Genomic DNA, 72089 nt, shown 5'->3' with positions numbered 1-72089 from the left:
AGGACATTTTGCAAACCACAGAACTGGTCCCAAAGTCTTACAAATAGGTTATTACTAGCCCACTATCTTTAAAGACGCTAAAAAGTTTGTTCAAGCATGTGATAGCTGCCAAAGGGCGGGATGCCCTGGAAAATATGATGAGATGCCTCTAAACCCACAATTAGTAATCGAGCCTTTTGAGTGGTGGGCATTAGATTTTATTGGTCCTATCAACCCATCATCTAATAAAAAAACATACATACTGGTTGCAACAGAATATGTTACTAAATGGGTCGAGGCAGAGGTGTTACCAAGGGCAACTGAGGATTCAGTGATACATTTTCTTTTCCAACTATTTGTGCGATATGGCCTGCCGAGAGATATAATTACAGATGGAGGACCACAATTCGTAGGCAACAAAATTGCTGCAACATTGAGAAATTATCATATCCTCCACAAAATTACAACTCCATAACACCCACAGGCAAATGGCCAAGTAAAAATCACTTATAAGGTAATCGAGGCAATACTCACAAAAACAGTTGCATCACACAGACGTGACTAGACCTCCAGATTGCCAAAAGCTTTGTGGGCATACCGTACAACATGGAGAAATACCACGAGATATTCACCATATCAACTAGTATTTAGAAAGGAACCTATCTTCCCAATCGAATTCAAAATTTAGACATAAGAACAGCTCAAGAGGTAGGTTTGAACTTAAATGAAGCTCAGATCAATAGATTACAACAAATCAATGAATTAGATGAAATCAAGCTATCAGCTCTTTAGCACACTGCATTAATCCAACAACAAAGAGTGAAATGGCATGATGCCCTTATTAAAAAGAAGATCTTCTACAAAGGAGATTGGGCGCTCCTATATGATTCTAGGTTCTAGGATTTCACTAGAAAACTCCAGGCCAGATGGTTAGTAACTTATGAGATACAAAAGGTGCATGACAATGGCACCATCACCTTAGCAACCATTGAGGGATCTGACTATTCTTTTAAAGCGAATGGTCATCGAGTATAACTTTATCACAAACCGCTTACAAGGGAGTCCTTTTGCCAACAGTTACGGGAAGATTCCACCATGAAAATTCTCGCTGAGGAGGGCAACCCATCCTCAACATCGATCCAATGAATAATTCATTTGTTTTTGAATTTTGTATATAAACTTTTCTTTCTATTGAATTTGCTTGTATAAACTATAAATAATTTTTTTTTGCTTTTGCTGTTCCATTTAAAGAACAACTATTGTTCCCTCCTAAAGAACAATTGTCATTCCTCTAAAGGAACAACAATCTTGTGTACATACTTTTGTGTTGTTCCATTTAAGGAACAACTACTGCTCCCTCTAAGAAACAACAGTCGTTCCATTTCAGGAACAACAGTTTTCTGTTTATTTGATTTTCGTGTTGTTCCATTTAAGGAACAACTGTTGTTCCCTCTAAGGAACAACAGCCGTTCCATTTAAGGAACAACAGTTTTCTGTTCATTTGATTTTCGTGCTGTTCCATTTAAGGAACAGTCATTGTTCGTTCTAAGGAACAACTGCTGTTCCATTTACGGAACAACAGGTCCCTGTATATACGATTTTTGTGTTGTGCCATTTAAGGAACAGTTGTTGTTCCTTCTAAGGAACAACAACCGTTCCCTTTAAGAAACAACGGTTTTTCATGTTTCTTTTTGTTGTTCCATTTAAGGAACAATTGTCGTTCCCTCTAAGGAAAAACAACCATTCCCTTTAAGGAACAACAGTTTCGTATGTCTCTTTTTGTTGTTCCATTTAAGGAACAGTTGTTGTTCCCTCTAAGGAACAATAGTCGTTCTGTTTAAGGAACAACAATTTTTTTTGTTTCTTTTTGCTGTTCCATTTAAGGAACAGTTGTCGTTCCCTCTAAGGAACATCAGCCATTCCATTTAAGGAACAACAGTTTTGTGTGTTTCTTTTTGTTGTTCCATCTAAGGAACAACAGTTCCGTGTACATTTGTTTTTGTTGTTCCGTTTAATGAACAGTTGTTGTTCCCTTTAAAGGAAGTGTGTTTCTTTTTGCTGTTCCATCTAAGGAACAACAGTTCTGTGTACATTTGTTTTTATTGTTCCGTTTAAGGAACAGTTGTTGTTCCCTTTAAAGGAAGCGTGTTTATTTTTGTTGTTCCATCTAAGGAACAACAGTTCCGTGTACATTTGTTTTTGTTGTTCCGTTTAAGGAATAGTTGTTGTTCCCTTTAAAGGAACAACAGTTGTTCCATCTACGGAACAACAATTTCATGTATGATTGCTTTGCGCTGTTCCATTTAAGGAACAGTTGTTGTTCCTTTTAATGAACAACTGTCGTTCCTTCTAAGGAACAACGGTTTCATTGATTCTTTGCTTTTTGTCATTCCTTCTAAGGAACGACAATTTCGGTTAAGCTTGTTTTAATGTTGTTCCCTCGAAAGGAACAACAGTTTCGCCTGCGTCTGTTTTTCTATTATTCCTCCTAAGGAATAGCTGTTGTTCCCTGTAAGGAACAACAAGTTTGCGTCCTATTATTTTCTTTCTTTTTGTTGTTCCTCTTAAGGAACAGTTGTTGTTCCTCCCAAGGAACATCAGTTTTCGTGTGTAGTTTTTTCGTCTTTTTTCTGTTCCTCCTAAGGAACAACTGCGGTTCCATTTAAGGAACAACACCTTTTTTGTGTGTGTTTTTCTTGTTGTTCCTCCTAAAGAACAACACTCTTTTTGAGAGGTTTTTCTTTAGAAAATAAGCATCTTGTAAAAATTATTTTACTCGATCCTCTATAGGGCAAGAATACAAACATATATGTGAAGATACAAAATTTGAAGGTTACTGGAACAAGCAAATAAAAAAAAAAAAAATTATCATCTTTAATGAGATTGCTTTGTATTGATTAGAAAAGGGGAGGACACAACCATCTATATCACTTTGCTGTCCTTATCTTCACTATAACTCAAATTGATTGATTATTTGTACCATGCTGGTTCTTTCCTAATCCCCATAATTCTCTCTGCTTATTATTATTGAATAAGATTAAGGGCATATTTTCTTCTATTGGTATGTTTAGACTTCTTCCACCATCCCTACTCTTAAGGATTATTGAGCCACCCTCTATATATAAATAGGAAGTGCTATCTGAAAAAAATAAAAAAAATAAAAATAAAAATAATAAATAAAAATAAAATAAAAATAAAAAAAATAAATAATATATATATATATATATATATATGTTTTCTAACAATTTCATGATTTGTCAGGTGGAGGATAGGGGGTCTCATCATGAGCCAGCCTTCCATGATCATAAGGAAGCAGCAAAGTGGCATTCCCACTATGGCCACCACACCAAATGATCCAATGGATGCATCAGAAAAAAATAAAGTCCTTGGAACAGGAGGTCTCATCACGAGCCGACCTGCCCACTTTTCACTCCTCCCCAGTGAATGGCATTGTGATTTATCTGGTCACCAAGCTAGCATAATGGCCTCCATTCTAACATCATAAGGCACTTTCCTAATTATACATAAAGGATCATGGTTCCAAAGGGTGAAAAAGCAACTCTGTCAAGGTTATAAACACCTGTGGGCAACAGAAGCTCTGTTGATGGTATTGGAGTCATATTTTCAACATCAATAGTGATTATAACTCCCTTTTCTTATTTCTTTATCTTTATTACAGAGATATTATGATTCATTTTTTGAACCTTTATGCATGAGATATCGCTTAAAAAGTCAATCATAACGATTTAAGTGGAATAATGACCGCATAGCATCTCACCCATGTCAGATGTCCTTTCTCCCTTTTCGAATCACTCCATGTCATCTCCACATTTATTCATAATTTTCATTTTATGCATTGATTTCAGCAAACCTGATATTTTTGTGATCTTATCATAAATATGTATATCTTTCCATTCTTACCACTACTGTACATTGCCGCCTGTACGTCGTTCCTTCATTTAACCAGTCAAAGGTGACCTATCATTTTAAAGGGGGGCGCCAGTGACTTCCAAAGCACTTTTGCATACATGTTAGTCCTTTATTTGGTTGTACCAAGCTACATGATATCCCATAATAGCAAGTTTTTAACGATATCTATGTTGAAAAAGTATTATCTGATATTAACAACTTGTTGTTCCATTGTTGGCTCTGTGTATTGTTGTGTTACCTGTGTTAAGCTAACAGTGTGCGGAATTCAGACAAAATGGGGGGACGATTAGTGTGCAGGGAGCCACTGATACTAGCCATTTTCAATGCCGCCCGAGAAATTCTAGTACGGGTCAAATGGGTCGCATATTTTACACGACTGGAGCAACCCAATGAAAGCATTACTATCGAATTTTTATAGAATTTATAGGATGATCATTCTATAATAAGAGGAAGGTGAATGACAATAACGGATGCAGTAATAGCTGACGTGTCTGGATTACCAGTAGTTGGACCCATATGGACACATAAAAAATTGAGGCTACAAGATGCCATTGTCGCCTTTCGGGATGAGGGACAGAACCGAATTGTCAAAGGCAAAGGAGTTCAACCTTCATCTCTGGGAGAACCATGGACAAAGTTGGCTGGAGCCGTTCAGAGCCACATGCGACGGAAGAAAAGATGTGGTAAGGCCACGCCACCTTAAATTATTAGCAGTTCTAAAACAAAAATGTTCTGTAAACTTGCCTGCATATTTGAATTTCTTGTTGCATGACACTGCTCAAAGCATAAAGAAATCCCGGCATATAGAGACTATTGTGAGTCATCATTGTTTAATTAGGCTGATAGTAAGCTACAACCTTGCTCAGCAACAAACCAGTTGGGAAGAATTAGTGTTTACTATAGAGGGGGGGTTAGCCTTATCTGCTCCAAAAAGGAAAAGGACTACCAGCAAAGCAAATAGACCACAAAACACAGACGCTCTACCAAGACAATCTTGGGAACAACTGAAAACCTCCTAGGTAGCAACAGCCAACCCTTAGAATTATCTAGCCCTGAAAATGAGCAACCCTTACAGCTGGAAGGAAGAGATAACCAAGAATCAGAACTTGAGGAGGAAATAGAGCATACTAGTGAAGAGGAGAGGGATGAAACAGAACTTCCCTTAAATCCCAGCACAAGTCCACCACAAGACTTATTACATGATGTTGAATTGGCCCAGATTTTGGCCAATATGAGTGAATTCATACAACCCGAAAGCCCACTCAACCTTAATGTTGAAGTAGAGCAATTGGAAGAAAACTCTACCCACAGTAGGAGCATGACGGAAAACGTAACTGGTGAGGAAGAAACAAGGGCAGAAGTTACTCAGGAAGAGGCAGACCAAACTAGGAGTACACATCTAGAAGAACCTAGTCGAGTCAATTTGAACACAGAAGATGTGGGCCAAATAGAAGAAACAGAAACCAGTCAGGGAAAAGACATAGCCCTTGGAGAGCAAAGCCCAGGTGAGCAACCAAGCTCGCTAAGAACAGAAACGGTTAGTGAAACAGTTGTTCCTCCCAAAAAGAAGAAAAGCAAAATTGAAAAGTTTAGAAAGGAACAGCAAAGGCTGCAAAAATTAATTAAAAGACTTTGGCAAAAGATAAGGACATCAAAAAGGGGCAAAGTTTCAAGCGGAACCCCAGAAATGGTGAATGCTACCATTCAAACCAAATTTCATGATACAAGGGTTATGGGGACTCAAACTGAGCCCATACTCATTCAAATTGATAAGGAACAACATGCAATTGTTACAGAAGTAGCTGCCCAAACAGAGAATGTACATTTCTGTAATGTAGATGTTCAAATGGCGGTGATACCCTCCAACAACATGGCCACCCAGACAGAAAGACCGATTGTCCATAATAAAAGAATGCAGACTTTAAGCATTCCGTCCCATAATAAGAGTATGCAGACTATAGGTATTCAGTCTCATAATAAAAACACCCAGAAATATGTCCAAGCCAAAGATATTTTGGTGTGCAGCGACCCTTATATAACAAATTTTCAAGAAAATCTGGCACAGGTTCAGCTAACCATAGAAAGGGTTGAGGAAGAAACTGTTCCCCAACAGAGATACCAGGAATTACAAAGGCAACTGCGGGATATCAATGTGTTGGAAAGTGAGGCCTTCAATAAATATCTAAGGGCAAAAAAAAGAACTGAGAAAATAAAGATCAGATTGGAGACAGTCATGCATCAAATGGATACTCTTTGTTCACTATACACGGATGTTTTGGCATGCAGGTCCCCTACCAATAACTACGCTTTATTTTTGTTAGAAAGGTATTTATAGCTAAAAATCAAGGTTGTCAGGGTAGGGAAACCCATAGAATAAAAAATTGTTGAAGATTTCATAAACTATTGTAAACACCATGGAGTGAAAGTTCAACGATTACTCTGTGAATTTTACTTACATAATTTTGTATTGGAAGGAGAATTGGAGAAGAATCCTAGCCCTTTTGTGGGGGATGTACAATTTCAAGTCTTCATTTCATTTGCTGCCAACCAATTGAAATGGTTTAAAGCCCATAATATATTCCAAAGGCAAGAAAATGGATTGGAGCTTTGGGTCAGAGGTCAACCAAAGAACCCACTACAAATGCTGGTCAAACACAAAAGTTTGATGAAAAAGGAAGGAGTAATCTAGATCTTGGGGCCCATTCACAAAGAGATTGTCCAGCAAGGGGTAGAGTATTTTCTTTTTATTAAAGACAGCTCCTTGGCTGCAGCCAAATTCAGATGGATGGTTTCTAATCGTAATGTACAGGACAAAGAACCATTTAACTATAAAAACTTTAAATTGGTTGCAGATCGCTTTGTTACTTATAGCAACCTCATCTTGAGGGAAGGCCCATATTGGTTAGGTTGTCGATTCCGTAGTCCTATTGTCTGATATCCTACAGAAGCCTATAAAGCTATATATGAATTATCTGAAGGACAGACAGGACACATTTTTGAAACCTTGGGCAAGAATCATGGGTTCAAACTGCTTCATGACATTCCTTCTTTGACCTATTCCTTGACTACTCTACATACAAACTATATGGTTTTCATGAGGACATGAAAAAGAATAAGCAGGGGAGTATGTTGAGTCACGAAAAAGGTATGCATATATTATTTATTTCATCATCCTTTTCTTTAGTTATATCCCTTTTACATCTTAAAATGTTAATATACTAAAGGATTATGGTAAAAATTAGGAAATAATCTATCATCATGATTTAGCTGACTCTTATCCCCCTTTATGCAAGAAAAAGACGAAATGTGACAACTATTGTTCCTCAGCCAAGGGATAGTGAAAAGACAAGCAAGCCAAGGATGGAGCATGCAGTTATGGACAAAAGCAAAGAAAATCACAGGACCAGCGCAAGGAGGGAAAGAGGACTGGAGTTAGAAGGTTGCGCGAATCCCTTAGGATCTCTTGATCTTGAGGGATCGCTGTTACTACTTATCCTTTTACCTCTTTGCCATTATAAAAGGTAGCGATTGTAAGCAGAGAAGTGAGGAGAACATTATTCAAAAATTACTATTGTATTTGTAACTTTGATCATCAACTCTTGCGATTAAAGAAGAGTACGAATTGGTTGTAACTATTTTGCAATGATTAATATATAAAGCAGTTGCTGTTCCTTCTCATCTACTGAAGTAATCCGGCAGTGTTCACTAGTGGCTAAGGGCCCGGCCCTGGTGACTCACTGTTCCTGTACCATTCTTTTATTATTTCTACTGTGTGATGGTTTGGTTTGATTTCCACTTACTGTAATCGCATCGCTTTACTATTTCATATTTCTGGTCTTAACGAATTTGCTCTGTTTTACATTTTGCAGTAACATTGATTCAAGTTGTTATTATCTCCGATCTAGTTATCTACTTCAGCACTCTGTTATTGCTATTTTAGATTCAATCATTCAATTACATATTCTGATTAAGATTATCAACTGTAAAGAACATTGACTATTGTTGTCAAAGCTCTCAAATTGGGATTGTTTAATGCTTATATTGGTTATTGATGATTGTAGTCAATTTGAATTAAATAAGTTAAAAGAAGAATGAGTTATTTCTACTGTATCCTTGACTGATATTTTCTATTACATTGAGGAATGTGTGATTTAGTTTCAGGATTGAGTTGTCTTTTAATTGTAATTAGAGTTCACTAGCTACATCCATTTACCCTTGTATTCGAAAGAACTGTACTGCAATTTAGAAGCATTACTCTTGAGTACACAGCCGCCACATACTGTGTACACTCTTGAAATATAAAGTCTTACCTGGATTGATAACTAATGTGAAGATAATTAGGAGTTAAAAAGACACCTTTTATCACACAACACCAGCTAAACAATACCTACCTCATGCGAGGGTAATCAATATCTCGAGGATATGCACTAGCACTAGTAATGATAAGCTTTGTCCTAAAAAGGGTGGCATTCTTCTCAAGCATCTCATAGTCAATGAATCCTATAACCCAAGAAAACAAACCCGGCCATTAACACTTTGAACACTTCCCTAAAATATTGGTTCAATATTTGTCAATGATGGAATTGTTTCCCTCCTAATTATTATTAGACGGGAAATGTGAGCTCACCTGTGGATTAATCTAGATGATATGACATTGATTCAAACTAAATTGATGTAGTAGAGACTTGATTTTTTTCAATGATGAATCCATGAGATAGATGCCCTCCATGTGATAAGTCCAAACCCTAAACGTTGCAAAGAAAATTTTCACATGTTACATACCCAAATAGGAATGATAATCTTATCAAAGAAGGTTCGTAGTTCGGAACCATACACACCATAATGCGATGATGTGGTTAGAGGAGAGTTATATAAACAACAAAATTAGTTGGGGATTGAGATAATGGTTGAAAATTAACACCCCATGTAATGTCATCAAGATGGAATGCTTCTAGGGCCCTCTACTAGAAAATACTCTCACTTTGGTTAATGAATTCATTGCCAGCATATTATATGCAAGGCATAAATCCCAACCCAACACAGTAATGAATAAATATAGAAAAGTGTCCAACAATTGTATCCATCATTGTGATAACAAATACTCATGCAACAACTACATGTCTCTACACTATAACACTGAACCTAGAAACCATTACACACATGTCAAACATTGAAACAAAAAAGTGCAGGTCCAAAAGCTAGGAGAAACTGAGTTTAACAAGAAAAAAATTCCAAGTGGCAAGAAGAAACTGCCAAGTAGCTCAAACACAATCAAAATCATGATGGTGCCATTCTTCACATTCCAAGTTATATCTTCAGGAACTTGCCTCTTACCAGGGAGTCCTTCTGAATACTTGTTTGTTAGACATGATCCAACAACTTCCATAACTGCCCAGGATGTAAAAATTTCAGAAGAAATAAGTTCCAAGCCATTGAGTTGTGACTGATATTCTTTCTCAATTATCACATTCATTTCAAGATCAAGCTCACTTAGAGGAGGATCTACAAAGCTCTACTTTCCCTCTGCATAGAGTAATTTACAAACTAGATAAAGAAATCACGATAAATTTAGTACCCTTGGTAACTGAGGCACGGTTTTATGGGAGCATTAATTATATTATTGAGGTCTACAATTTCTGTTTGCTAGCATCTGAGTGGAATCTGGATCAAGAACAAGGTCTTTATCAAGCCATACACTAACCATTAACTCAACAAAACTATAATTAAAACCGAGGTGTTTGACATAGTTCATTAAATGAAGATAAGAAGCTTATTTGTAGCAATTCAATTCACAAATGAATCTTCTAAACACCTCCAAGTTAAACTATATTCATCTATGATCTGTGCTTTCTTCTTGGTATTCAAATGGAAATATTGTCAAGGATGTCACACAGGGTATCTATACATGTAGCAATTTCAACCAAAAACAAATACATAAATAAATACATCATTGTGTGAATTGTGAACAACATGCACACCTAGGAAGTTGCAAGGTTGCACCAGCATGAATGCCAAAGTATTTCCCACTGTCAAGCTTGTTGTGATACAAAAAGGTTTCTATGATGGGCACGACCTCAAAGTTTCAAACCTCCTAATTTTCTGCTTTTCTGTTGTTAGGGAACCCCCAAAACTAGTTGTGAAGTTCTGGGCATCAAATTTGTAGTTGGGTTCAAATTATATTGACCCAACAAGCCCATCGCTACTACTCCAATGCCCATTATGACCTGAAATGAATATGTTTTCACCTAAAACAAGAGCTATCCTATGTGCCCACTTCAAAATGTAAAAAATAATCAAATATCGGGAGACATGTGAATCCAGAATTTGATGTATTGTGGATAATTTTCTGGTAGAGATAGACATGAATGACACCAAAAGCAACAACAGTTTGAATTTTCCTCCTACACGTTGCTAACTTGGGTTCGAATCGCAGATAATATACAGAACAAGAATAACACACACACAAGAGAAATTGCCTTGGGTTCGAATCACAGATAATATATAGAACAAGAATATCTTTTTTTTTTTTTGATTAAGACTAATTCTATTAAGCAGAAAAATATTGTACAAGAGGATACATTCCAGAGATGCAGGATACCGGCAACCGGAAATGATAGGACTATCAACCTCGGTTCCGGGGAAGGAGTTAAGCAAGCAAGGAGCTACAACTAGTCACTGAAAGCTTAAAGAAGCATTGAATGCTACCCTGAAAGGGTAGAGGCTTCAACACGAAGCTTTTTCCCTTTCCTTTTTTTAACTTCAACCCAACCATTTTGGGGTGGATGAGCGATTACAACTTGAAGATTGGGGTCCTCCACAGGGGAGCCCTCCTTTTCTGAATCCGAGGAGGAGGACAAATGGACACGTTTCTGAGCAATGGCTGAATCAGAGGAAGGCGCCAGGCCATCGGTGGAAGGGGCCACGAAATGAGGGGCCTGATTCAATTCTTCATCGCTATCTTCATCTTCAGAGCTGGAGGAATCAGAATCCACGACTGGAGGAGGAGAGCAGGGAGCCCATCGTTTGGACTTGGGCTTGGAGACGTTGGCCTTGTTCTTTTTTGCCGGGCGAGATGGGCAAGTATTCTGCAAATGCCCAGATTGGTGGCAATGGCGGCACCGAAAAGCAGTATTCTCGTAATCCAGTGTCTGGGTCCAGACAAAGTCATTTATCTTGAGATTGATTTGTTCTGGAAGACCTTTGCTCAGGTCTAACTCCACACATATTCTTGCATATGAGTAGAGACCTTTGGATTCCCGCCAAAAATCTCCACTGATGAAGCTGCCCAAGGTGTCTCCTATAGCTCTGAAGACACGAGTATTCCATAGGTGGGCAGGTAAGTTTGGAAGCCGAATCCATACCGGTGTCTTGGTAATGACTGCAGTAGCTGGATCAAAATCTGGGAACCAGGGAGTCAAGAATAGCCCTGCAGTTCCCATGAACCAAGGGCCCTCTGCTAAGGCCTTTTCATAGTGCTTATTGTTATCAAATAGAACAATGAAATAACCTTTCGAACAAAAAAAGATCTTACAATGATGTGTCCAGTTTGCATGGATCCATGCATAGAGATCCTGAGATCGCGGCCACAATCCATTAAATCTGCAAATGATGGCTCTTTCTGCAAATTCTTGAAGATGGGAAGCCAGATCTTCATGTATGAGTTCAACAGAGGGAACTTCTTCAATTTTGTCAACCAAGAAGGCCTTAGATTTAAGGGCTTCCGGGGGTTTGGGGTTCTCAGAGTGAACTGCGTCCTTATATGAGAAAGGCCGAGTAGAGGAAGATTGTCCCGCTGCACCTCCTCTCAAACGAAGGGTCACCACCACCGAGCTGTTCCTGGAAATGCTGTAAGCAGAGAGGGGAAGAGGGTTTTCAAGTTGTTTACCTTGAAAGAGAAGTCGCAGAAGGCTAGATGGGATCCCCATTCTGCGCTCTAGATTCAGTTTGAGTTCCTGCACCAGATCTGAAGGGCGAACCCATTGCATGATGGTTCTGCCTGAAGGCTGAGAAATTTGGATCTGAAAGGAGTCAGATAAGGGCCTTGACCCCATGCAGATCTCTGGATCTGGCCAGAGCGCGGGCTTTTCTGCCTTCTGGATGACCAGATCTGGCAGATCTTTGTCAGATCTGAAGCTGAGACTGCGTTTCGGAGAGCAAGTGATTGCCTCAGATCCATACAAAGACCATGCGGATGTTGCATTTTCCTGCTCTCTCTTGCTTGATTCCAAGGTCGGCACGGAAGGAAACAAAGCCAGAGCCGTGGCCTTGAGATCTTGAGGCCCCTGCTGCTGAGGGTGCAGCGTTCGAATCCACCGGGGGTTGCGCGTCCGAGCGAGCGCAGCAGAGGCACTGTCGTCGGTGGCGAGAGCGAAATAGGTCTTCACTTTTACGCCGCGCAAGACCCTGGCGGCATCATCGTATGCACGGGCTGCCTCCTCGGCTGTGTCGAATGTGCCGGGCCACACTCGAAATTTCCTCCATGGATCTCTGATCTCCACTGCGAGTCTCCCCCAGGGCCGCTTTCTTACGCTCCTGAGATGGGTTTCTTTGAGGGCCCGGGATTCGTTCTCGTGACCTCCGATCCCTCCACTCGCTCTCCGCTCGGTCTCCACAGCCATCGTTCAGATCTCCCAAAATACACATCGACATGGATATAGAACAAGAATATCACACATATTCACAGATAATATATATAACAAGAATATCACCTTGGTAAGCACCAATAAAGAAAGGCCATGGATAAGTTTTATCAACCTCTAGATTGCAACCCACCTTGGAACTTTAACCTTTGGAGTCATTTTTATGCCTTGATATAGGTATTTTATTTTATGATGTACCTGAAAAGGAGGGATCTCCTTGTCTACAAAATTGTTATTCCTTCTTTCCTGTCCAAATGGTTCTAGAGGCAATCAGGGGAAATGATCTATGTTATTTGATTTCTCTATCATCAAATAGTCCAACAAGGAAGCCTCCTTCCAAGTACCCTATCCTCAAATAAGGGGATAATAACACCCCATACCTCTTGAGCAAAAATACAAATGAACACCAGCACGTGGTCTATTGTTTCCCCTTCACATTTGCATAGAGTACAAATTCCAAGACCCTACCTTGCCCTATTTTGTAGAACCTCTCATGTCAAAACATTATTCATTAGGGCCAACCACATAAAAATCATGGATTTCATTGAAGATTTAACTTTCCAAATCTTCCCCACCACCAAGCTACTACTACTGCTTCATCATCAAAGATAGCCTTGTACCGCAAGCTAGCTGTCAACAGTCATATGGCAGGATCGTTGGACCATACAACTTTCTTGCGTGAAGAAGACATGGAGACAACTCTTTGCTCCTAAATGAAACCAATGTTGAGTTTAGAAAAAAAAAAATGCTTGATTTTGTATTGAGCAACAACAAAATGTACAAAATTTCCTTGTGACAGAGTTGCTAATATGGAATCTTCATCTACAAACATTCACCTATCAGGATGAGAAAATGCAAATCAAATTTCTTTCTTATTCCATAGACTCCAACTGCGAGATAGAAAAAAAAAAAAAAACCATCAAGTTTGTTTACCCCAGCAGGCCGACAAGTAGCAAGCCCCAACTACATAATATAAGAAAGTAGTAGGTATCCCAAAGGCGTGAAGGGGATCTAATGGAAAGAAGTGACCGTTGTCAGAAACCTTCCAATCAATATATAAATATATAAATGTAGATTTATTATTATTTTAATTGGAAATCTTCAATTAAAAAATAAAATTTAATTACGTCTCTCCCAATCTAAATTTCTTATTAGCATAATTCACTACCTTCATACATCTTGCATTTTTTTAATAGCGTTGTAACATGTGGATTAATTGCCTTTTCGGTGCACAATCTCCACCTTTTAGGACAATATGGTGCATTGGCCCAACCCCTACAGATCATTACGACATACTAAGAATAATAGAGAAGATGAAAAGTTGTACAAACCAACATATTTTTCAAACAACTAATCCAACATTAGTACCTTAACTTTTTCACGAAGATATCATATTGAGAACGTTTGAAAAATGGTGGGAAATTTGGGCAGCAACTATCTCTCTTTTGCGAGGGTGATGCGGAAAGAGCGATAAGATTTCATTGTTTTGAAATTTTTTTGTTAAATCAGAAAAACCAATATTAATGGAGATATTGGTATTTTTTACTAAATTTTGTGAAGTGACTAAATGTAGCTTTAACCATTCACCTTAAGATGTTTTTTACAATATAATTTCCTAAGTCTATTTAATATCTTCATTATCATAAAAACCAACCTATATCCATCTTAACTCCACATCTACCAAACTCTTAGAGGGATGAAATCTATTTATCACTCTCAGCACTTGGTAGACCCGGAATTAAGATGGATCTAAGCTAATAGAATTTCCCCTTTAAATAGTCTATGCTCACATGAATACCATGGTATTACCATGGGTCAATACCATGGGTTATCATAAACATGGAGCTTAAAAACTACTATTAGTAATTTATAAAAATTAATAAAATTAATAATTGATTTTTATTTTATATTTTTATTTTAACCGAGTTAAAATGTTTAAGTGACATTAAATTACAAGATCCATTTTTACTCTTGATCTACCAAGCCCCGAGAGGGATCAAATATTTTTTCACTCTATGCTAGTTTGCATATCACAATATTTGATCCCTCTTTGCGCTTAGTACATCCGGAGTAAAGATGGATCTATGTTGGTTTAATTCCCCCTTTAAATAGGCTACATTCCACATGAATACCATGGGTCAATACCATGTGCTATCTTTATTTTTATTAATACTAATATTAGGGTTAATAATGTTTTTTTTTCACGGTATTAATAATAATTTGGCCCATAGGCTTCACCTAAATAGACTTATAGAGTAAATATAAAAAATGTTTTATTTATTTACCATACCTCTCGTTTATTTATATTTTTATTAATTTACCATACCTCTTTTATAAATATGGTATTTGGCCAATAGGATTCACTTCAATAAAACCTCTTTTTTGAGCCTTCTTAAATAGAAAGAGGGTTATGAACTAAATATAAAAAGAGGTTTTATTTATTTACCATACCTCTAGTTTATTTATATTTTATTTATTTACCATACCTTTGGAGTAAGTATAAAAATAGGTTTTATTTATTTACCATACCTCCACTTTATTTATATTTTTATTTATTTACACCATTGCCATGGATGAAAACCATAATTTGAAAATAGGGAGTTGTTCACAGAAGAAATCAGGGTGATTGGGACCAAATACAACCTCCCAAACCACCTCCCAAACCATAAAATGGGCGATTGCAAACGAATTTAACATTGGAAAGTAGAAAATCGGGCGATTGTAATGGAATATAACCTCCCAAACCAGGCGAATCGGGTCAAATGAGTATTTTGATAGTTTATCCGCCTTTTTTTGGGCTAAAATGAAAAAAATAATTATTTTTTAAATAAAAGTTGGGCTAAATATATGAAATGGGTGTTTTATAAAAATTTTGCCCCTCTAAAAAGAAAAACCCCTTAAATTTCACCCTTGAGCTAGAATTCGCCCCTAAAATTTACCATGTAACCCACTAAACATAGGCATGTGGTATATGCTTAGTCAACCTGTTCCATAGTGCCTAAATTCATGGGATATTAAGGAATTGTACCTTTAATCTCACTCGATATTGATAAAACCCTCCCAAAATCTCATTGTCAGGCCCCACTCCTAATACATATCTCTAGTTAAAATAATCCCTATTTTAATATATATCCCATATCCTTATTGAATATCCCATTTTATACCTCCCAATACATATAAACTCCCCCTAACCCACATTCAGACCCTATAGTACCTATAATATATTAACTTTATTTTCACAATTAAAAACCCCCCTTTATGAATGAAGGTGGCAAGATATTGGTCAATAATTTAAAGCCACCATTATCTTAGGTGAGTGTAATATCCGAAACCTTAAAATTTTTAACATATCTAGTACACTTTAGTGTTCTAGTAAAAATTTCTTACAATCAAAACACTGAATACAATGACATCTGGAAATGTAGCCTTCTTCATATTATTAATTGAAGAAAATAGTACATGCCCATACAATAATATAAGAGCCCCTACAATGGCATGCATGACCACTCATCAAAAGAGAAAAAAAAAATGAAACACAATCGTGGACTCTGGATGGATCCACCACACAGATTACACCCACGTGGTTTTCTTCCTTGGGATCAAACTAGAACTAACTTCAACAAGTTCTACACAAAGGAAAAATAGATAGATAACTCAAGATGATCCCAATGCCTAGCTCCTATCCCCTTTTATATGCTTGATGGAATCTCTAGAAACCTTATTTTATTATTTTCTCTCAAAAAACGAAGGAAAATACAATGGGAAGATATCATGGGAAAATATCAAGGTAAATACCATGGGTAGATTTTGTCCATTTTGTCCATATCCAAAAAAAGGAATATTACAAATCCTCCCACCCAAAGATTGTTTTCCCTCAAGTAATCCACTACTATCCATAACAGAAGCATTTGTATATTTATACCAAGATCCCATACAACCCAGTGTGTCATTCTATGCCTCCATGCTAAATGATCTTGAATGGATCCTTTGATACCTAGATCCCAAACAGTCCCCCAGCCAATCCTGCCCCCAATTCTCCTGGATCCCAATGCCACCTAAGTCCTAGGACCTCTGGGTTATGATATCATCTCACCTCTCCATCATTGCCCGTGCTTAAGGGTCCAAGCTACAATATGCCCTTGGCTAAGAGTATCCCATCAATAGAGTTCCAACTCATACTCTCTCATCAATCCATCTCATGAGAAGAATATAATGCATGAATGACTACACAGGGAAGATGTCTACCATGTTCATGATGCCTGATGCTCAACTCATGCTGCTCCACCCAATCACCCAACATGATCCATCTGTAGAACTCTTCCCTACTCTCCCTAATGTATAAATATGGTTTGGTAGTGCCAACAAGCCCTATCTATGTACTCCTGTAGAGGGTTGCTCCGGTACTCCCAATTGTATTCTTCCTTTTGTCTTGTGAGGAACTTGAGACATTCCTCTCCACTAGACAATTTAACCACTGGCTCAACACACAACCCTATGAGATTATTAATTTGTGTGTTCTCCTATAAGGTAGTGTCTCGGGTTGTCTGGACTCTTTGCTTTAACATCATAATATATGTCTTGAAATGCCTGATATTTCCCCAAAAGTCCGCTACTGGCGATTCTGGTGCCCTACTGAATGTCTCTATGTTAGAAAATTATATATTACAGAGCAATGGAACACATAAAAAATTGCATAAATATAAATACAGAAAATGCATAAAACCAGAGAGACACAGATATACGTGGTTCACCCAGTTTGGGCTACGTCCACCCCGAACAGAGAGTCCTTCCTTTCTATTATCCAACAAAATGAAGAGACACAACCTACAGCAGATCCACTGTAATATCCTCTATTTTCTCTCACAGTCTCACCTCTTTGTTTCTCGCTCAGAGAATACACATCTATTACACAGCCTCAATACGATGCCCTCATATAAAGAGAGGGTTGCCTTCTAGGGAAAAAAAACCCTAAACTAAACATAAGTTCTACCATCAGATCATCTGCCTAATGAACGGCCCAGATTGACTAGAAATTACTATACTTTTACAAGGCAATTTTACATCTATTTTTAGCTTCGGGGGAACTGCCCCTGAAACCCCCGCCGGGGGACTACTGGCCCCCAGACCCCCCAGCCAGGGGGGATCACCCCCCCCCCCCCCCCCCCGCAACTTGGACAAGTCCCCCCCACACCCCCCCGCGTGGAGGGGTGTACAAACTTCTTGGGGTATACATCTGGCTGAAACAAAGACCTCTACATAATCATGCTCCACACCCAACACTCTATACATGTTTGCACCAAATGCCCCACGAACACAACTTCAACGTGAGCCTTTGCTCGACTTTTTGGGAATGGTTCATTTTGAACATTATGTTTGTCATGTTTCTCCTCATGATCATGCTGATCATGCTGGTTCACTACTGTTGTCAACTCACTCAAGTTTCCCTGACCTCCTCCATCTGTGAAGACAACATGTTGTTAATCTTCTCTAATTGCCAAACATAGGTGTACTGGTGGACTGCTATCTAGATTTGAATGCTCATATTCTTTATGGAAATCCCCCTAGAGACCTATAGACTCAATTGTATAGGAGTCTACCTTATTAATACCATTAGGTATAATTTCCTCATGCACTTCCAAATGCTTGTCATCATGCAAGTCTCCCTAAATAATATCACGTTGTTGATCACCATCCTGAAAATCAACTACATAAGACTTCCCATGATCTGAAAGAATCTCTTCTTGTTTTATCCTTATTGCCTCCTTCCTATCCTCTAGAGATGAATAGTTAAGTGCACAAGGTCCCTTGCAGATAAAGCATAGTCCTCTCCTTCTTAGTTTATTCTTCTTGTAGGTTTTACTACCTTTGTTATTGCTTCCTCCATAAATTGTTTTAAGCTCCTTCTTAGTCAGCACCCTTCTGAGCAATTTTATGTTTTGCATGATCAACTTCTCCACTAGATTATAGGTGATTGGTGATACAATTAGTTCCTTCCTCTAAATGGTCAATAGTTTGGATCTTAGTATCTTGCAAATGTCAACATATCCTTCTAGGAACAAAGACACAATCTTTTGCAAGCTCGTTTTGACACGATCTAGATGAGCTGATGTAATATTGGTGTAAAAGTTCAGGAACAACTGAAAGATTAAGTCATCACATTCCAAATTTAGTATGAATGTGGTAAATCTAAACTCTGCCATGAGTTCTAAGATTTTGCATTGCTTTTAAAAGGTAGGATGCATCATGTCATTCAACCCTTGAAGGGCTTCCACTATCAACTACAATATCTCCCTCATGAGATCATTATTGTAAGGTAGTAGTGGCGATGTTAAAGTTATGATCCTGCTGATACAAGAAGCAATTGTAACCCTGACCTCTTCACAAGGATGCTCCCAAAGTTTGGGTTGTATTAATGCAAGCATGGATAGCTTGAGAGTCAAACCAAGTTTCTTCCATTCTGGTTGCCCCACCCTCAACAAGCACGTGCATAATTCCTCCAACTGGCAAAGGTCTATGACTGACTTCATTCGTTGTAAATCAGATCCAAGTGCGAAGAGCTTAGCCCCTCTTCCTTGTGCTTCCTTCACTTCCCATGGGTGTTGCTACTACAGAATGACATGGACCCTTTTCAAGAATGGTCTACTGCTTTGGCAATTATTTTGGTCTAAGAAGGTATTGGTGTGTAAAGGACCATATATTTTCACTAGTTCTTCAATAAGTTTCTAGGTTCTTTCTAGGGTCTCTTCAAGACGACCCATCTTCTCATATACCAACGTAGAAACATATGCGGGAATACACTAATTCTTCATAAAGAATTACATCAACATTCTGTTAATTATGCCTTCACTTTAGCCCAAAAATACTATAACCACAAATTTAAAAAATAATATCTGAAGTTAAAATTATTCTCCTATGTTGTTTTTAATATTTATTTATATATGCAATCAAACCCTTTTTATAAAAAAAATTAAACTCACCCTTTTCTTTTTTTCTTTTCTTTTTTAAATATAAAATAAAAAATAAAAAAATAAAAATAAAAACTTGCAATTATCCCCTTTTAAAACCAAAATTCAAACAAAAGGGAACTCAATCACTACAATTATCCCACTTTTAAACCAAAATTCAAACAAAAGGGGTCCCCTAAGGTAAGTAAAGAAATTCATAACCTTAAATCTGAAATTTCTACATTAAAGATTCAGGTTGACAGGTTAGAAAAAGGAAAACAAAATATTACAGTAGATCCATTTGATGAATATGATCCACCAGAATTTCATGGATCAAATGTCCAAATATTTGAAGGAAAAAAGGATCCTTCTACTGGTTTTCAAGAAATGAGGATACTTGCAATAGAGTATCAACAGCATCATGTACAGGTTAACATATGTATTCAAGGTGAAATGTTTAGCCTAACTGCTCTTATAGATTCAGGAGCAGATGTTAATATACTAAGCACCAAAGTTGTTCCAGCTAAATACTGGATGTCTGCACAAAGAAAAGTGATTGGTCTAGGCAACAAAACACTCAACTATGAAGTACCCAAGGCTTCAATCTGCTTTGATAATCATTGTATAAAGTTAAAATTTGCAGTCGGTGACATCCCAGTAGATTGCATTTTAGGCAATATCTTTCTGGCCGCGGTAGAACCACATGGGTCAATCCGTTTGAAGAAAAACAGAGGTGGATATTTCATCACACTTCCAACATCCAGTTCCATTCCTAAAAGGATTGAGATGCCTTACATCTCAAATCCCAGAATTTCAACAATAGTACAAGCCATGAAAGAGTTGGATAAAGCTGAGTCAAAACTGTTAGATCTTAAAGATCTAAAATCCACTATTCAAGTTTCACATTAGCTCAAACATCCAGATAACCAGAGAAAAATTGCTGAGATTAAACAAAAGATTGAAAAGGAATGTTGTGATGAAGAGCCTAATGCTTTCTGGCATAGAAAACAATATTTAGTAAACCTGCAATATAAGGCAGAATATGCAGGAAAGCCATGTAAAAGCAAAGCCATACCTATGAATAAGGAATATCACGATATCTGTGAAAAGGAAATACAGAGACTGTTGGAGAAGAAGCTAATCAGGGAGTCAGACAGTCCATGGAACTGCTATGGGTTCTATGTGAACAAAAGAGCCGAACAAATCAAAGGCATCCCAAGATTGGTAATAAATTATAAACCTCTGAACTCGGTTTTAGTTGACAATACCTACCCGATTCCTCATAAGGGAGATCTTATCAGTAGAATCGCAGGTGCTAAAGTATTCTCCAAGTTTGATTTAAAGTCAGGATTTTGGCAAGTTGCAATCTCAGAAGAAGATAAATTCAAGACTGCCTTTAGCGTGCCAGCAGGACACTATGAGTGGAATGTGATGCCTTTTGGTCTCAAACATGCACCATCCAAATTTCAAAAGGTGATGGACTCGATCTTTAAACCTTTCTTTGATTGGTTAATTGTATATATTGATGATATTCTTATTTTTTCCAAGAATGTCCAGGACCACTTTCGACATATACAGATCTTTGTAAATACCATTAAAAGAAATGGTCTTGTCCTCAGCAAAAAGAAAATTGAAGTCTTTCAAACTTCAATTAAGTTTCTTGGCCATACAATATTTAATGGCTAGATCTCTTTGCAAAAACATGCTCTGGAATTTTCCAGCAAATTTCCAGATGTTATTACAGATAAGACACAGCTCCAAAGATTCCTTGGATGCTTAAACTATGTTAGCAACTTCTATAAAGATTGTGCTAAAGATAGAAGTTTGTTGAATCAACATCTTAGAAAAAATCCAGAACCTTGGACTGAAGCACACACCAGAGCAGTTAAAAATATAAAAGCCAAGGTTAAATCCCTTCCTATTTTGCACATCTCCGATGATGAAGCATATAAGATTGTTGAATCTGATGCCAGTGACATTGGATGGGGAGGAATTCTAAAGCAAAAGAAAAATAATGAAGAACAAATTGTCCAATTTGTTTCAGGTACGTGGAATTCTACTGAGAGAAATTATTCTACTATAGAGAAAGAAGTTAAGGCAGCATGGAACTGTATAGATAAATTTGAAATACATCTTTTCAATAAGGCTTTTCTTCTCAGAACAGATGCATCAGCACTTAAAAAAGTATTAACCAAAGACATCAAAAAGCCAAGAGAAGCAAAATTCGCAAGATGGCAAGCTCTTTTTTCTAACTTTGATTTTGAAGTCGAGCATATAAAAGGAGAAGAAAATTGTCTGCCAGACTTTCTCAGCAGAGAACATATTCAGAACCAGCAACAAGAACATGTGATGATCATTGTAATAGAATGGGATCCAACTCAGCAGCAAGAAGTTTTGAGAACAATTAGAGAAGATCGAAGTTGGGAAGAATACAAAAATAATTGGAAACCTACATGGAAACCAAGGAATACAAAGGTTTTAGATGCAGATCTTCAACCACACACTGACATCCTACACCTTGGTCCCGAAAGGTGAGTATTTCCGAAAGGAAATCATTGGATACACGACATGGTGTACACTAGCAGTATGGCCACAACACACCAAGAAGAAGAAGCCTTACAAAGTTCTTTCCACGACATCTCAATGAATTGGACAGAAGGAGGAGACAGAAGAAAAATCTATCATAGATTTTTCTCAATCAATAAAACCAGAAATACAAACTGGCCAATCATGAGAGATAATGCTGCACTCTGGCCAAGGAATGATCCTAATCTAATTTTTCCTGACACCATTTATAACTTTGTTGGATATAAAAAATTATGGTGGGACATTTTAAATGTCGACGGGAAAAATGAAATTCATTATACAAAGCTTAAATTTGGATCCACAGGAAGCATGCAGAGAAACCAACAAGCAGAATGGTTAAGGGACTGGTGGAAAGATTATGAAGTAAATAGAATTGCAATAGATCCAGTTTTTTATGAAAGTTATTTCCAGATGCAATGTCAAAAGTGTTTTGAAAAGAAATGCTGTAGAGTGTTTCCATCTACCTTGTAAAACGGTCAGCGATTTATTTCAATATCCTGACCATGCAACTTTACAACAATTCATGGCTAGGCATGATGAATGGCTAGTCATGACTAAAATAAAACATCAATATGTACTAAACAAGCCCATGATCATCCGATGAATCTATACTAAAGCATGGGATGGGATTATATATCTTAGAATCCGCTTTCCAGGGATTACACCTCTTAGTGGCCCCAATACATAATTGGTTCTCGTGGGCTTTTCCTAAAAGCATCCACATTGTAATAATGATGTCCAGTCACAAACTGAATGTGACCAGTTTTGTCCTGGATTTTTGTTGTTCAAAAAGTATTCACTTTGTAAAGTTTATACATTTTTCGGATTAGCTGTAGTCTCCACTATATAAATATAGTACAAAGATTCTTCTGTCACGAGACTCGAAGCACTTCTCCGAATTTTGGTGCGCTTTGAGCCACATCTCACGGACTCGCAGAATAATTAGTACAAAATCCCAAAAACTAGTGCTCTTGTCATTTCGTGCCACCTAATTGGATAAGCTTCATGTATTCATTAATAGTGGATGGCTGGAATCACTGACCTGTTCTTCTATGGGGACCACTTTTTGTCTCCACAAGGATAGTTGTCACGGCTCTCACAATCACCTTCCCATTGATGCGCCCGCAAGAGGTTACATTCGTTGGCTCTTCGATTTCTGTTTGAGCGATGTCCCTCACAACCTACTACTTACGGCTCTGCGATTCCTCACTTTCCTTGTTAATTACCTTCACGGCCCATGGCCCACCATACTCCTTCTGCCACGGTCTTCCTTGCTCACGATGCGCCCAATTGGTTCGACCACATCACATGGCCACCCGACCCACTCGGTTGACACTGCGTAATTCTGATACGACCACCGCTCACAGCTCAGTGCCGTCGCTTGCGATCAACGTGCCCTCGACTTTTCTCTATGAGGTTTGGTCGACTCCTCTCCAGTGTATGGCTCAACGTTCAACATGTGATGGATCTGCAAGTACTTGCTACAAGTGAACGTAAATACGTAGGAAACCCATCGGCGAGTAGTCAACCACGCCAGATCGTGATGCGACAGATTTGTTGAACAGACTTCGGTTGTTCCTTGGAAGTGTAGATCACACAATCCTTCTAGGAGAATATAACCCGACCTTTGGTTGCCTTTGTAATGGAACCAGGGCTCCCCGCGAGTTATAATACCCAAGCGTTATATTGAAGCCTTGCTGCACTGAAAAGCAATCGTTCACAATTTACTAAACCAAAGAATTCTATGGCATCCTTTTAAGAAGAAAAAAAAAAGACATTAGGTGCGTCCTCCCACTATTCTGCATGACCCTTCAACTAAATATCTGTTGTGACCTCGTCCCTGTGCACAGTCACAACGCCTCTTATTTCGTGTTGCGAGCAACTAATAATATATGGCTCATCGCCTCGACGATATATGGCATGTTGGCCTCAAATCTCCTGACAGAGTCACCACACCCATTATTAAATCACCCCTACAAATCTTTGGTGGGAAAGCTTAATCATATTATGTCCTATCGGCTCTTCGACAATGACAAAGACATGCCGAATATTCCTTCAATAAAACTCGGGTCCTGAATTTGCCTGTGAATGGAATATCTGGCGCAACTGACCCAGATCCAATCTAACAAGCCCTCAAATCTTCTGATCCTATCTTAAATAAAGACTTTGCTACATGAGATATTGGTTGTGTTCCTTTTGCAGCGTACAACTCACTATCCTTGGTGTTGATGGCTTCTAGGCCCTTGAAACTCTGATCTGGTATGCTCTTGATTTAGTTTTCAAACCCAAAGCACTCTCCAAAATTTCACTCTCCCAAAGCGCTGCGGTGATCAGAAGCTCAAGAGACATAAAAATATTGACAATTCAACTAAGGTGACAATATCAAAATCCTGACTCAAGTCTGTGCAGTTCCTTTTCTCCACTAGTGCAGGATTTCCCTCACAGTCATATATGATGCCAATTTGCCGTAAATTAATATGTAAAAAAATGAAGTCACATTCTATCCTTAGTGATATATAAATGAGATCGAACCTGGGCTCAATATCTATTGAAGATATCCTTTTTGAATTTGAACCTTCTATTTTTTGATTTTTTTTTAATGTTTTACCAATAAAATTATTTTACTTTAAAAATTGTCAAAATTTTATAAATATTATAAAAAGTTATTATAATTTTGAATATTTTTAAATATTATAAAAAATTATTATAATTTTAAATATTTAAAAAAAAAACTATTAGGAAATATTAAAAATTCTAAATTTTAAAATATACTTCATCCTTACCATTTTCCGTCACTAAAACTTAATATTTCATCCTTAAAAATCTATCGTTACAATGATTATATAATTCTCTATATCAATTCCTTTCTAAGCTAAAATAAATCTATTTTTATAAAACTCATTAATAAATAAAAAAACTAAAATAAATAAAAAATAAACAAACATTACTCTTTATTTTTCATTCTCATTTTCTTTTCCTTATTCATTTCTCATTCTTTTTTTTTCTTATTCAACTCTTAGATAAACATTACTTTATAACACAATTGGCTAACTTTCATCAATTTTCAAAATAATCTTTTAATATTAAACCTTACATCCCTTTCTTAATTTGAATCCATCTGAAACCACCATAAAACAAGTGATTGAAGCCACCAATACAAGTGAATGAAACTACCATTAAATTAGAAAATAAAGTAACGATAGAACATGTAAAAATTCATAACCTACTTAATCAAACTCTTCCCTATATTGTTTTTCCTTATTTTATGCCTTAATATATTCAAATTATATACATTGCAATATACCTAAATACATAATAATGTACAAAGTATATATTCGTGATGCTTAATGAAAAAACATGTACTAGATTTAAGCATAGGTTTTCATGAAATGAAATTTCTTAATTTGAATCCATCTGAAACCACCATAAAACAAGTGATTGAAGCCACCAATACAAGTGAATGAAACTACCATTAAATTAGAAAATAAAGTAACGATAGAACATGTAAAAATTCATAACCTACTTAATCAAACTCTTCCCTATATTGTTTTTCCTTATTTTATGCCTTAATATATTCAAATTATATACATTGCAATATACCTAAATACATAATAATGTACAAAGTATATATTCGTGATGCTTAATGAAAAAACATGTACTAGATTTAAGCATAGGTTTTCATGAAATGAAATTTTTATTTTGTGATGCTTAATGAGAAAACATATATTAGATTTAAGTAAAGTTTTTCAATACAAATTATATAAGAGAAATTTTTGGTCAATATGTTTCAAATCAATAAGTGGAGTTCATTATCAAGACCAAATGAAAAGACAAGCGAGCAATGTAGAGACATACTTTCAAGTAACCACTATATTTGAACAATAATATTTAAATTATGGTATTAATTTATTAATATATTAAAAACAAATATTATTAAGTAACAAACATATTAAAAAGCTAGTTTTTGAAAAATAATATTTAAATAATGATATTAGTTTATTGATTTATTAAAAAATATTAATAAGTAATGACTAGAAAAATATGACCCGAATTATCCACAGTACTTTGTTCATCACATGGACATTTCGAACCCCAAAGGGGATCCATCATCATGATAGAAAATGAGTAATAGACTAAGAGAAGAATTTGTCGACCAGGACAGAGAAATAGAAACCTAATGGTTTGACGACTTAAAATAGAAGCCGACTAAAATGACCATAGAAGTTTAAAATTCAAAGTAATGACTAGTTTTAAAAAAATAATATTTAAATTAATTTATTAAAACCAAATGTTATTAGTTTTTGAAAATAATATTTAAATTATGATATTGGTTTATTAATTTATTAATTTATTAAAAACAAATATTAATAACTGCTATATAGCGAGTTTTTGAAAAATAATATTTAAATTAATCTATTAAAAGAAAGGTCATAAAAAGAAGTCAATACCCTAATCTAAACAAGATCATTTAATAAGTAAAATAATTAATGGAAATAAAATAAACTATATTAAAAATAATTAATTTAAAAATAAATAAAATAATAATAATAATAATAACGTCTGGTTCGTCGGGTCAGTACTCATTTTCTTTCATCACTCTATATAAAATGGATCCAATTAGAAAGTTTGTTTCATACCGTGATATAGAAGAGCAAGAGTCATCCACTCAAGAAAATCCCCTTCGGGATATGTTCGCCATTGCATCTAGTAAGGTTTTAAATTCTGCTGAACTTGAATACAAAGAAAGCCAACCCTCTGCTAGATGGCAGCTACCTTCAATTAATGCTTCAGAAGTCTATGCAGATCTATCTGCCTTCCATTTAATTGCTGCTACTAGGATAAGTATAAAGGAGTCTATCAGTCAGATCCAGGAAAATTCTGACTGTGTACAATCTATTCCTTTACTTAACCCCAAACAATTACAGGCAGAGGCTAAGCATCTAAAAACCCAGTACCTTCATTTGGGTTGTATCAGAATTGGAATACATGCATTAACTCATCAGGGTTTGAATACTTTTGTGTTAGCCACTGTCTGAGATCTTACACACAACAAATATACAGATTCATTAATAGGAGGGATAGTTGCACCTCTTTCAAATGGTCCAGTTTATTTTGATTTCTATCCAAATTTTTTAGTTTATGTCTTTGATGAAACCATTGAGAGAATTCTCCAGCTCCAAATCTAGACAACTGGATTTGATATGAATAAGAAAAGACATAATATAGCAATCCAAACCAGAGGTTGCTTCAGGCACACAAATACCCTGTATCCTGCTGTCATGCATGCCCCCAGTAAAGATTCTAAAGCTAATGTTGTGGTGTTAACAGACTCTAGAAATAAAAAAATAGAACACCAAACAATCAGGTGGGAAGATTTGACATTCCCTGAACACTGGGTGGTTTCAAATCCCAGGCCTCCATCAGTCAAGAAAATTACTTCTACAGATATCAGAGAAGAGTCCTCCTCTGCCATCTTATCTTTCCCCTGCAGATCTACTATAGACAGAAAGAGGATAGATCAAATGTGCAGGAGTTCCCCATTATATAGAAATCTTGAACTTGTTGACACTGCTTGCACAAGTTCTCTTGTAAATATTTGCAAACATATTTCATTGTTTGAATTAGCCCAGATTGTAAATTTTTCTTCCTTAGAAGTTAAATGCCCAGAGTGTTAGTATCTAGTTATTTTAAGACAACTTGCAGATTTGGTAATCCATGAGAATCATCATCCTAGGACTGGTGAAGCCCCACCTACAACTTCTGTCAATCCATGTCCTAATCCTAAGTGCTCGGAAATTCCATTTCCTCATGAGTCAGAGCATGTTTTGATGATGCATGAGATTCCTATTTTGGAAAATGAAGATTCGAGGTTAACCCAAATGTTTTCAATAATGAGAGTAGCTAAATCAAGATATGATCTTGGTTATCTTGAGCAAGCTAATGGCCTTATCCCAGATTGCCGATTTGGTTATGTTCTGGATGACTGCAAAAAGCTAGCAGTCATGGAGATGCACAAATTCTTCACCTTAATGGATGGATGTCTAAAAAATAGAGTCCCTACCAAATGGATGAAAGCCATGTTGAATTGGGATCTTTTTACAAATCCTAAAGCAGAAGAATTTGGTTCCAGTCATTCTTTTCTAGAGAAAATAAAATTGTCTCAAGAATGGAAAAACCGCATGGAATGTACTAACACATGGATCTCATTCTATGTCTGGTTAGAAAAAAGACAGCAACAAATGGTTTTAATGACTGATGCATCCACTTCATCTCAACATTCTTGGATAGCATTAGATGGCCTTAAAGTTGAAACACCTACAACCTTTCCCCCATACAAAGGCATAGTGCTTGGAGAAGGACAAAATTATGCCAAAGTAATACCATTAGTATTAAAGGATGACAGTGCATCTGGCACTGATGGCAGAATACATAAAACTTTTGAACAGCTGAATTGGACAAACACAGCTGTGAAGGGTCTTGAAATGAACATAGCCAAATCAAAAGAGGTCAAAGAACAATTTGATACTGTCCAAGTTTCTTTAAATTCTATAAATAATTCCTTGAATAATGTTCAACAATCTACTTCAGTAATTAGAGGACATGTTAGAGAATCTCTAATAAAGCTAGAGAATGTTGAAGACAAAATGGTAGAACATATTGGTTCTACATCTGGACAAATAAATGAATTGGTACAGAAGATAAATCAATTATCTATATCAAAAATAGAAAAACCAGTTCCTTCTTCTTTTCTGCATAAAGAAAGTGTCCATATTCAGGATCCTATCAAGCCAGTCGACAGATTTCCTTTCCTATTCCCCAAAGAAGTTGCATCCAAAGAACCAAAAAAAGTTGAGACTTCAAGTGAACATATTTCTATAGCAAGTCTATTTAAGGAAGAGGAAAAAGAGCCAGAAGTTATGTCTATATATGAGCCTCTGGAAAGTCAGTACCGCATGTATTCAACACTTGATATCAGAGGAAAAGGCAAACTGCCTGAAACCCACACTTTCTTCCCTGATTCTCATAGGGAATGGACTATAGATAACCTCAGTGTCGGCCAGATAAGACAAATGGTAGACATGATGTTTACAGAATATAAACTTATGTGTCTAAGAGGAAAAACTGAGGTAGAAGCCTGCAAAACAATTATCCAGTGTTTCACAGGCACACTATCAAAATGGTGGGAAACAAAATCCTCTCCTACTTTAATTAAATAGATGGAAGAACAACTGCTCAAAGATGAGAAAGGAAATATAATTCATAATTTAGATGGGACAGTACAAAACAACATGATTGGAGCCTTGAACTCCATGATTGTTCAGCACTAGTGTGGTTCTGAGGCAAAAATAGCTGATAAGCATGAGATCATTTTAATGAATCTCAAGTGCAATAAAATATCCCAATATGAAGACTTCCATTGGGATTGGATGCAGAGAATCTATGAAGTTAAAGACGCAAAGAACTTGTTATGGAAGCAAGTCTATCTTGCAGCACTTCCTTCCAGGTTTGTTGACTATCTCAGACTACAAGAATTTTTTCAAATGCCTTTTGAGTCTTACACATGGGGACAAATATATTCAATTATTACTAAAGCTCTGGTTGGTCTTTGCACAAGCTCGAAAGTTAATAAGTCTCTAGAAAAGTTGTCTAGGTTCCCCGACAACAAATCATTGTGCAACAAGTATGGGTTATCTCTTGATGATCCATTAGTAAAAAGGAGAAAAAACAAGAAACAAGCCAAGAAAGAAAAGAATTTATCAACCAAAAAAGACTTTAAGAAGAAAGGTTGATCTTTTAGACAACATAAAAGAAAGGGATATTACAAATATGTCCCTAGGACACATTATTATAAACCATCTGACATTCACCTGCATAGTGCCAAGCAAGAAAAATGGAATAAATTGACATGTTGGTTGTGTGGAAAAAATGGACATACTGCAAATAACTGTCCAGTAGGTGAAGAATAAAAAAGAAATCGAGGCAAGAAATATCAGCCTCAAAATCAAAAATTAAAAACTCCAAAAACAAAGGCTCAGTATCTTTGCATGAGATGTGGGTCTAGAAATCATAAAACTGATCATTGCCCCAATGTGGTGATCAAGGAACACCCCCAGATTCAGCAGCAACAGTTGCTTGACTCATCTGTTGAAAGTTCTAATTCTAGTTTCGTATATACTTCAGAAAAAGAAGTTGAAGAATTAAATTTTTATGCAAATGCTTGTGACTGTTCAGATTCTGAAAATTGTAAATGTATTTTCTCTTCTGAATCTGAAGTTTCTAATGAATCTTCTGATGAAGATATATAGCCATAGAAATACAAAGAAAAAATTCTTATGGCACAGACAAAAGAAGATGAGATAAAAATCTTGTCCCAAATAAAAGCTATGGAAGAAGGAGAAATGAAGAATCGCCTTATGGAAGCCTTCATGGACCAAATGAAATCTTCCAGCAGAAGTTCTTCAAAGAAGCCACTCTTCATTGACGCCTCTTATGAAAAGAATGCAAAATCATTCCAAAGGCATAAACAACAAGATAAGGTTCGCGTGCTTACCTTGGGGGAGGTAAGTCATGAAATTCACAATCTCAAATTTGAAATTTCTATTCTTAAATCTCAGATTGTGAGATTAGAAAAAGGCAAATCCATTGATGAAGCAGATCCTATAGAAGAATATGATACAGAAGAATTTTACAAACCAAATGTACAAATAAATATTTGCATACAGGGATAGATGTTCAATTTGACTGCTCTTATTGATTCTGGAGTAGACGTAAATATTCTAAATACAAAAGTGATCTCTGCTAAATATTGCATGACAACAGAAAGAAAAGTTATTCGCTTAGGAAGTAAAATGATGAAGAATAAAATTCCCAAAGCATCTATCTGCTTTGATAATCACTCTATAAAATTAAAATTTGCAGTTGCTAACATCCCTGTTGATTGTATTTTAGGTAACATATTTTTGGCTGCTGTTGAACCACATGGTTCATTTAGAACAAAAAAGAATAAGGGTGGATATTTTATTACTCTTCCTACCTCCTCGGATGGCCCAAGAAAGATTAAATTACCATATGTCTCAATTCCACGGGTCTCGACAATGGTTCGGACTATGGAAGAGCTAAAGAAAGCTGAATGAAAGCTCACAGATCTAAAGGATCTCAAATCCACCATTCATATCTCACAATAGCTAAGCTTACCAACAATACAAAAGAAGATTTCAAAATTAAAGGCACAAATTGAGAAAGAGTGTTGTGCAGAAGATCCAAATGATTTTTGGCACATAAAACAATATTGTGTAGAATTGCCCTATAAAACAGAATATACAGGTAAGCCATGTAAAAGTAAGGAAATTCTGATGAACAAGGAATATCATGAGCTCCGCGAAAAAGAAATCAAGAATATGTTGAGTAAGAAATTGATCAGAGAATCAGAGAGCCCGTGGAATTGTTATGGTTTCTATGTAAATAAAAGAGCAAAACAAATTAGAGGCATGCCAAGGCTAGTCATCAATTATAAGCCTTTGAACTCAGTACTAGTAGATAGTACATATCCAATTCCCCACAAAGGAGATCTGATAAGCAGAATAGCAGGAGCAAAAATATTTTCCAAGTTCGATCTGAAATCAGGATTTTTGCAAGTTGCTATATCAGAGAAGGATAAATTCAAAACAACTTTCAGTGTCCCAGCCAGAAATTATGAATGGAATGCGATGCCTTTCGGCCTAAAGCATGCACCATACAAGTTCCAGAAGGTAATGGACTCTATATTCAAACCCTTCTTTGATTGGTTGATTGTGTATATAGATGATATACTTATTTTTTCAAAAAATTTGCAAGATCATTTTAAACATATACAGACCTTTATAAATACAATAAAGAGGAATGGTCTTGTATTAAGCAAAAAGAAAATCGAAGTCTTTCAGACTTCCAATAAATTTCTTGGCCATACTATATTCAATGGCCAAATCTCCTTGCAAAAACATGCTCTGGGATTCTCTAACAAATTTCCAGACATCATTACAGACAAGACGTAACTACAAAGATTTCTTGGTTGTTTAAATTACATAAGTAATTTCTATCAAAATTGTGCCAAGGAGAGAAGCTTATTAAATCAGAGGCTGCACAACAATCCTAAACCTTGGACTCCAATCCAAGCCAGAGCAGTACAAAAGATTAAAGCCAAGGTCAGAGAGCTTCCCATACTATATATATCTGATGATGCATCTTATAAGATTGTAGAATCTGATGCCAGCGACATTGGATGGGGGGTATATTAAAACAAAAAAAAAAGATAATGAAGAACAAGTTATCCAGTTCTCTTCAGGAACATGGAACCCCACTAAGAAAATATATTCTACTATAGAAAAAGAGGTGAAAGTAGCATGGAATAGCATCGACAAATTCAAGATCCATCTGGTCCATAAACCATTTCTTCTCAGGGCAGATGCATCTGCCCTTAAGAAGGTGCTTAATAAAGATATCAAGAAGCTTGGAGAAGCCAAATTTGCCAGATGGCAAGCCCTCTTTGTTAATTTTGATTTCGAAGTGGAACACATCAAAGGAGTAGACAACTGTCTACCTGATTTTCTCAGATGAGAATACATACAAACCTAGCCACAAGAGCAATAATATGTTTTTGTTATTGTTACTGAATGGGACCCAGAGAAACAACAAGAAGTTCTCAGAACTATCAAAGAAGACCAAAGCTAGGAAGACTACAAGAAGAACTAGAAGCCAACCTGGCAGCTAAGACAAATAAAAGTCTTAGATGCGGATCTATAGCCACATACAAATATTTTACTTCCCAAGCCAATAACTTTTCTTTATGTTGTCATCCAATATTTAGCAGGGATCACTTTTGTATTTAGAATATTTACATCTGCTCCAGAATCAATAAGAGCAGTCAAATTGAAAATCTGTCCCTATATGAAAATATTTATTTGTACATGATGTTGCTGGTACTCGATGGCAAGTATCCTCATCTCCTGAAAACCTGAAGCAGTATCTTTTCTTCCCTCATAAATCTGTACACTTGGTTTGTAAAATTCTTCTGTATCATATTCTTCTATAGGATCTGCTTCATCAATGGATTTGCCTTTTTCTAATCTCACAATCTGAGATTTAAGAATAGAAATTTTAGATTTGAGATTGTGAATTTCATGACTTACCTCCCCCAAGGTAAGCGCGCGAACCTTATCCTGTTGTTTATGCCTTTGGAATGATTTTGCATTCTTTTCATAAGAGGTGTCAATGAAGAGTGGCTTCTTTGAAGAACTTCTGCTGGAAGATTTCATTTGGTCCATGAAGGCTTCCATAAGGCAATTCTTCATTTCTCCTTCTTCCATAGCTTTTATTTGGGACAAGATTTTTATCTCATCTTCTTCTGTCTGTGCCATAAGAATTTTTCATTTGTATTTCTATGGTTGTATATCTTCATCAGAAGATTCATTAGAAACTTCAGATTCAGAAGAGAAAATACATTTACAATTTTCAAAATTTGAACAGTCACAAGCATTTGCATAAAAATTTAATTCTTCAACTTCTTCTTCTAAAGTATATACGGAACTAGAATTAGAAATTTCAATAGATGAGTCAGGCAACTGTTGCTGATGAATCTGCGTGTGTTCCTTGATCACCACATTGGGGCAATGATCAGTTTTATGATTTCTAGACCCACATCTCATGCAAAGATATTGAGCCTCTATTTTTGGAGTTTTTAATTTTTGATTTTGAGGATGAGATTTCTTGCCTCGATTTCTTTTTGATTCTTCACCTACTAGATAGTTATTTGCAGTATGTCCATTTTTGCCACACAACCAACATGTCAATTTATTCCATTTTTCTTGCTTGGCACTATGCAGGTGAATGTCAGATGGTTTATAATAATGTGTCCTAGGGACATATTTGTAATATCCCTTTACTTTATGCTGTCTAAAAGATCAGCCTTTCTTCTTAAAGTCTTTTCTGGTTGATAAGTTATTTTCTTTCTTGGTTCGTTTCTTGATTTTTCTCCTTTTTACTAATGGATCATCAAGAGATAACCCATACTTGCTGCACAATGATTTGCTATTGGGGAACCTGGACAACTTTTCTAGAGACTTATTAACTTTCGAGCTTGTGCAAAGACCAACCAGAGCTTTAGTAATAATTGAATATATTTGTCCCCATGTGTAAGACTCAAAAGGCATTTGAAAAAATTCTTGCAGTCTAAGATAGTCAACAAACCTGGAAGGAAGTGCTGCAAGATAGACTTGCTTCCATAACAAGTTCTTTGAGTCTTTAACTTCATAGATTCTCTGCATCCAATCCCGATGGAAGTCTTCATATTGGGATATTTTATTACACTTGAGATTCATTAAAATGATCTCATGCTTATCGGCTATTTCTGCCTCAGAACCACACTAGTGCTCAACAATCATGGAGGTCAAGGCTCCAATCATGTTGTTCTGTACTGTCCCATCTAAATTATGAATTATATTTCCTTGCTTGTCTTTGAGCAATTGTTCTTCCATCTGTTTAATTAAAGCAGGAGAGGATTCTGTTTCCCACCATTTTGATAGTGTGCCTGTGAAACACTGGATAATTGTTTTGCAGGCTTCTACCTCAGTTTTTCCTCTTAGACACATAATTTTATATTTTGTAAACATCATGTCTACCATTTTTCTTATCTGGCCGACACTGAGGTTATCTATAGTCCATTCCCTATGAGAATCAGGGAAGAAAGTGTGGGTTTCAGGCAGTTTTCCTTTTCCTCTGATATCAAGTGCTGAATACCTGCTATACTGACTTTCTAGAGGCTTATATATAGGCATAAATTCTTGCTCTTTTTCCTCTTCCTTAAATAGACTTGCTATAGAAATATGTTCACTTGAAGTCTCAAATTTTTCTGGTTCTTGGGACACAACTTCTTTGGGGAATAGAAAAGGAAATCTGTCGACTGGCTTGATAAGATCCTGAATACGGACACTTTCTTTATGCAGAAAAGAAGAAGGAACTGGTTTTTCTGTTTTGGATATAGATAATTGATTCATCTTCTATACCAGTTCATTTATTTGTCTAGATGTAGAACCAATATGTTATACCATTTTGTCTTCAACATTCTCTAGCTTTATTAGAGATTCTCTAACATATCCTCTAATTACTGAAGTAGATTGTTGAACATTATTCAAGGAATTATTTACAGAATTTAAAGAAACTTGGACAGTATCAAATTGTTCTTTGACCTCTTTTGATTTGGCTATGTTCATTTCAAGACCTTTCACAGTTGTGTTTTTCCAATTCAGCTGTTCAGAAGTTTTATGTATTCTGCCATCAGTGCCAGATGCACTGTCATCCTTTAATACTAATGGTATTCCTTTGGCAGAATTTTGTCCTTCTCCAAGCACTATGCCTTCGTATGGGGGAAAGGTTGTAGGTGTTTCAACTTTAAGGCCATCTAATGCTATCCAAGAATGTTGAGATGAAGTGGATGCATCAATCATTAAAACCATTTGTTGTTGTCTCTTTTCTAACCAGACATAGAATGAGATCCATGTGTTAGTACATTCCATGTGGTTTTTCCATTCTTGAGACATTTTTATTTTCTCTAAAATAGAATGACTGGAACCAAATTCTTCTGGTTTAGGATTTGTAAAAAGATCCCAATTCAACATGGCTTTCATCCATTTGGCAGGGACTCTATTTTTTAGACATCCATCCATTAAGGTGAAGAATTTGTGCATCTCCATGACTGTTGGCTTTTTGCAGTCATCCGGAATAGAACCAAATCGGCAATCTAGTATAAGGCCATTAGCTTGCTCAAGATAACCAAGACCATATTTTGGTTTAGCTGGTCTCATTACTGAAAACATTTGGGTTAACCTCGGATCTTCATTTTCCAAAATAGGAATCTCATGTATCATTAAAACATGCTCTGACTCATGAGGAAATGGAATTTCTGAGCACTTAGGATTAGGACATGGATTGATAGAAGTTGTAGGTGGGGCTTCACCAATCCTAGGATGATGATTCTCATGGATTACCAAATCTGCAAGCTGGCTTAAAATAACAGGATACTGACACTCTGGACATTTAACTTCTATGGAAGAAAGATTTACAATTTGGGCTAATTCAAACAATGAAATATGTTTGCAAATATTTACAGGAGAACTTGTGCAAGCAGTGTCAACAAGTTCAGGATTTCTATATAATGGGGAACTCCTGCACATTTGATCTATCCTCTTTCTGTCTATAGTAGATCTGCGGGGGAAAGATAAGATGGCAAAGGAGGACTCTTCTCTGATATCTACAGAAGTAATTTTCTTGACTGACGGAGGCATGGGATTTGAAACCACCCAGTGTTCAAGGAATGTCAAATCTTCCCACCTGATACCAAATTGAAGCAGGGTCAACAATAAAATATGGGTTTGAAGTTTATTAAACAAATAACAAAAATACTAAAAGGAATTAAGAAAATAAAATACATACAATAAAAAAATAGATTCCAATAAAAAATAAATCAACAATAAATATTATAAAAATAAACCCAATACTATAAATGAATGATTTTCTTTAAATTGGTGAGAATCTAATAAATATTATATAATGTTTAATTAATATTTTTTAATTATTGTGTTTTGATTAAATATAAAAAAGCATGATGATTTTCTTTAAATTGGTGAGAATCTAATAAATATTATATAATGTTTGATTAATATTTTATTATTATTGTGTTTTGATTAAATAGAAAAAACATGGTTATGATTTTTCATTATAGACAATAAAAATTATATCCAAATTCATTACAAAGCATAAATATTAACGAGAAATGGATGGGGCTGGTAAAATATACTTTTTAACTTTTAGATGATTGATGAAATTTAAACACGTTTATGAATTTATTACCTTCTATATGTTTAGAATAGAATGGCGCTATCTAATCACACTTGTTCGAAACAAATGATTTTACTCACTAATTTTATATATGATTAATCCAAACATGTTGGGTTACAAATTGTTAACCAGGGACGACTGCCATTTCACCATTCCCCCTAAGTTGTGCCTTATACCCTACATATGAAATATTCTTTGCCATGGATGTTTCTATGAAATATGCTTTAATGCAAGTATATGGTTGAGAATTCTTGTCACTATGGATGGGAGATGCACAATGATTTGTGAGAAATTTCCTAGACAACGGTTGTCTTTTTTTTTCCCGAAGGTGGCAAAACCTATCAAACTCAGGTGTCAAACCAACAGAGAGGACAGCCATCTCTGGCTGCTATCCGCGAATGTCGGTTTGACTCATCACTGTTATCAAGGAAAACCACGCCACCTGTAATAACCCGCTGGTGGTCCGTAAGGGAGCAGGCTTTCACTCCTGCCAGATGCCTCTGGGTCTTGGGCCGTTAACCTGTTTCCTTACGTCCGAGGAAGACGAGCTCTTAGCCAAGCAGAAGCAGTTTTACGGCATACTCCAGGCCGATAGACAACGGTTGTCTTGCACGGTCACTCTTTTTTAATTTGGCTGATTTTCCTCATTTAAAATAAAATAAAATCATATTAATTATTAATTTTTTTAAGGTATAATGGATATAATATTAATGTTTTTTTATTTTTATTTGTATTGAAAATTTGTTGTTGCAATGCATTTTTTAACAAGGTTGTATAGCTAACGTCTTTTATTGCTTAATTTAATTATTGAATTTCTCTATTGTTTAGTTTAATTATTGAACTTTGAAAAGTATGAACCAACTCCCATATTTGAACAAGGGTTACAAAGTAGTTATTTTGGCTTAGTTTAAATATAGTCCTCTCATTTTCCTACCTTTACAATTAAAATTCAATTCATTGTTAAAAGGAATTAATGATTTTCTTTACATTTGACTTGCTTTCATTATAACCATATAGTCAGTGAAGACTTACTACCTTTTCAAATTCATTTTTTTCATTCTCTTTGAGACGAATCAAGTTCAAGAAATTCTATGATATTGGAGGAGCATAACGAACAACCATTCTCACAACAAAATAATAATAATAATAATAAAAGTTAGTACAACTTGCACAATTGTACAATTATATACAACCCAATTCTTTTGATCGATCCACAACCATTTGAACGACCAATGAAACTTGAAAATTGTAATTCCTACTTGTCTCAATTGTGATTCTTTCTATCTAGAGGAGTTTGTTCCTATTCCTTAGGGTTGTTATATCTAGATGTTCCTAGATTGGTGTGTGGTTGAGATATTCTCTCAACCAAGTGACTGTATGTCCAAGATAGTCTACCTATCTTGAGACAATAATAAATGTATTTACATGTAATCTTATTTGATGTGAATAATACAATATAGTGTGCACTATCAAATTTTATCTTGGTATCAAAGCGGGGCTGGGCCTCATTCCCTCACGAGAGGGCCCAGGTAAATCCTGCATAAAATAAATATATTTGTTTTTGTGTTGAGACCATTGTGAGGGTATTGTTGTTGCCATTAATGTGACACTGGCATTTGTTGTTGAAGCATATGTGGAGGCCAAGCCTGCTGATTGGTGCAAAATCTGAAGAGTAGAGGGCATGGTTGTTGTGAATGTGTGAAAGGAAATCGCTGGAGAAAAGTGCGTGAAGCAGTGGGAGTCCATCACTTGAGAATCAAGTGTCAACCCGTGACTTAATTTGGACAACCCATTTGATTTTTGGATGAATGATGCCCATGATTGTGCATATATGATCTCATCGACATCATTGGAGGCACCTTGATTAGGGAATTTTTTGGGCAGATAAATTGGTATTGGCTACAATTTCTTGTGCACTATTGAGCTTCTGAATTAAGCGTTGTGTAAGAGAGTGTTGTTTGATGTGTTGGAAAGTATATCTTAGTGTTTTTTTAACGTCTCTACACACTCTATAAGAGAGGAGGCTAAGTTTGACATACAACCGGAGTTTTTGAGGCACGGACCGCGTGGAGGACGAGGTGACCTGTTCGAGCCATGAGGAGAGGCTCGTTGTTTGGCACGAAGCTATGTAAGGAAATCTATGGGGAAAATGGTGGAAAGGTATTTGGGTCGAGTCTGTTCCCGTGACTCGGTGAGATAAGAGTTGTTGCTAACTCCATATGGAGAGGAGTTGAGCAGTTTGAGGAGTGGTCAGTTGAATGTTGAATGCTCTACTGCGCGTTGTTGGTTTAAGTCATTATTGGCCTAGGCATGTTTTTTCGTGGTGTCACTGTTTGTCTACAGATTTGGTGGTACCTATAGCTAATGTGTTGAAGTCTCTAATTGAGGTGTTGTAGCTCTTTGCTGGTCAGGGTTGTTTGTTTTATTAATGTGTGGAGATCGAGCGTGGTGGGTGATCCAGTGTGGTCAGTTGTATGCCCAAGGAGAAGTGCAAATTGAACACCTTGTATCCATGGAAAATAGTTTTATGTTGTGAGTGAAGAAGCAAAACAAGTTTGTTTATGTTTCTCTAGCCAGAGCATCACTTGGCCCTGCTATTAGTTTTTAGTGGTTACGGTTTCTAGCGTATCCTTATTCTCCCCAATGTTATCGTTGGCATACTTACTTTGAAGAAAAAACTATCGAATTTTAAAAACAGTAGTAACTCCTTTTGCTTCTGTGTAGCACCATTATTTTATATAGAATCTCCCGTAGCATCTGTACCGGCCTCTGCCCCTTTGGAAATTTCCAAATTGGAAAAAGGTCCCCTAGTATAGCAGCTCGAGATGACAAGGCAAACGTGACTTAGACATTGAAAAAGGCCAAGGGTATTGAAAAAAGAAAAAAAAGCATTTGAGAAGGGGAATATGAGGGGTTGATCAGAAGGGAGTTTGGGCATCACGAAAAGGGCATGGCCCCCATCAACAATGGAAGCTTTGGTTGTTGCCTTTCTTCTGTGTTATCTGCACAGGCAAAGTGGGCACACCTGTTCTTACAACAACCTAACAATTTCTTCTATGGCTCTCTTCAGAAGTGGCTCTCGCAATCTAGACAGATGATATGTACACTGGTTAATGTTGCCCATGGTGAAGAAATCTCTCTAGTAGATAATGTAACCACAAAAGTGGCGATAGTGCTGCAACAGGTTGCCTGGGGTTTCACGGAAGGGAAATTTGAGAAGGGAGATGCTGGATTGATGCTTCATTTTACCTATGGAGCCGTGAAGAAGGCCATACAATCTTAGGTAGTTCCTGTAGCTGCCTAAGTAATTGAAGTTCATATTCCTTTTCCGGTGTCATCGAAAGAAGAGATCATTGTGAAATTTAGAAAGGCTTTGCAGCAGGGCAAGGATCAGTCCAGGAAAATCAGATTAGCAGTCCTTGATCATGTGACATTTATGCCATCGATTTTCTTCCCTAGAAAAGAGCATATTAGGATTTGCAAGGAGGAGGGTTTGGACCAGGTTTTTGTAGATGAAGCTCATTCTATTGGGAATTTGGACATTGATATGCAAGACATCAATGCCAACTTTTACACTAGTAATCTTCACAAATGGTTTTCTTGTCCTTCGTCAGTTGCATTTCTTTACTTCCTTCATTCCCTTCTTCCTAATCTGTATTACCCAATTGTTTCAAGTGAATATGGAAACATATTAGCTATGGAGTCTACTTGGATTGGAAAAATGGACTACAGTTTGCAACTTTTTGTGCCTGCTATGGTAGATTTTGTTAAACAATTAGAGGGTGGTATTGAAGGCATCAGGAAAAAGAATCATGATTTTGTTGTTCACATGGGAGAGATGCTTGCTAGGGATTATGATACCCATTTGGGTGCTCCTCAAGAATTGTGCTCGGAAATGGTTCTTCGTTGTTACATCCCGAAAACCAGCATGAGGACGCATGCTTAGAAGCACCGTGTGCCAGTACCAGATGTTGGTCGACGACAATGGAGAGCTGACTATGGTGCAGTAAGCATAGATATCTATCGCGTACTGTGGCTGCTGAGATATGTTACTGCATGAACCATTGAGATGTATTGAGAGTCGTAGGTCTAGAGTGGAAGAGCTATTCTAGTGCATGCAAAAGGAATTTCCAAGGCCAACTGTGTTTGGCACATCCCTGCATTTGTGGTTGCATGAGAACCTGCATAATCCTGAGGGTATGACGTGTGGGAGAAGCTGCTCAATTAGGAATGTTGGAAGTTTTTTTAAAGTTTTGTATTAATCTCTCTATCTTAAAGGTTGTACTCTACTCCTTGGAATCTGCCAAGAGGAGATAACTTGCCCAAATTTTTATTTTTGTGGTGCATTGGCCTCACTGAAGAATTGTTTACTAAAGAATTTGTAATACAAAACATAACATAAGAAGAAAGTGTCGCCATTATCCTGGCTTGGTGACCAGATACGATATTGTGATAACAATCAAAGCCCATGATCATGGTAGGTTGGCTCATTATAGAGACCCCCTATCTTTCAGGTTTTTCACACAAATTTTAATTTATACTCTGATAATTTGTGTTAATAGATGGGGAGACAATTCCTCTCCTTAAGAGATGGGGATGACATGGAACAGTTATAGAATACTAAACTAGTGTGTTTATTTTGTAACCTTAGCATCTGTTTTAGGATATGGCTTATTGTAAAGTAGTTTTCGTATGCATATTAAGGTAAGAGAGCATTCAAATACTAATAGAAGATATCGATGTCATAACTTCAATATGAGTTTGAAAAATAACAGTTTAATCATATTCTTTTTACTAATGGATTCCATTAGATAAGAGTAAAAAGTTCCCAAGTATTAACCAAAGTTGGGTTAAAAATAACTCTTTAAAAAGACTTGGTAATATTACTTAAATCAATATGAGGCAAAGGTCAAATTGGCACTCAAGGGATTGCAGAGGGAAGAAGTGATATGTTATTAATTCAAACCCAAATTCAAGAGCCAAGATAAACTAGCAAAACCCAAAAACAATCAACCACAAAAAAGCAAATCATAAGATAAACAATACTCAACTTAAACAAGTAAAGAGAATGAACTTGACATAAGAAATTACGTTTCTTGTTAAGATGAATGTCAAGCATGTTAATATTGGCTTGCTTAGTAAGTTAGTTATTCCTTAAATAAGTTTCTAATATCATGGGGAGTTGCAAAAGAAAATTGCTTATAAAAGTTCAAACAAGGTTAATTTCCTTTTATAAGTTTGGCTTCCAAACAAAATATAAAGTCTTCATAATCAATCTTTCATAATAAATGAAAGCTTTGGAAATGAGAAAGAAAATTGCCCTGAATGTGTTTTGGCAATTGTCCTCATTAATATTTTCACAACTGCTTTATTGATATTCCAAATTATTCCAAAGAAAACCTACAGGAAGACAAACAAACATAAGGAAGAAACTACTAAAGGAAAAGAAGAACAAACTGAAGTAAACAATCAGATGATGAATGCCTAGAAGAATTTGGTAATAATTTTACCTCATTTATCTTCATCTTCTTCCATGTATTTCTTAAGAATGTTTAAATCATATTTTTATTCAATCTACAAAACATTACAAAAAAAAATATAATCTATCCCAAATCCTAATCTGCAAAGTAGATTAAGACTAGGTGAAATCAAACTTCTAGTGTAACCATGCTCTCAAATTTATTTCTGCATGCATGCAAACAAAAAGTGTTAGAAAAAATAAAACTCTAGCTGAAACATTCAAACAAAAATGAAGCAAACTATGTACTTTTAAAATTGAAAAATAAAATAAAATTATTTACAAAATACTTCCTTTGAAACTCTTCTAAATATTTGTCTATAGGATCATCAAAATAAGGATGTGATTCAGATGTTTGAAAAGAATTCAAAGAAAGAGGAAACAACAAACTAGTATTAAATGTTAAATATTTACAAATGAAAGGTTGTTGTAAAGAAAAAGAAAAATTAGAAATCTTCTTTTCAAAAGAATCAAGTGGATAGTAATGAGGAAGATTTCTAAAAAGAATGCATGGCTAGTAAAAAATGCATAGATGTACTCTCGAGTGTAAAATGTATTTGGAAATCTGAAATCAACTATCCAATCATAAGATAGAACTTCAACCTAAGAAGAAATTGAAATAGATGATTGAGATTTTGAAATTGATTATTGCATGTACTAATTAATGCATTCGACGAGAGTTTGGAACTTTGTTGCTGAAGACTCGCCAGCGTAGTATGTGCAAAAAATCAAAAGTAAAATTGAAACAAGAAAGAAATTGGAAAGAATGAGAGAAAGGTAATTTGTAATATCATCTATGTTACAAATTATGTTACAACATAGTGGAAGTTTATTTATAGAGATTTCCTTTTTACAAATGATTATGAATTTAAAATCAATATTATCCTCAAGATTAAAACTACAAGAAGGTACATTATCATTATAGGATTGAGAAATCGAAGTTGATTTATAATCATTGAAAACATTATGACTATGAGAGGAAGTGTTTGAACTGTTATTCTTTTCACTTTCAAATATTTTTTTTATTTGAGGATTGGGAATCAATTAGAGTAATTTTTGAAGATGAAGAAGAACCAAGTTCAATATTTTCATTGTCATAAATAACTTTATTAGTGTCTTCCTTGGTATGTGATTCTTCATTAGAATTACAAGAAAGAGAAATTCAATACTTAAACCAAATTGTTAATTGATGTGCATGAGGTAAGTCATTGGATTTAAAGAGCATTAATGTCAATTTAAATTTAACTCAAAATTGATCCAAGGGCTCACTTTTTGTCGTACACAATTCAAGTAGTTTTTTGCACACCTTTTTGTAGTTGTATTGTTAAAAAGAATGAAGGAAAATCACTGCAAACTCATCCCAGCTATGTACTGAGGCAACTAGAAGTGAAGGACACTAGTATTTTGCTTGACTTGTCAAAGTAAATGTTAAAATCCCGCCAAGTCAACCTCATCAATATTAAATTTTTGAGAATATGAAATGAACTGAAAAAGGTGATTAAAGGCAAAAGGCATACCACTGAACTTTACCTTTGACAGTGTTTTAAATCCCTTGATTGGAGTAGTGTTTGATTGTGATACACTAAAGCATCTCCAAGGAGGTTTTTTGGAGGAACCCATAATTCAAAGTTTAAAATTATGCAATAAAAACTTTAACAAACAATTTAAAACAGGCCCTCCTTCTAGCGCCAAAAATGTTGATCGGAAAAAATGACCTTTCAACATTTTAAGGGAGACCACCTAGTCGGGAACTTAAAACAGTTCCTTTTCTATTGAAATGGTGGTTCTGACTGGTTCAATTGGGTCTAGTTACCGTCTCTCTATATCTACTAGCTTAAAGTATGACTTTCGCCTACCAGTACATAAGAGACATCAGATTGACTCGTCTTACTCATCAAACAAGAAATTGATCCTTAAGCTGACTTTATGGCCTAACCAAACCACTCTAAAGATTGCCCCTATATGAGGAGACTTCTAGGATGCAGAAAGTAGAACTACATGCAAAGTATAATCTAATATGCATATAATAATATACCTATCTTGATTGAAGGAAGGATTAGTCCTTCTTTCAATCAAGAGCAAGATAAAATAAATGGAAAAGAAACAGAAGCATATTGAAATTGGAATGAGATAAAAGAAATAGGATAGGAAAATAGTTCCACTACCTAATCCTTGTTTGAGAAAATGTATACAAATAAATGCCCATTAAATAGTTAACAAACATCCAACTGCAAACATCTCCAATTCCTAATAAAACATATGCATAAGAAAAAAATATTCATGTCACAATACTGAAATAGTTCAAATGCATGACATGTGGAAAGTAGAACATATATAAGATTAAACTATTAGATAGCAAGCAAATCAAGGAGATAAAGGTCTTTCCTTATGCAAGTTCTAGTTTTGAAAGTCATTTCTGATTAACCCTGCAATATAGCTTGACCAGATTCTAAATGAGTATTTCAGTAAACAATCAACAGTAGTGTTGAAAAGCCACATATATACTCATACTCCATAAATGAATTTGAAATATGAAGAATTTATTTTCAATAATAGAGAAAGAAATAGTGTTGTACATCTGATTACAGAAATACATATTATTATAAAAATGAATCAATTACATAAAACATCAGAGAATTATAATAGTGTTGGTCATCTGTTGTATCTAAATCGATTCCTTGTCTACACAAATAGATTTGATATTACTACAATAGTGCAAATAAGTCTTAACTCCTTCTATACAAATGGGTTGTAAGCTCTAGTGTTACTCTGCCTCTTTTCTCTCGGATTTGAATCCCTTTTCTCACAATCAAAGATGTGCATCTATACATAGTGGAAATAGTAAGAGTCCCCCTCTATTTCCCAACAAATGAGTTAATTAAAAGAAAATGAAAGAAAATTATTCCTTTGGTTGGGGTTTTGGAAAAATGTAGATTTCCACAATTGAGAAAAAATTTCAGTTTAGTTTGCTCTTTGATAAGTTTGTCCAACTTGTTTCGATCTAATAGGTGGAATTCAACTACTTCAGCCACTTTTGTTTATTAAAAATAACTTTTTCCACTTAGAGGGTTTCCTTCGAAAATTTTGACTAGATCTATTCACCATCGTCGGCCATGGAAGGTTCTCTATCAAAAGAAAACAATATCATTTTTATTTTTTTTTGTGACGATCTTTTTCTTTTTTAAATGTCAAAAAACAAACTTAAACCATAAAATGTGAATAAATATATTTATGCCCCAAAGCCATATAAATCATGACTTTTTAAATTTATACAACAACGACCCATAGGAGGTGACAAGTGGTAGATCTTAACAGGTATCGGAGAAATGGATATCAAAACTTTTAACAATGGAAATAATATAAAATTAACAATGTAAATAAGTCCCAATGATTAAATTGTTGTTTATATGCTCATCGAATCTAGAGGAATATCATAAATCAGAGGTTTAAGATATCGAGGTTTTACCATTGTTACCATTTAAAAGTTCTGATATACAGGCAGACGTGATATTCCAATTATACCATCGTTAATATGCATATTGGGTCCAACATATCAAAGTCTTGTAGATATCAGAAGTCGGAGAGGCAATGTGTATCGACATATTGGCAGATTGGCATATCGATATATCAACGGATTGGAACATAACTATTGGATATCAGAGGGTGTTGTATCAAAGTTTTTTTAAATGTGTCTCGAAAGGAAATCTCTGATATGCATTAACTCTGATATGCAGGAATGGAAACAATTATGTGGCATGTGGGGTCCTCCGACAGTTGCTTTATGGATTGGACTTTGAATATCGGGGATTTCAAATGAATTCCTTCGACATCAAAGCTTCGATATATTAATATGTGCACCACTTTTTTTTTAGTTAAGGCTTAAATCCTGTTAATGATTCTTCGTATTGTGGGCTATGTATAGAATAAAAATAAAATATTTACAATTGAAAATTAATTATCTACAAATAAATAAATTTATGAAACAAAATTAATGTACAATTTATACATTTTAATAAGCCAAGGTAGTGAAAAATATCCAATCTTCAATTAGGCACCATTTACAAACCAAACAACCAAATGAGATCAAACGAGTTTTGATAGGAAGAAAAAACATATCAAACTCATTGAAGCAATCCAAACTCATAAAATTAGAAAGTGACATGACCAAGATTCAATCAAAGGGTCCCCATAATGAAAATTAAGTGAATAATTGGGGCGGGGGGGTGGGGCGGGCAGGGGGGGGGGGTTGTTTTTACCACAATAGATAGGAAATGTTTGGATGTGCTCTGTTAAATGGTGGTATAAAGAAGGCCACAAACTGAATAAGGTAGAAGAAGCCAATGTTTTCTACTAGTGGTGGTTTAAGGGTGACCACCAACTCTAAAACTTGGCTTAAAGCAATTCTTGGAACAAATATGAATCTAGCTAGAAGTTGAAATCTTCTACGAAGTGTAAGTGTTGTCTAATGATGGTTTAAAGATGATAATAAACTGATGAAATGTGTAGTAGAAGTCAAATTATTCTAAAAATTGTGGTTTAAGTTATTCATCAACCAAGTGATGCTCATAGAACATGAGTTAGTCTCTGGCTACAACTCTAACTCTAGCTCTGGCTAACTCTCGTTGCAAGCTCTAACTACATGATTTGGTTTAGGTCATGGATCAACTTCAGTTGATATAACTTTGTAACTAATAGCTAACTATCAATTCCCCCCTGTTAGATATAAGATGAGAATATGAAGATATCTCTACTTCAAAACATGTCAATAATCGAGAATGAACTCTAAGGTATGACTGATATATCTTCTTGGTTATTCAAGACCACTGCCAAGAAGCAATCCATCCAAGGTGAATCATTTCTCTTACAGGAGTCTTGTGTCTGGAAAATTTGTGTGAATGATGAGTAGGTTTCCCACAATGTTGGCAAGGGTGAATATCAAAACATTAATCTTTCACATAGCCTAAACAATCGAAATGTTGGCATATGTATGCAAGTATGATGTAGAAGTGGGGTAGGATGTGAGGCAGGTGAAAATGAATTGTTATGAAGAAACCCAACGCTATGAAAATGGATTGGTTTTAAACATTTTGGAATGTGAAAGGAAACATCCTTTTCATATTTAAGGCTAGTTCTATGCATATTTTTAATATCTTCTTCCCAAGGTTTGATTGGGGAGTGCCAGTTGAAATTCTGCATGTTCATGTGAAATGACTCCTATAGTGACCTTCCTAATCAAACCAAGTGTTGGATGTTGAAAAGAGTCTATCTCAAACTCAAAAAGAAAGTTATTATTAACAAGAACAAGTTTTGAATATTGTTTCATTTAATATATTTTATCTTGTTGGAGTTGTGATTCGAGTTGAAGAAACTCAATCTTGTCCTATGCATATTTTAAATAAATTTGAATGTCAATGAGATTGCCTTGTTGATTTTGTTTATATCATGAACAATAGAGTGTATCAATATATTTAGAAACTTTGATATCTTATTAATTCTAGCCATTCTCTCAACAACTCAACTAAATGAATGGTATCGACTTCAACTGAAAATGCACCTGTTTACAATGCAATTCAATAAGTAAGCTTACAAAAAAATAGATAGCTCTCAATACCAAAGACAAATATTCTCTACCATATGCTAGCCTCAGCCCAACTACTTTAGTAGCTCCAAACACTTTAGATAAAAACAATGCCAAATGATTGAAAAAGACTACCATCATGGGCTATAAGAAACAAATTTCTCTGTATTGAAGGTAACATCTACTACAATGAATCACTTGAATGATTATTCAGAAATCTATTGGATTCATGTTCTCTTTGATCCAATTCTTGGCGTAATTGTCATGCAAGGAATTTAGCATGGATTTTTTATGCGTATAGTTTCTCTATTGGCCTAGAATGTGGCTAATAGATTTTTATCGAGCCACAAAAATTGGATACCTTCGTGCCAAAAAAAACCTACTTGAAACATTGCACATGGGATATTTTCCATCTCCTAACATTTCAAAAATGGATAGGAGACAAACATAATAATTCATAAATGGTATTTAGGCATTGAGAGGAAAACAATGTTGAACTGAAGAAAGGGTGCTAGAGAAAACTGGGCATGCAAAGCTAGATGAATAACTGGTAATATTTGTAGACATTCTGACATGATGTAGAGAAACACCCAGAATAGTTATACCACCAAAATTGCATAGAAATAATCATTTTGATCGACCCTAAATAATGTAACGTTGCCAATGATGACCCAAAATACCCCGAAAAAGTATGAAATATAGATATATTCAGGGAAAATCCATGGAGAAATGCATTCCTATAACATACCCCCTTATTATGCTAACAAGGAGAGGTGGTTATTGTGAAGAACCAATTCCCAATGCATTGTTTTAGGAATGGGATCTAAAGGTTCTGCTGTAGCAGCTACAACCACCCTCCAAAATTTTGTCCTGCACCCAATTTCAGAGCCTCCCTTGAAGAGTTTCACTTGATGACTACACACACTCGAGTTCACTCCATGAGCTCGTGTGAGCCTTAGAATTTTCCTTTCTTGTTCATTTCACCAAGTCTTGCATGTTGATGTCAAAATCATGCTTGCTAGCATGTTCTGGTTATGCTCAAAGTCTTCACTTCCTGTGTACTTGTTGTGTTCGCTATGAAAGTATCTGTCATACTCACACACGGAGTCACATCTACTGTCGCACAAGCATCGTCACGGTCGACCAATGATCAATCACGAGTGTCGTGCTTGTCACCTGCACCTTCGGTCAGTCATGTTGAACATGTGTGCCTGGTTGGTTTGAGTCATCTCGTCGTCAAGTCATGTGGGTGTGTGTTTGTAAGATCACTCTTGCATCTTTCACTCATTCACACACTTAGTCATTTTGCTGAGTTCTAACGACCGTATTTCCCTTTAACAGTAAAACCATCACCCGCCCATCGACTCGATCAACTGTCACCTAGAACATCACAGAAGCACCAAGCAAGTCTTTACAATCTGTGTTGCCCGCAAGAAATTCGATTAACCTTCATGATGGCCATCCGGAGAGTTGGACCCGACAGCGACCCTGCAACTGACTCCCCTCAAAAATTGCACAAAGGTTGTTGATCTTGCCCGCTCTGTTGACTAAGGAAATTGTGTCGACAGGCCAGACAGACTCCCAGTTCCCATCCCTGTCTCCCTCAGGCAATTGCATAGTTTTCCCAGTCAGTCCTTCTGATAGTCGATCAGCTTGTTATCTAGGAAATTGCACAGTTTCCATGAGTAGACCCTCTGCTGCCCAACAGTCCACTCAGCTCAGAAACTGCACACAAATGATCAGCAGAGTAACCTCCCAGCATCAGTGCAATTTCTCCCATCAGCATCTCCTAGCAGCAAACTGACAGTTCCCTCCAAGAATTGCGGAGTTTCTGTTGCCAAGCTCCTGGTAGCTAACTGCCTGTTCCCCTTGGGAATTGCACAGTTTTTGCTGCCAGTGACCCAACAGCTAGCTGCCAGTTCCCTCGAGGAATTACGCAATTTTGGCTACCAGGCTCTCGGCTAGTTCCTCCAAAAAACTACACAATTTATTATTACTGATCCTTCATGTAGCTCAGCCTGTTCCTCTGGAAAATTGCGCAAATTTTGCTGTCAAACCTCTACTGCCCGCTCATTCTGGAAAATGCATAAATTCTATTTGCCTCGCCTTCTTGTAGCCTGGACTATCCCTCCCAAAATCTGCGCAATTTTTCCTTCTAGCTGAGCCAGACCTCGTGGACAGTCACGGTTGACTCAAATTATCCATCTTCATCACCCAGTGACTATTGCGCAGTTTTCATCAGTAGTGCCTAAAGCCATCATCCCGTCTCACAACCGTGTTGCCTCTCCTGGTCACCTGCTTCTAAAATGATCATGTGTCATGGTAGCCTAGGAGGTTTTTGGATTTGATGTCGTCTCGTCATGAGTGACTGCAGGTACAAGTACGCTGACAAACATGGTGCAACGGCGAATAGGATGAATGAAGGGAGTACATGCAGAAGGATAGGCTCACCAATGGACGAACAAATGATGCATACAAAGAGATGTGCTCATGAATGGATGATCATGCAAAGATGTGTTCGTGAACGGGTGGACGAGCAAACATCCAAGATGTTCTCACGGATGGACGAATGAAAAAACATCCACCTTTCGCGAATAGATGAACCTGTCAAGCCTTCCAACATACAAACAAGGAGCAACATGCCAAAGAAATATCAAGCGAACCAACGACCATCAAAGACTCCTTGCACTTTGCCATGTGGAGGTGAAGCCATGAAACACCATGAAGACATCCATCACCTAGCAACACTGCAGCGAGACATGAACTCTAGTAGTAGCACGAATGTACCAACACTGTCATGTTGATTCATGTCATGAGTCATGTTGTCCAAATCTCTGCTGTGGGCCATGTTGTCAATCAATGTAATGTAACATGGAAGCCCAAGAGACCCACTTGTTGTACAAAGAGTCATGTAAATTCATGGAAGTCAAACAATCATGAGGGTAGTCAAACAATCACAAGGGTCAGTTTCACCCTTGGCTATAATTACCCCCTCATTTGTACATGCAAGGGACTTTTTCACCATAGCTCCTCCCACATAGCCAAGAGAGTCTGTAATATTTTATTTGAGGAGTAAGTAGTGGCTCCAACGCCTTGCGCATGAGAATAGTGATGTACGGTGTAACGATGTGTCTTGGAACTTTTGCTTCATTTAGAAGCTTGCTAACAGGCCAACACGTTTTCACACATGTATTGTAACTATTTTAAAACTAATATTGAACACTTGTAATGCATGTTGCTTTAGCCTGTGTTGAACACTTGAAATATTTCACTTGTTGTAATGCATAATATGTTAATGAAAATGTGTTGTATATGTTGTTAACTTTGTCTCGCCCGTGGTGGCTACCCCCCCAGACATCAGACAAACCTTTCACATAAAACTTGCTATAACAACTGTTGCACTCATGTGGACTCATCTGATGAGTGTTGTACATGTTACCTTACCTTGTGTGTTGTGACTGCCGCATCCATGTGGACTGCTCCTCCGGAAGTTGTGCATGTCCTGTTGTGTTGTGTGTTCCTAGCTGAGTTGGGAGTTCATCCCAACCAACTTGGGACTCACTCCCACCCTCTCCTTCTACAGTGAAAGAACCATTGACACAAGTAACACTAGCAATCACCAGGCACGCGAACCTCACTTCTCAAATAAAAAGCTAACCACTCTGATGTGCTAACAAGCAAGAGTTGAGGAAAATCCTTAAGACAATGGCAACCGGGCCATAATGTCAAATGGGACTCCCACACCAAATGGTTTGAGGTCTAGTTGGGACTTCATACCAGGGTGATCCCCTAAATGTTGGTTGGTCCAACACCATCAAGATTTATGGCACTAGAAGGAGGGCAGCTAGTTGTATATGAATGAATATCCCCTCACACTCATTCATGAACCATCTAGTGAAGGCAGTAACTCGCACTCCCTCTCACCTACACGTGACTCTGTAGTTCGTTACTTCTCACCTCCCAGGATTGAAAACAAGATTCTGTATCATCAACTTCGCTCCGTCTATCCCATCACTCGCCAGTTCACGAAAGTAGTCAGACTGATCCCAGGCATACAACATCTTCCATATGCATAAAGGAACTCAAAATCCACTCCCACATGAGTTGTTGTATCATCAGTGGAAGAACCAGTCCTTGCCACACTTGAAGTTCTAGCAAAAGCTATTGAAGACGGAAAGGAACCTTCAGTCTTCCGGCTTGGTGAACAAGACACTCTTGTGATCTTGGGATCAGACTCCGATACAAGAGCCAGAGGGGAAGGCAATGGAGGAGGAGGTGGTGGAGACAAACCAACAGACTCAGAGTCGGAACCATTGGATTCTGAAAGAGAGGAAGAGCACGAGGAAGAAGAAGAGATGGTTGACCCAAACTTGGAATGGATGACTCAGGGACCATTATCTCTCCCGCTATTCTACATAAGATGCCGAAGTGAGCGGAGAGAATGAACATAAAGTTCAACCCTGATAACATGGTGAAGACAGAAGAAAACTTGGACAACTTCAACCTACAGCTACAAACCCTTGCGGTACGGTATGATGACATAGCATGTAGATTGTTTCCATGTACCTTGGGCGATCGCGCAACCACATGGTATCACAAACTTCCACTAAACTCCATACAAAACTGGGGTGCATTCAAATGCATTTTCCTTGAGAAGTTCGCTGATTACAAGACCCCAACCATGCTACTCAAAGAATTGGGAAGCCTGAAGATGGAGGGAAAATAGAAAGTGAAAGACTTCAATCAGAGGTTTACATGCATGTTGAACAAATTTGTAGCAGACACCAAACCTCATGACTCCATCACTATTGATTACTACACGTATGCACTGCTGACTAGCATTGCGCAGTTCATCAAGCGAGCTGCAAAACCAACACTCTTAGAAAATTGTAAAGAATCTATTGTTGTTGAGAAAGACCTGCGTACAATTGGAGTCATCAAGGATGACGAATCAACAAAAGACTCCAAATATGCGAGTAGGAAGTCCCAAGCGATGGCGATCAAGGGTAGAGACAAGGAAGCAACTGATATTGAGACCCTTACTTACCTTGTCAAGAACTTGACTACGAAAGTGTCCGAGCTCAAACAATGGGAAACAAGCACATTTGCAAGCAACCATCCACCCAAACAGAGATAGGAAAGTAGCTCATCCAGTAGCTTATCAAGTAGCAACCGGTTTGCTTCAAAAACTATGCAAAAGCCTATGTTCCAGCTCAAACAGTGCACAGATCCTAAGTTTTGTTCCTTCCACAAAGAACATCTCCCTGAGAACTCTTGTTCGGATTGGAAGTGAGTCATTAGCTCTGTCTACAGTCATACCTCCATAAAAGTTTCCTTTGCCTTATGTAAATCAAATTCAACATCTTTGTCAGTAGCCTTGCGCACCAATATATTTTCTTCTGGTTGTTTTCTTGCAGTCCATCTTCATGTGGTTCTGATCTCATCATCTGGATGTTCTGAGTGGGTTGCTGGTTCTTCTTTTCTTGCATCTTTGTGATGATTACGGAACAATATTCTATAACGTGGTCAAACTGGAGGCAATATTGGCAAGAGGGGTGTGTCAGGTTCTGACAATCTTGTGCAAAGTGGCCTGGTTCCCCACAATTGTAACAAATAATCTGTCTACGACCTCTTCCATCTCCTCCCCCTTGTCCTCTTCCTTGTCCCTGGAATCCTCTGTGTGTTGCAGGTGCACCTTGATCCTACTAAGGACGTGTCTCATTTTGTACTCTATATGTTGGAGTTATGTCCATCATTAACTCATAGCTTTGGCAATTGCGCTCATCATGGCCTACAGACTTACAAAAATTGCAAAATATTTGTTGGGTAGTATGTACAAACTTCTGCAACAAATGGAAATTGTTTGTCGAGTGTTTTCTTGTTATTTGGCAAATAGCGCACCATGGCACTACATCGTTACTTGATTCAGTGGAATTTTCTAGCTTCAAGGGGATAAGACCTCCCCCAATTAGATAATTATGATATACTGGGCAATGATCCTTTTCATGACCATGCCCTTTTCACTTTAAGCACCATACTTCAACGCGGGTCTCATTTTGGACCTATTTCCCCTTTTTGAGATCCTGTAACTCCATATGCAGGCTAGCTAACTATGACTGAATCTAATGCATTCCCATATTTGTATCCTGAATAGGTGAAGCCTCAAACTTCATTGAAATTTCCAATGCTTCAACCTGTGATCCAACCTTCTGCTGTGAAAACGATAATCTCAAATGAGGTAACAACAAAGCAATATACCAATCCTTATGTTTCTCATCCAGGATCTGTATATTAGCATGTTGTAGCAGAAATTTCAACCTTTGGCCAAAATCCCATGCAGATTCATTCACCTTCTGCTTAATTTCTTTAACCTCAGTCACAGACTTGGCTTGATACTTGGTCTTTTTGAATTCATTATTCAACGCATCTTTTGTGTCTTTCAATGACACATTTGGATGAGTCGTATTGTACTTAATATACCAACACACCACCCTATCTTGCAATGTTGTGACTAGTTGTGCTTTCTTTAAATCGTCATTCGTTATCTGTCATGACTTCCACACAACATCTGCTACAAACCAAAATTAATTAGGGTTTTCTATCCCCAAAGCCTTGAATATAAGCATCTTCATAGTGTTCACCATACTAAATAGCAATACCCTGATCTATTGTCTGCGGTGCACCTTGAGGCATATTTAAAGTATTACTTTCTCTGTCACTATTAGATGATCCCATCAAATGACTGTACTCAGTACCTATATCTAGATCTCTTCTTAATGGTTTCCCACTTTGCGTAGCTCCCATCGAGTCTCATCTAAACAACAATGTTGGGTCCCTATAATACTAGTGATTACCCCATTACTATTGTAATTGTACGCCTTATTAATATTGTTGTGCCCCTATTATCCCCATATTGTTATTACTGTGCCCCATAGAATCCCTCTATTGTTATTTTTGTGGCTTTATATTATTATTGTTAGGTTGGCTGGGTTATATTGTGACTCCTTAGACTCCTATATATAGAAAGGAGGTTTTGTCATTTGTATCATCGAATAATTGTTCATTTATGTAATGTAAAGGAGGTTTCCCCTCGAAGAGGCTGAATTCTAAGGCGTTGATCTATCTTTTCTATCTTTTTCTTGAGCTAGTTTCATAACATTTGGTATCAGAGCTTTGGATTCTAGGGTTTCGCTGCTCCAAACAGGTCATCGTGGAATTTTCGCTATAACTTTTTTTTTTGTGATGTTTCAGAAGTTGCAAAAAAAACCCATTTGACAAGAAATCACGTTGAACCTCAGATCCAAATTTCAGAGATTTTCGCGCTATATTTGCGGAGATATGATTTGAGGAAGTTGGTCTTTTTGCAGACTCCTGAATTACATTCCAAACAGGTGACCTGGGGAAAATCATCATAACTTTCTCTCTGGGGATCAGATTGAAATTTCGTAAGTAGGTACAAAAAAAGGACGGACTGTAGTTTCTTGTATGCATTTTTCAGATCCAAAGGTCGAAACAGTGACTTGTGGCATGTCGTACAAGTTTGCTCTACTGAACTAGTCTGTAATCAAGTCACTATGGGAGATTTCGCATAACTCTTCCTTGGAGAATCCAATTTGGGTCAGACTTGTGGCATTGGAAAGAGGACACAGAGGGCTACTGCAGGTCACAAATTTAGAACTAGATGATCGAAAAGTACAGAGATACATCAGAGGCAATATTGAGCTCCTACAAAGTGAAAAAATGTGTGTAGATTTTCTTAAATTTTTGCTTAAGCTTGGTTTGAAAATTTATTTTGAAGGAATTCAAAGGGCATAGTATAGCATTATTATCACTAACTGATGCCCCAAGGAAAGAAATGCAAACACCTAGTAAGGAACCTGAAAGCTCTAGCATAACTCATGAAGAAGAGGAAGAAATGCAACATGATATATCAAAATTACAAGACCAAGTGCAACAACTGTCCCTTGCACAAAAAGGAACAGAATCTAAGATGGATGGTTTAAAGAAAGATGCAGAAGCTAAGATGGATGGTTTAAAGAAAGGTGTAGAAACTAAGATGGACTGTTTAAAGAAAGGCGTAGAAGCTAAGATGATTGACGTGGAAGCTAAGATGGATGATTTGAAGATAGATTTGAAGACAAACATGGAAGATTTGAAGACAGGCGTGGAATATTTGAAGACACATTTGAAGACAGATTTAACAAAGTTTCTACAAGAAATGTTTACTAATGGTGAAATGGTAGTAAAGGAAACTCATGATGAAAACAAAAGAAATATTAATCATGATTTCATAGACTCTAATGTTGGATCGAAGACCCACCATATTCCGAAAATCAATATGAAGAAGTTTGATGGCAAGGATCCCACAACATGGATATTACAGATGGAGCAATTTTTCGATCTCAATAATGTGCAAAACACACAAAAGGTACGTATTGCAACTTTATATTTGGAATCAAATCAGTTTGTATGGTATCAATGGCTTTGCTCTCATAAACAATTTATCACTTGGGCAATTTTTACAGAAGAATTGATAGCACATTATGAGGATACAAAAAGCAACACTTTCTGTAGCCAATTGATAAGTCTCAAACAAAAGGGTTCAATAATGGAGCACATTGAGGAGTTCCAAAAATTGAACATAAGGGTAAAAAATATTCCAGAGGAGCATAGGATTTATGTGTTCATAGGGTCTTTAAAGGATAATATCCAACATGATGTTCGCCTTTGGGAACCTGATTCATTAGAGAAGGCATTCAGATTAGCAAGAAAAATCGAAAGAAAAATTATGGCAACCAGGAAGCATACCACTCACAACTATAAAGACGGAAGTGTTGTTTCCCCTAGTCTTCCACAACCTATAAGGTTCACACCACAACAATTGGAAGAAAAAAGAGCAAAAGGGCTTTGTTACAGTTGTGATAGAAAATACACTAAAGGTCATAAGTGTGCTGAGAAGAAATTATTCTACATAGATTGTGAAGAGGAAGAAGAAAAGGAGCAAGAAGGGTCAAAAGAAGAGGATATACTCCAAGAACAAAGCCTAGATAAAGAAGAAATGAATCCGACCATACCTTGTAATGCATTGGCGGGAATTACCACTCCTCAGTCCATCAAGATAGAAGGACAAATCAAGAAGAAAAGGGTAATAGTGTTGATTGATTCAGGAAGTACCCACAATTTTATTCATTGTAAGGTAGCAAAAGAATTGAATTGCTTCTTATATCCAGCACCAGAGTGTCAAGTGATGGTTGCAAATGGAGGAACAATAAATTGCTCTGGAAAGTGCCATAATATCAAGCTATCCGTGGGAGAATATGTATTGACTAGCCCAATGCTTTCCATTCCAATGGGAGGTGCTGATGTTGTACTAGGAGTCCAATGGCTACAATCCTTGGGTACAATAGCTTTTAATTTTCAAGAACTTTTCATCAAATTTTCTACGGAAGGAAAGGAAGTTGAATTAAGGGGTATTGCAAGGAAACTAGGAAAGATAATCAACTCTAATGGTATGACAAAGCTTCTAAAAAAGGAACAAAGAGGTGTAATTGCACAATTATGTTCACTAGATGTTTCCACATCGGAATCATCTATTTCTCCAGGTCTCAAAAAAGTCCTGGACCATCATTCCAAGGTATTTGAGACTCCCAAAGGTCTCCCACCTATGCGTGATCATGATCATGCTATTCATCTGATTCCAGGTAGTGTTCCTCCAAACATTAGGCCGTACAGATATCCATATGCCCAAAAGAGTGAAATTGAACGTATGGTTGTAGAAATGCTAGAGGCTGGTATAATTCAACCGAGTCAAAGTTCTTTCTCTGCTCCAGTAGTATTGGTGCACAAGAAGGATGGATCATGGCGCATGTGTCCAGATTATAGCGAGCTCAACAAGCTCACTATTAAAGATAAGTTTCCCATTCCTGTCATTGATGAATTACTGGATGAATTGCATGGATCAATTTACTTCACCAAGTTGGATCTTCGTTCAGGATATCATCAAATTAGAATGAAGATTGAAGACATTCTGAAAACAACATTTAGAACTCATGAGGGTCATTATGAATTTTTGGTCATGCCTTTTGGCCTTACCAATGCACCTTCAACATTTCAAGGTTTGATGAATTCAATTTTCAAACCATTCCTTAGAAAATTTGTGTTAGTATTTTTTGATGATATACTAATCTACAGCAAGTCTTGGAAGGATCATGTTGAACATGTTGACAGGGTGCTACAACTATTGGAGGAAAAACAATTATATGCAAAAAGATCCAAATGTTTCTTTGGAGTCCAAGAGGTGGAATATCTGGGTCATATTGTATCTCATGAAGGGGTTAAGGTAGACCCTAGCAAAATTAAAGCCATTAAGGAATGGAAAATCCCCACATCCATAAAGCATCTGCGAGGATTTCTCGGGTTGACAGGGTATTATCGCAAGTTTGTTAAGAATTATGGGAGAATAGCAGCACCTCTAACAACATTATTGAAGAAAGATGCATTTTCATGGACTCCGGAAGCAACAAAGGCCTTTGAACATCTTAAAGAGGCAATGTGCAAAGCACCAGTCTTAGCTACACCAGACTTCACAAAAACCTTTATTGTGGAATGTGATGCTTCAGGAAATGGAATTGGTGCTGTTCTAATGCAAGATGAAAGACCCATTGCTTTTGAAAGTCGTCCAATCAAGGGAAAGTTTTTACACAAAGCTATTTATGAGAAGGAAATGTTGGCAATACTCCATGCACTTAAGAAATGGTGACCCTACCTAATGGGAAGACACTTCAAGGTAAAAACGGATCATGATAGCCTTAAATACTTTTTAGAACAAAGATTATCCTCTGAAGAGCAACAAAAGTGGGTCACAAAGATGTTGGGTTATGACTTTGAAATCATCTACAAAAAAGGGAAGCAAAATGTGGTGGTAGATGCACTCTCAAGAAAGGATGAGGATGTGGAAGCATTGTTGTGCGCCATTTCTATTATCCAACCAGATTGGATAAACGAAGCAAGGGAGGAATGGAAGAATGACGAAGAAGTGTGGGCACTTATTCGAAAGTTACAACAAGATTCCAGTACGTCTGATACATTTAGCTGGAAAAATGATTCGTTATGGTACAAAGATTGCTTATACCTCTGTAAGAATTCCCAGCTAAAACAAAAGATTCTTATGGAATTGCACACTTCTCCCTTAGGAGGGCACTCAGGATTTTTAAAAACTTACCACAGGGTTAAGAAGGAATTTTTTTGGGATGGCCTTAAATCAGATATTCAAAAGTTTGTGGTGGAATGTTTGGTTTGCCAACAAAATAAAGTTGAAACAATTAAGACACCGGGTCTATTACAACCTTTATCCATTCCAAGCCAATGTTGGGAGGAGGTTTCAATGGATTTTATCACAGGTTTACCCAAGTCTGAGGGAGAGAGTGTCATCATGGTGGTAGTTGACAGACTTACCAAGTATGCACACTTTTGTGCATTATCACATCCATTTAAAGCCAGTACAGTTTCTACTGCATTTATGGAAACAATTCAAAAGCTACATGGAAACCCAAAGATTATTGTAAGTGACAGAGATCCCATTTTCACTAGAAATTTTTGGACAGAATTATTTTCTTGTCTTGGTACTCAATTAGCTCATAGCTCATCTTATCATCCTCAATCTGATGGGCAAACTGAGATAGTAAACAAATGTTTGGAAGGATATCTTCGTTGCTTTGTATCTGATAAACAGACACAATGGGTCAAATGGTTGCCTCTAGTTGAATGGTGGTATAACACTTCCTTCCATACAACAACAAAAATGACCCCATTTATGGCACTTTATGGGTATTAGCCACCATCCATCACATCATATTTAAGAGAAAATTCTAAGGTTCAGGCAGTGGAACATCACATCGAACATCAACAACAAGTCCTCCAACTCTTAAAGGATAACCTCGTGTTGGCACAGAATAGAATGAAACAACAGGTGGATCAACATCGCAGCGAAAGAAGTTTTGATGTAGGTGATTGGGTATTCCTACGGCTACAACCATATAAGCAAATGTCCCTCAAGCAAGCTAAGAAGGATAATAAATTATCACCAAAGTATTATGGTCCATACAAGGTGTTGCAAAAGATTGGTACTATGGCATACAAATTGGAGCTTCCTGCAGCTTCTCGATTGCACCCATTTTTCCATGTTTCATGTTTAAAGAAGGTTATAGGCGACAAGCTCCCAGTTCAAACAATATTTCCAGAACTTGACGAGGAAGGAAAAATTATATTGGAACCGGAAGCAGTCACAGAAACAAGAACTCGATAGCTACGAAATCGATCAATTTCAGAGTATCTTATCAAGTGGAAGAACTTATCCGCTAAATATTCCACATGGGAGGATGAGAATTTTATATAGAAGTATCCACAACTACTCAAGTGTTGAGGACAACACTTTTTTTGAAGGAGAGGGGCATGTTGGGTCCCTATAATACTAGTGATTACCCCATTACTATTGTAATTGTACCCCTTATTAATATTGTTGTGCCCCTATTATCTCCATATTGTTATTACTGTGCCCCATAGAATCCCTCTATTGTTATTTTTGTGGCTTTATATTATTATTGTTAGGTCGGCTGGGTTATATTGTGACTCCTTAGACTCCTATATATAGAAAGGAGGTTTTGTCATTTGTATCATCCAAGAATTGTTCATTTATGTAATGTAAAGGAGGTTGCCCCCTCGAAGAGGCTGAATTCTAAGGCGTTGATCTATCTTTTCTATCTTTTTCTTGAGCTGGTTTCATAACAAACAATTTAGTTGCATAACTAGTTTCTCACACAATAGCATTTTAATCCAAGTTTTCAGAGACTTCAGATACTTACCCCTTGGTCCTTTGAAAAACCGACGTTCATCTTCACTATAATTGGTAGATGTATCAATTGCGAGCTTAGTAATAAATCCGCCCAAAATTATATAGATCCAATAATTGACATCCTTCACGACCTTGTTTTTTTATCCTTCTAGGTGCTTCACTAACTCTAGAGTCCACACAATAGGGTTACCCAACTTCCAAGTAGGTTGACCATCCATCAATTTAGCCAACTATTCGTATAATTCACATGGAAAAGAGAAGAAGAAAACTTCGTGTTCCTTTTTATATAGATATCTCTGCAACCACTCTCTTTTAACATGCACAGATTCCTGTCTTCTTGGGTTGCAAACTCGTGCAGATTCCAATCTATCCACTTTTCAATCTCCTTCTTAGTCGGTATCCACTTATGCTACATCAAAGATTCCTTAGTTAGATCTAGGTCCCGACAACGGAACCATTTGTTAGCTTAAGGGGGCTTGAATACAAGTTCAGAGTAAGCTGCGCTAACCAACAAAACCCTTCACTACTGGCCCTTTCGGAAAAACCCGCATAACGCAGGCTGCAGTCTCACCCAAGGTAGTATTGGGGATTCTAGAACCAGGTTTCTGTATCCAGAAGACTATGTGATGTGTTTCTACCAAAATCAGGGCTTTATCTTGATCTTCGCGAACCCTTAACCCTTAAAACCTAGAAATTACAACAATTAATAGTTAGCAGATTTATACCCTTTGCTGATTGCCCTAAAAATGCATAACACCATAAAAATAACCAGATCTACGTCCTCGCGAATCTATTAAGTACTTTTCCAGATTAATTACATTCAACAGATCAAAAATATATTAAATTCAGAGAGAAAACAATGATACACAAATAGTTCTTCAAAACAAGCCTTTATTATGATTTAAATCTTCAATTATAGTCTTTCCAACCCTGCGCACACAGTTGCAGGGGCCCGCGCACTCAAATGTGGACTTTCCAAGGTCTCCATGCACAGAGCTGTAGGAGCCTTCCCCTTCACCCAAGTACAGAATAGACAAAAATAGACTCAAATCATGCACTGTTCTTCTATGATATTCTACACCTATGACTCTTCTATGACTTCCTTTTATATTCTTCCTCATTACAATACCATGCTCTGCGAACCATGGGTAGGTCTTAAAACAGCTTGAATCTTAACAAACTAAGGGGTTTTGACCTTCCTAAATCGCCTTTGACTCATATCGACTTGCGTTGCTCGCGTTCCGCTCCTCAAAATGCGGAGAGTTTACAATATTTCACAAAACTTAAGAAAATTTGACCCAGGGGACCCTTTCCCAACAATAGGCCAAATAAGTCCAATTTTTTTTAAGCCATATATTTGTAAAAAAATGTCATACCACAATGAAGGTTTATTACAAAAATTGAGTTGTCAAGAAGAAGGGTTAAATTATATGTAGATTTAAGAGACCATTGTATGCAAAAAGAAGAGTTGGATTGAGGGTTATGGAGCAGTAAAAGAAGGGGTAGAATTATGTCCACTATGGAGTTTAAAATTGAACATATTTTGTGGAGGATGAGAGATTTCATATAAAAGCAAATATGAGCGAGAAAAGGAAATAGGTGATGATAAACTACAAATTATTTCCAAATATAAAAATTTTGAATACGAACTAAAGTAAACATTGTGCATTTTTTACGTTGTGTAGACAAAATTTTAGAGTAGGTAGTCATATAAATCAAGGTATTATAGATTATATACACCAATATGCGTGGGCACTATCCCTTGATGTTTCTTTTGGAGAATCATCATACTTTGTAACACTTATAGATTATTATTCTAGAAATGTGAGGGTCTATGTTGTTAAAAGAAAAGATAAAGTGTTTAATTTAAACAATTTAGAGTTTGGGTTGAAAAGAGAACTAGTAGGACAAGTAGATGTTAGAGAATAGATAATGGATGTGAGTTTACATCTTTGAAATTTGAAAACTATTACAAAGAAATTGCGATTCAATAGCATAGAACCATAATATACATTCCCTAGAAAAATGGCATGGTAGAATGCATGAATGTAACTCTTCTAGAGAGAGTAAGGATAATTCTCAATGATTCCAATTTGTAGCAAGAGTTGTGGGAAGAGGAACTCACTAAAATTTTATGTCTAGTAAATTTTTCACCATTGATTGCCATAAATTATAAGATTCATGGAGAGACATGGATAAGCCATCGTGATTACTAAAATTTAAATTATTTTAGTTTTGAACTTTATGCTCTTACTTCTAAAAACCAATGTTCTCGATTAGACCCCAGGTCAAAGAATTATGTCTTTGTTGTTGATGATGATTTAGCTATGGGATATAGATTGTTTTATCCTACTACCCACAAAATAATTATTAGTAGAGATGTAGTATTTCTTGAATCCCCCCTCTTTAAATAAGGCATTACAGAAGTTTATATGAAACAAGAAGAAGTACCAATAAATAAACAAATTCTTTTGAGGAATCAATTATCTATTAAAAGTAAAAAGGAAGAAGAATTTTCTCATGAAGAAGAGCCTATGGATGTAGAAAATATTCAAGAAAATGTGGAAATACCACAACCAACATTAAGAATATTTACATCAGAAAAGAATCCTCCTAAAAGGTATAATGATTATGTTTCATCTATTGCTTTGATTATTAACAATGGGAAACCCTATTGTTATAAGGAATCAATAAATGACTTTGAAAGTGCTAAATGGAAAATAACAATAAAAGAAGAAATGGATGCCTTGGAGGAAAACAAAACTTAGGCCTTGTAGGTCCTCCAAAAGATACAAAAGCTGTTTGGTGTACAAATTGAAAAATGTGTTGATTGTAAAGTTGAAAGATATAAATCTAGATTGGTAGAAAAGGAGTGTTCTCAAATAGAAGGTATTATTTCTGTGAAAAAATTTCACTAGTTGTTAAGCTTGTTTATATCGATATCATATTAGCACTAGTTTCTTTACTTGATATTAAGTTAGATTAGTTAGATGTTAAAATTACATTTATACATGGAGATTAGGATGAGGAAAAATAAATTGAACAACTAGAAGATGTTCTTCAGCATTACAAAAGAAAGTTTAATTGCAAGCTTCTAAAATCACTATATGGACTAAAGCAGTCTCCCAAGAAATGGTACAATAAGTTTTATTCTTCCATGGTAAGCCCAAATTATATTAGCACTAAGTATGACCATTGTGTTTACATCAAATGTTTGAATGGTATATTCATTATGTTAGTGTTATATGTTGAAAATATGCTTATTACAACAACAACAAAAAGGCTCGGATCAATAGATTAAAGGATTAGTTGGCTAGGAATTTTTGTTATGTAACCATATCACGAAAAAGGAAGAAACATAGATCAACAACTTGAAAATAAGCCTCTTTGAGGGGAAACCTCCTTTTACATCACATAAATTAATTCTTCTTGGATGATTCAAATATATATAGGAGTCTCATGGGTCAAAATATAATTAGAGCCTCAGATGATTTAAATGATGAAACCTCCTTGGTATATATATGAGTCTAAAGGGTCAAAATATAATTAGGGTCTACATAACAATAATAATGTAAGGGCTCTACAATAACGATAGTGGGATTCTATGGGGCACAACAAGAACAATATGGGGGTTCTATGGTGTAAAACAATAACAATATGGGGGATATACTAGTATTATAGGGACCTAACATCCTCCTCTCCTTCAAAAGAGTATTTTGCTCAACGCTTGAGTAGTTATGTATGCTTTTGTGCGAAACACTCATCCTCCTATGCGGAATCTTCAAGAGGTAATTTTTTCCATTTAATGAGATACTTTGAAATTGATCGATTATTTACTTACCAAATTATTGTTTCTATGATTGCTTCAGGCTCCAATATGATTTTTCATTTCTTGTCAAGTTTTGGCAATATAGTTTGAACTGGGAGCTTTTCATCTATAACATTCTTTAAGCATGAAACATGGAAAACTAGGTGTACTCACAAAGATGTAGGCAACTCCAATTTGTATGCCATAGTACCAATCCTTTACGATACTTTGTAAGGGCCATAGTACGTGGGTGATAATTTATTATCCTTCTTGTATTTCTTGAGGGACATTTGTTTGTATAGTTATAGCTGTAAAAATACCCAATCACTCACATCAAAACTTCATTCACTATGATGTTGATCATCCTGTTGTTTCATTCGATTATGCACCAAAGTCAGGTTATCTTTTAAGAGATTGAAAACTTGTTGTTGATACTCGATGTGATATTCCACTACTTGAACCTTAAAAATGTCTCTTAAAGATGATGTGATGGATGGTGGATGATATCCATAAATAACCATAAATGGGGTCACTTTTCTACGACATGGAAGTGTTATACCACCATTCTACCAGAGGTAACCACTTGACCCATTGTGATTGTTTATCAGATACAAAGCAATGAAGATATCCTTCCAATTATTTTTTCACTATCTTGATTTACCCATCATATTGAGGATCATAAGATGAGCTATGAGATAATTGAGTACCAAGACAAGAAAATATTTTTGTCCAAAAAGTTCCAATGAAAATGGGATCTCTGTCACTTACATTAATCTTTGGGCTTCCATGTATCTTTTGAATTGTTTCCACAAATGTAGTAGCAATTGTATTGGATTTGAAAGGATGAGATAGTGAACAAAAGTGTGTGTATTTGGTAAGTCTCTCAACTACCACCATGATGACACTCTTTCCTTTGCACTTGAGTAAACCTATGATAAAATCTATTGAGACTTCCTCCCAAAGTTGATTTGGAATGGTTAATGGTTGTAAAAGACCAGAGGTCTTAATTGTCTCAACTTTATTTTGTTCAAAGGCATCAGTTGCTCATGGAGTCTAAAAAAATTCTTCTTTATTTAGTAATTTTGTTAGTGGTGTTGTTATTTTCCCATAACTATTAACAAACTTGCAATAATACCCTGTCAACGTGAGAAATCCTCAAAGATGCCTTAAGTTTGTGGGGATTTTCCATTCCTTTATGGATTTAATTTTGTTAGGGTTTACCTTAACACCCTCGTGAGGTACAATATGACCCAAATATTCCAATTCTTGTACCCCAAAGAAACATTTGGAGGGTTTTGCATACAATTATTTCTCCTCGAATAGTTTGAGCACCCTGTCAACATGTTGAAGATGATCTTTCCAAGACTTTTTGTAGATTAGTATATCATAAAAAAATACTAACACAAATTTTCAAAGGAAGGGTTTGAAAATATAATTCATCAAACCTTGTGACGTCGGGGCTACCCTACGTATGCCCACAGTATGCATGTACAATGCATAATCACATTCGTCCCAGGAATTGTTAACTCTATGCCAAGTTAAATCCTCAATACATTATATATTTAAGGTCCCCATTAATAAATATTATGTGGAAGGATTCATTACAATAGCCCAGTCTTTCTTCTCTATCAGGATTTTATAACTCTTCATAAACCTTAGTTTTAATCCTTCGTTAATCCTTCCAATTAATATTTATGCCCCCACATATATAGCCAAACCCCACTCATTATCTTTGGTTACACTGGACTTAACCCACATAACCCTTATCGGCGCTATCGCTTTATTTCTATTATAAATCCTTTTATAATAGAAATATTCACAAAGCACATGAGAACCATACCTTTTCCACTTTTAACATGGCCTCTGCACAGCTCCCAATGTTTAACTTTATCACTAATTGCAAACCCAATCCTTCATGGGTCACATTAACACAGGGCTCCTCCACACCTGATGTGCGATAATGCAATCGGACTTCAAATATTATATAACCCATGTTTAATTCGTTATCAGGTCTACCTCATATCACATGTCACATCCCTTTTTCGTTGATACAGCACTGCTAATGTTTGCGATGCGATATTTAAAATCCCCGCCATTGATCCTCTTCACAGATCTAATGGTCCTCGCTCCATCACTTGATCGCAAACTAATATCGCTTGAGGTCAAGATTATTTCTTCTGTGAAGCACGACTTAAATCTCCATCATTGATTAACTTTCCAATCTGACGGTCCATGATTTATCGCTTGATCACAATCGCTGATCGCCTGAGGTCAGGATTCATTCGTTCCTTTGCCTTCCTCCGATGCAATAATTCATAACTACTCCATTCATGAGATTTAATCTTAGCCATTGATCATAAATATCCAATAGCTACTGAACTTTACCATTCCACTCCTCTGTTGTTCCGTCACTTGGGTTTTATGCTATTATTTCAGCGTTTCACTGTGATTTTCAATTTACTTCAAAGGTCCAGTCCTTCCGCTATTTCGTTGTGCACTCCCTCCTGAGCTTGGCTTCGCCTGCTTCCTCCTTCACTGTTCCTCCAAGGTTTTACCTTGATCCTTCGAATGGATTCATTGATCCGTCTTGCTTCCATCGAATCATTCTTCTCCTCTGTCTCGCTCTCCTCTCTATGTATTACTGAACTCCAGCTGCATATAAATATATATTATGCAAATCTCTTATTAACACACAATTTATGGTTCAATACTCAAAACACACATTTCACCCAATCGTGAATTAATCTCTGAATATATAAACACACAGTTATACAATTTCTCTGTCTTGGCCTGATCTTCTGATTACAATGGCCCTTTGTTCCTCTCTTGCCCGTAGGCTTACAGCCACACTCTCACTGGCTGACTGGTTGGCTGGCTAACCTATCCAACCTCTCTCTTTTTTTCTTTTCAATACATTATTAGTATTTTCTTTACAGTTGAGGAACTATTCCTCAGCTACTTTTCAGTTGTTCAACAGTTTCTTCAAACTAGTTCCTAACTAATCCTAATCCTCTCATGTTCTCCTACATTCGAGAACATTTACAAATATGTCTCACAATATCTAATTAATTCCTATTCTCATTAAAATCACTCAAAGGCCTAAATATTTACATTAATTCAATACTTAGGAAACCAACTTCCTTAAAACACAAGACCCCCTATGTCTACTAAAATATAATGATATTGTGGGGCTGAATGATCTTGCGTCACCTTGAAATGTGGATGGTTCATTCATAAGACCAAAAGGCATGACCAAAAATTCATAATGACCTTCATGATTTCTTAATGTTGTTTTTAGAATGTCTTCATTGTAATTTGAAGATATCCTAAGCAAAGATATAGCTTGGTGAAGTAAATTGCTCCATTTAGTTCATCCAAAAATTCATCAATGACAAGAATGGGAAATTTATCTTTAATAATGATCTTATAGAGATGTCTATAATCTGAACACATACACCATGATCCATCCTTCTTGTGCACCAAGACTATTGGAGAAGAGATGAAACTTTTTCTAGGTTGAATTATACCTGCCTCTAGATTTTTTTCAACCTTACATTCGATTTCACTCTTCTGGGCATAGGGATATTTGTAAGGTCTAATGTTTGGAATAAACCTTCTAGGAATAAAGTGAATAACATGATCATGATCATGAATAGGTGGAAGACCTTTGGAAATCTAAAATACCTTGGAATAATCACCAAGAACTCTTTGGAGATCTAGAGAAACGAATGACTTAAATGTTTCAACATCTAGTGACCATAATTATGCAATTATGCCTCATTGTCCCTTCTTCAAAATATTTGTAATGACATTATAGCTAATTATGTTTCTATGTTTCCCTGTGATACCCCTTAATTCAATTTCCTTTCCTTCCCAGAAAAAAATTCAAGAAAATTTCTTGAAAATTAAAGTTATCATCCCCAAAATTTGTAACCATCGGACTCCTAATACAACATCAACACCACCCATCGGAATTTCAAGCATTTAACTATTCAATACATATTCCCCCATGGTTAGATTGCTATTATGGCACTTCCCTGGGTAATTTATGGTTCCTCCATTTCCAACCATCACTTGACACTCTGGTACTGGATATAGAAAGCAATTCAACTTCTTATCTATCTTAAAATGAATAAAATTATGGGTACTTCCTAAATCAATAAGTACTATTAACATTTTCTTCTTGATAAATCCTTCTATCTTGAGAGTTTGAGGAGTGGTAATTCCTGCCAATGCATTACAATATATGGTTGGATTCATTTCTTATTTTTCAACCTCTAGGGTTGGTTCTTGGTGTATATCTTCTTCTTGTGATGTTTCTGGTTCCTTTTCTTCCTCCTCTTCACAATGTATATAAAATATTTTTTTCTCAACACACTTATGAACTTTAGTGTATTTTCTATTACAACTGTAACAAATCCCTTTTTCTCTTTCTTCCTCCAGTTGTTGTGGTGTCAATCTTTGAGGTTGTGCAAGGCTAGGAGTAGGAACACTTCCATCTTTATAGCTATGAGTGGTATAATTCCTTGTTGCCATAAATTTTCTTTCAATTTTTCTTTCCACCCTAAATGAATTCTCCAATGACTTAGGTTCCTGAAGGCGAACCTCATGTAGGATTTTATCCTTTAAAGTCCCTATGAAGACATAAATTATATGCTTATATAGAATATCATTTACCTTGATATTCAATCTTTGGAAGTCCTCAATGTGATCCCCAACTAAACCCTTTTGTTTGATATTTATCAATTGACTAAAGGAGGTATTTCTCTTTGTATCCTCATAATGTGCTATCAATTCCTATTTAAAAATTTTCCAAGAGAAATAATGGTTTACGATAACAAAGCCATTGATACCACAAAAAATTATTGGGTTCTAAATTTAAAGATGTAATGTGTACCTTTTGTGTGTGTTGCGCATCATGTAAATCAAAGAACTGCTCCATCTGTAGTATCCATGTTACTGTATCCTTGTCATCAAAGTTCTTCATATCAATCTTCAGAATGTGGTTGGTCTTCAACCCAGAGTTGGAGTCTCTAAAATCATGATTCACATTCTTTTTGTTTTCATCATGAGTCTCATGGGATACCTTGTCACCATTAGGAAGTCTTTCTTGTAGAAACTTTGTCAAACCTTCCATGTTTCTTTTAAACCTTCCATATCCCCTTTTAAACCATCCATCTTTCCTTTTAAAACATCCATGTCCCCTTTTAAACCATACATGTCATATTTTAGTTCATTTTTGGTATCTCTTTGTGAGAGCGAAATTTGTTGCACTTGGTCCCGTAAATTTGATATATCATGTTGCATTTCTTCCTCTTCATGCGTCATAATGGATATTTTTGAGGAATTAATGTGTGTATACTTTTTTTTATTTGGGAGGAATTTTGGAACTAATTAATGAAATATATCCTTCATCATGCCCTTTGAATCACTTCAAATTGACTTTTCAAACAAAAGTTATGCAAAATTAAAAATACACACCTTTTAGAGCTTGATTTTGAGATTTCTAATAAGACTAACATTGAAACTGTTGTTTCTCTATGATTTCGGCCTCCCAAGGTCTGAAATTTCATATTGTGGTATCCCTTTTTGTCTTATTTCCAACATCACCAGTTAGACTGGGATTGGATTCTTCAAGATAAAGTTTAATCGAATATCCCAAGATGACTTGCTTATGGACAAGTTTAGTAGAGTGAATTTGTACAAAATGCCACATGTCACTATTTTAGCCATCGACAGTAAAAATGGTACCCAAGAAACTATAATGTATGCAAATTCAGACATTTTTTACTAAATTCAATTTGGATGTCTAAAACAAAAGTTATGTTAATCTTCCTTGAGATGTCCATTTGAGACAAAATTATGGAGAATACAAAACCCTAACTTCCTTGAATCATATCTCCGAGAATATAGTGAACAAAGTTCTAAAATTTTTACAAAATTCTCATGAAGATTTCAAATGCACATGGTAGAAATTTTAGCTTCTAAGTCCTCTCAGAAAAAACTCTATAGCGAACATTCCAAGATGACCTGTTTGAAGTAGTGAGACCCTAGGATCCAAAGCTTTGATACCAAATGTTATGTAACCATATCACAAATCCAGAAGAAAGATAGATCAATGAATTAAAAAATAGCCTCTTCAAGGCAGAAACCTCATTTTACATCACATAAATGAACAATTATTGGATGATTCAAATGACAAGGCCTCCTTGGTATATATAGCAGTCTAAAGGGTCAAAATATAATTAGGGCCTACATAAAAATAATAATGTAAGGGCTCCACAACAACAATATTGGTTTTTTATAGGGCACAACAATAACAATATGGGGGTTCTATGGTGAAAAACAATAACAATATGGCGGCTATACTAGTATTATAGGGACCTAACACGTTTGACATGAATGATCTAGGAGCAAGAAAACAATCTTCAGGAGAAGGAATATAGAAAGATATGAAAAATGGTAAGTGTAAGTTATCACAAAAAAATGTGTGAAGAAATTAAATACGAATAATGTGAAACCTATTAATATCCCTTTAGCTTAGAAACTTAAACTTTATTCAAGTTTATTTTGTATTAGTGAGGAATAAAAGGATTACATGTCTTTTGTATCATATGATAGTGCAATATGAAGTTTAATGTATGGGATGGTATACAATAAACTATATATTTCACATCTAATTAGTGTTGTCAATAGACACATTGCAAGTCTAGGTTGAGAGCATTGGAAGTGTAACATGCCCCCTCCCACATTTACCCACTATGACATGACCCGACCTCCTAGTTCCAGTTAAGGAAGTAGGTCATACAAATGAGACTTACTAACCACAAACTAACATCCTACAGTGACTACAAATCACCCAAGAGTTGAAGAGACACCCCAAGTGTTCAATACCTAAGCTAGAACCTTATTTCACTAACCTCGAGCCCTAACCACATGCATGACAAGGTCAGGGTATGACTGTAGACCTCCAACCTCATGTACAACACTGCCTGAGTGCGGTTATAGCCCAAAATCTCTAGTTCAGAGGGTGCAATCCTGAGATCTTAGCCACCTTTCCAGGTCAACCTCCATATCACTATCCAAAACTACTTGTAACTTCTTATAATGATAAATGACATAATGACAAGACTAAACATACAAACTTGAGTTAGAAACTTGACCTAGACATACCAAAATATACTAGGCATTTCACCAAACGCATGGTATACATGCAAGCTATAGGTCATGAATGCATATATGAGTGTAAATATCTATTCTTTAGCTATGAATCACCGAGAAGGTCTAATTCCCTCTCAAATGGTTGTAACAACATTTGTTATCCCATGCATTCATTAACCATTCATCAACTAATCAAATCATAACAAGAGCCATAACTAAAACATGTTA

General features: G+C 36.3%; 1 protein-coding gene and 1 pseudogene across 1 annotated transcript; one reads left to right on the top strand and one right to left on the bottom strand.

The window, feature by feature from the left end:
* Nucleotides 1-11817: 11817 nt before the first annotated feature.
* LOC149248569 (ethylene-responsive transcription factor 4-like) lies at nt 11818-12527 on the bottom strand. Its single transcript, XM_089450478.1, has 2 exons — nt 11956-12527; nt 11818-11872 (listed from the first exon to the last, which is right to left on the bottom strand). Exons 1-2 carry the CDS (start codon nt 12525-12527, stop codon nt 11818-11820), a joined length of 627 nt encoding a protein of 208 aa, XP_089306604.1.
* A 10718-nt stretch (nt 12528-23245) lies between these two features.
* On the top strand, nt 23246-40892 carry LOC149248568 (putative L-cysteine desulfhydrase 1 pseudogene; annotated as a pseudogene).
* Nucleotides 40893-72089: the final 31197 nt, after the last annotated feature.

This window comes from Pinus tabuliformis, chromosome 7 (assembly GCF_031772625.1).
Source record: "Pinus tabuliformis cultivar Carrire ecotype Pingquan chromosome 7, CPIR1, whole genome shotgun sequence".
NCBI classification, from domain to species: Eukaryota; Viridiplantae; Streptophyta; class Pinopsida; order Pinales; family Pinaceae; genus Pinus; species Pinus tabuliformis.
Note: the sequence above shows the minus strand (reverse complement) of the source record. Positions and strands in the feature narration are given on the sequence as shown.

Excerpts from the sequence above, each read along its gene's own strand:
- LOC149248569 (XM_089450478.1), bottom strand. The coding sequence starts at position 12,527 with ATGGCTGTGGAGACCGAGCGGAGAGCGAGTGGAGGGATCGGAGGTCAC. Across the intron at positions 11,873-11,955 it reads GATCCAGAGATCTGCATGGG|ATCTGGTGCAGGAACTCAAA; the intron begins GTCAAGGCCCTT and ends TTCGCCCTTCAG.